At 36.0% G+C, this 72,089-nt stretch overlaps 2 protein-coding genes across 3 annotated transcripts; one reads left to right on the top strand and one right to left on the bottom strand.

Moving 5' to 3' along the window:
* The first annotated feature begins 14,243 nt into the window (after window positions 1-14,243).
* On the top strand, window positions 14,244-17,091 carry LOC142606642 (U-box domain-containing protein 9-like). 2 transcript variants are annotated; one of them, XM_075777970.1, is made up of 3 exons: window positions 14,275-14,374; window positions 14,529-14,769; window positions 15,749-17,091. In XM_075777970.1, exons 2-3 carry the CDS (start codon window positions 14,533-14,535, stop codon window positions 16,838-16,840), a joined length of 1,329 nt encoding a protein of 442 aa, XP_075634085.1. In that variant the 5' UTR covers window positions 14,275-14,374; window positions 14,529-14,532; the 3' UTR covers window positions 16,841-17,091. The 2 variants fall into 2 exon arrangements, with proteins under 2 accessions (XP_075634084.1, XP_075634085.1); XM_075777969.1 differs by having other exon boundaries at window positions 14,244-14,769.
* A 15,940-nt stretch (window positions 17,092-33,031) lies between these two features.
* Window positions 33,032-34,817, bottom strand: LOC142605805 (uncharacterized). The gene is made up of 3 exons (XM_075777241.1): window positions 34,656-34,817; window positions 33,678-33,993; window positions 33,032-33,519 (listed from the first exon to the last, which is right to left on the bottom strand). The coding sequence occupies exons 1-3, from the start codon at window positions 34,815-34,817 to the stop codon at window positions 33,032-33,034; spliced, it is 966 nt and encodes a 321-aa protein (XP_075633356.1).
* Window positions 34,818-72,089: the final 37,272 nt, after the last annotated feature.

Here is a 72,089-nt window from a genome sequence, read left to right as displayed (position 1 = left end):
AAGTCCTTAGGGGAGTTGGAAGCAACTCATAGTGTAGGTTGGGATTGCCTATGCCACTGCTTTGATGAGGATTTCTTCCCCCCCCCCCCCCCTTTAGACAAGAGTTTTCCTTTCCAACCCGCTTATTTTTGTCCAATCCTTTCTTTTAGGATTGCAAAGACCTGTTTCTTTGATCTTCCAATGAAGGAAGGGAGGCCAAGGTATTTAGTGTGCCTCGAGTCTTGCATAGGACCCAAGATATTAAAAATTTCTTCCCTAGTTTCTTGGGTTGTATTGGGGCTAAAAAAAATGAAGGATTTGTCTGTGTTAACCTTTTGACCCAAAGCTTCTTCGTATCTACTAAGGATTGATCTTAACTCTTGGGATTCTTAGGAGGCAGCCTTGCAAAAAAAGAATGCTGTCGTCAGCAAAGAAAATGGGGGTCATTTTTGGGCAGCCCCTGCAGATAGAAATGTTAGGATTAGTGCCCTTAAATCCTATTGTATGATGCTATGTATGATATTATGTATGACATTATGTATAACATTGTTTATGACTTAATATTGTGATTAATAAAGTTGTTTTATTATTATCTAAAATAATGGTAACATGAATATTGGGACATTATCATATAGTTCATGAGATGTATAGTATGTGATTTATGTGATTTAGTCACAAAATATATAAGTCACAAGTTCTTTATAAACTCAGAATTTATAGTTCGTAGTCGGTGATGAAATTGGGCATTTCATCTACGAAGACTATAACGTATCAACTAAGATGATTTGTCTTGATCATGGAAATGAAGACTTCTAGTTGATATGTTTTAAGAGTTAAGACATATTGAACTAGACCGCTGTAAGATTTATTATTCTCCTAACGACTATCAAATGAATAATAAATCTCACGACTTCTATTTGCATGAACTCTTAATCCTGAGAGAATAATGGACCTGATCATGACGTGTAGGCTGCTTTGATATATCAGGAGTGAGATCTAAAGTAACGGTCAAAACCTCATTATGTTGGGCAGCCACATTTAGTGTTGATGGAACATATATTCTCAAGATGAAATTCATAATCTCTTAACGGAGATATAAAATATTTCCTTAAGATAAGTTTAATGGGTTCAGTTATTCAGAGAGTTAGGCCTAACCACTTTGGTAAGAAATTACTAAAGTATATATTTATGAAATTGGATTTCATAAATATATAATGAATAACTTTAAATGATTAAACCGGGTACTCAAGGATTAAGATGTAGTAATTTACAAAGTGGCAGTCTACATTTATGACTTTGTGTTACTACGAATATTTTATAAAGTGGTTGCATGTATAATAAAGTCTTGGGATATAATTTATTAATAAGGCCTAGAGTGCAATTATATTTATATAGTGGTATTAAATATAATTAATTGTAACTTTGGACTTGTTAAGAGTTGACGGAAAAGCCCAAGGCCCATTGGAGCTAGTGTCTTATTAGTCCCACTCCGAGCCACATACTAAAGCCCATTGGAAAGGCCCAATAGACCAGCCCAATTAGATAATCAGTTAGTTATAAAGGGAGAAACATACAGAATTTTTATTAGTGATGTAAAAAAAAATAGTGTGTATGTGAGAGTGAGACACTCTATCATTCTCCTTTGAAAAACTGATTGAGAGACCACACATCTTGGGCATAAAGTGGAATTGGAGTAAAGATTAAAAGTGTTTCCAAGTACTTCTAATCTTTGTTTTGAATTTCTCTATACCAAAGTACGCTATCATATTCTTAAATTCTGAAATTTACATATTGTTAATCATGAATGAAATAGATCCTTGTTTGTTGCTTCCGCGGTGTGTTTTTGTATGAGATACAAAAACCAGATTTTCCAACAAGAAATGCCTGTTATGAGTTGATTCCTAGCTGCCTAATGAATGAGTGCAAATAAAAGGAAGAAGAGACTTAGGGAGAGTGGATCGCCTTGGCGTAGACCCCTAGTGGGAGAGATGTTGCCATAGGCAGCACCGTTAATAAGGACTGAGTATGAGACAGAGGTGATGCATTGCATGACCAAGTTTATCCATATGTCGCTAAACCCCATTCGTTCCATAACCTTAGAGATGAAACCCCATTCAACCTTATCGAATGTCTTACTCATGTCGAGTTTGGCAGCCATAAAACCCTTCTTCCTTGAGGTTTTGTGATCTAAATAGTGTATCAGTTCAAAAGCCACTAACACATTACATGTGATAAGTGTGTCAGAAGTGAAGGCACTTTGGTTCTCTAAGATGATATGGGGTAGAAAGGCTTTTAGGCGGTTGGCGAGAGTTTTGGATATGAGTTTATAAATTACATTGCATAGGTTGATGAGATGAAATTCTGTCATTCTTTTGGGGTTATTTGTTTTCAGGATTAGGGAGATGCTGGTTTTGTTAAGCTTTGATATAGGCATGTTGTGGTCGAGGACATTTAGGACCATATTAGTGACATTGCAACCAACGATACTCCAATATTTTTGAAAAAGACAGTGGACATATCGTCTGGCCCCGGTGCCTTGGTGGGGTGGATTTTTTTAAGAGCAACTACCACCCCTTCTCTGGTGAATTCCCGAGTTAGGCTTTCATTCATATCATCTGTCACCTTTGTAGGGATCGCTTCAGTTACTTCTTCAATGCGGCTTGGGTGAGAGGAGCTATATATGCTTTCAAAGCAAGATATGGTAGCCTAGGCAATGCTTTCCTTGTCATCACACCATCTTCCCTACTCTTCCCAAATGCCCACTATTGTATTCTGTTTTCGTCTTTCTGAAGCTTGCGCATGGAAAAACTTGGTGTTTCTGTCGCCCTCCTTGAGCCAGTGGGCTTTTGCCCTTTGTCCCCAATAGATTTCTACATCATTAAGAAGGTCATTAATCTCTCTCCTTAGCCTATTTATCTCCGCATTCATGTCCTCATCCTTTTCTCAAAGGGTTAGAGAATTCAAAGCATTCCTCTTATCCTGAATTCTTCTTGGAATTTGCCTATAGACCGCTAAATTCCATTTGGAAAGTTCAGCGGCACAGCTTTTAAGGTTTGCTGATATACCTTCTGGGGTGTTAGGATCCACCGCGGTCCCCCAAGTGGCTTCAATAATAGCCTTACAATCCTCCCTTTTTGTCCACTGTGCTTCAAAATGGAAGAACATGGTCCTCGGTTGGCGCCTAGTTCTAGAATCCATGAGCAGTAGTGCACAATGGTCTGAAGTTGAATCCACTAAGTGGTGGAATTTTATCTCTCCAAAATTGGTAGACCATTCTGAGGTAGCTAGGGCTCTATCCTATCTAAGACAGATTTGATTCTCTCCTTCTTGTAAGTTGCTCCAAGTGTAATCCAAACCACATGTCCTAAGTCCTGAAAACCACAATAGTTTACTATTCCCCTAAACCCATCCATTTATTGTTGGGTGCGGTTTGCTCTCCTAAATTTCTCATTCATTGAAAGGATTTCATTAAAATCCCCTAAGCATAGCCAAGGTAGTTGGAATTGATAATTAAGGAAAGCAAGGAGGTGCTAAGATTCACACCTTTGGTGGGTCTCTAGATGACCATAGAAGCCTGTTAATCTCCATTTGTAGTTGCTATTGGGCTTCGTGATTATTGCATCAATGTGGAACCTTGTGTAACTTTTAATCTCCAAGTTTACTTCCCTTGTCCAGAGAAGAGCAATCCCCCCACTTCTACCAACACTGGGTATTGTCAGATAGTTTGCAAAGTCAATTTTACTCTTTATTCTGTTCATGCGATTGTTTCCTGATTTTGTCTCCGCAAGGAAGACGATTTTGGGGTTCCAACGCCGTACAAGATCATGCAATGCTTTGATTTTTCGAGGATTCCCCAGTCTTCGGCAGTTCCAACTTAGGAGATTCATGGTTCTCGATGGTGCTACCTAGCAGACATCGTCGATATATATAACTCTTGAGAGTAATAAACTTTTTATAAATGACCCACATTGATGAACCTTCTCCAAATCATAGACTTGACAGAAAAGTAATCAACTTTTTATAAATGACCTATTAGATACCAAAATTTTTAACTTCCAATTCAAACCCCTAGTTCCAAGATTTTGAGGGAATTTCTTGGATTATATTTATGGCAAATTACGCTTTTCTACAATAAACGATCATCTAAATTATACTTAACCCTTTGAACTATCAAAATGTATAATTGCCCTTAAAGTTATAATCATATTTCAACATCCTCCTTCCATTTGTTTTGGTGTTAATTCTAACGAAATTTAGTATTAAAAGACCAATTTATATTTTTCTAAAAAATAGATAGTTAAGGGTAAATTGGCTTTTCAGTGCTAGATTTTGTTAGAATTAATAACAAAACAGACGACAAAAAGGTTAAGTGTAATGTGTTTTTGAAATTCAGGGGTGGGGGGAATCGATCATGCGATTCAATAATTTAAGGGGTGAATTATAATTAGAGTGATAGTCTAAGGTGGAAAAATGTAATTTCTCTTTATATTTATATCATAGTTGTGCCTAGATATTAATTTCTCAACTAAAACTTGCCGTTGACGAAGTTCTTCGTATTAAAAAATGAAAACATGGTGTACATTCAAGGTCCTCACTCACTTCCACTTCAAACCTCAAGTTCCAAGCCTCTAGACAGTTTCTTGGATTAGATTTATATTGCAGTTGTGTTTAGATGGTAGTTTCAAAACTAAGACTTGTCTCTGATGAGGTTCTTTTAGGTTGGTGACCTCAAGCTCAATATTACCCTCCGAGCAATTAATGCCAAGAGTTTGTTTAAGACAATGTTGATTTCTTCTTGTTTTATCATTATTTAACACTTCTTGATTATGGGGAAGGGAAAGTGAGCCTAACAAGAAAAAGGGGATCAAAAGGTAACTAGAGGGAAGGAAAGTAGGGCTATCCAAACAATTGCCCAAACCAACCCACCAGCTTAACCTAGACCAATATGTCATAATTTGAACAGTTTTGACAGTGGTGGTGGGTCTAACATTTCAAAACCCACCTCAAACAAGTTGAGTGTTATTTTTCCCACTTAAGAATTCGATGAAACCAACTCGTCCAACCTTATTTGCATTTCTAGCTATCTCTGACCAAATCTAGCATCTTCTCGTTGATTATGCTCATAATTGTCGTGGTTAGCTGGTTTTGACCAAATTCGACCTTGACCATGGACACCCGCACAGTATAGCTTCCATTTCTGCTCAGTTGACAGCAAGTTTCACCCTCTTATGTGTCAAGTTCAACCTGACCCGTACACTGCCCTAAAGAAGAGGGTGACACCCCTAAATGGATCAATTTCATAATTTGACATAAATATTAAGGATCCGAATGTATATTCAACATCATGTCATTTAAAATTTTAAATGACATGGTACTCTATACTTTATCAATCCAAAACTAAAATCTTAACTGTGAAATACACATTCTATATTTTAAATAAAATACAGATGATTTAATTCCTTTCAATGGAGGGTGACACCTTCGGGGGTAACTTCACAAGGAAGGAGGAGACGTACTTCGGCCTAATTCTTCTTGAAATTTCTCATAACTAAGCTGAAAAGTTAACCTAATCGAAGAAATGAGATGTTTTCTACTAGTTCTAGAGAAAGTTTTATATATATTCCATACTAGAATGAGATGTATATTTTGTTTAATGGTAAGTTATGCATCATCATTTGCTAACTCAAAAACCACCCTCTTTTTTCTTTATTATTTTATTTTAATTTTAAACCAAAAGTCAAAATAGAATGCTCCTCCAACTTTACTATTGAAGTCCACGCCATTATCACCTACTATATTGGCTCGGATTGATGTCATAAATACTTTTCAGTTATAGTCTCTCTATCATTCATAAATGAGTTTTTGAACTCTCACTACAAAAGGAAAGTTGAGTATATCACTTTCAAGTTTTCAACATCTCAAAATATATGTATATGTATATGTATATGTGTGTATATATATATATAAAAATTTCTTTTAAGTACTCAAGACGTGTACATGTCCATAAAACAAAAAACAAAAAATTCAATAAACAAAAAAGTTTGGGAAAATATCTTTTTAAGGGTTATTAATTCCAACCATGAGATTCTCAAAAAAATAAATAAAAGTAATAATTTGAAAATAAAAACTCCAACCGTGCAGGTAGTATTTCCACTTTTTAGTGTCATTTTTCCTTCCATCTTTTAAAACTTCACCTCTTTAAAATAGAACTTATTCTTATCTAACATAAAAATATATACCAACTGTTAAGGACTCTTTTTTCGGCCCACATGACATTACTTCATTGGCAACCCATACCACATCAACATATTATTGATTTTTTGGGTAAATCTCTTTAAAGCCTAAAATAAGCTCATATTTCATTCAACTACATGGATCAGACTCACATGGCCCACGAGATCCTTACTTCAAGAGGCAAATTCATGGTCCACATTTCCTTTTCATCAATTAGAATCATAACTCACATCATCATCAACATCAACATATGGATCGGGCTTAAGGAATGAATCAAAACTCATGGCCCATATTACCTCTCTTACACTCATGGCAAGCGGCTTCTTCAACAAGAGCCCATATACACAAAACGACAACAAAACCCGAGGTACGTCATCTCATCTTCGGCTTATGATCTGAGCTCATAAGTCTCTTTGGGGAAACTTTGGGAGTCGTGGTTTGGAGGGCCAAAAGATATGTTCAGTAAAGCTCCAGCGGTTTAAAGTTGATAAAAGAAATATGTTGCTTGACATGTCTTCTCCAACTCCCTAAACTCTAACGAGTCCGTGTGTAGCGGGTAACATATGTAAGCATCCCTTATCACATAGCACTTTAGATGATAAATTCCCCATTGCTCTTTTCCTAAAAGCTTAATGTTATTCATGTGACAAATATTCAATATCCCTAGTCATCTTATTGCTGGGAAAATAACTGTCCATTCAATCCCAGCTGTTACTATACAAATTTAGAAACTTCATCATATTATTCTACATAAATCTTATTACTAATTTCAGCTAAAATCCAACTCAAACACATGGCCTAATCTGATTGGCTATCTTTAATCTCCAACTATATACAAAATATTCATTATATCTCTCATACCCAGCTGCTGTCTGCCATAATCAGACCATATATTTCTCTGCCAGCTGCCAGAGCAGAACATTAGATACTCTTCTTGCTTACCAAGATTATGTCACAACACAATGAGACCTTGATTAAACCTCTAAACCTTCATTACCTTTCGACCAATCCTTCTATTACTTGCTAGAAATGTGTTGTAATGGAACCTTGCACCAAAAACACAAACACCCAAAAGGGGAAACATTTCCAGCAGAACCCTAGCAGTGTATTCAGCACTTGACACCTAGCTAGAAGTGATATCAGCAGCCATTTAATGCTGAAATTTCAGCTGCCAGCTGCTATACCCAAGATAGCAAGATACCCTTGAAAGAGATCTTACCATTTTCAGCCAAATCCATAAAGTAAAAGCTGAATACTCTTTCCAACAGTCTGATATCACCCTAGCTGACCTCATTTGCTTCTGCCCAAAGCAACAGCTGTCTCATGACAGCTGTGACAACTGTCTCATGATAACTGTCACAACTTTTCCTGACAGTTGGGACAACTTTTTCAGAACAGATGTAACAGTTGACCCAGCTGACCCAGCAGCCTGGGCATTACTTTTTTTTTCCTCATTTGGCTAAAACCAAAACCAACTAATGAAACTACCTTTCTCTTGCTAAAATACCATCATTTTCTGCTGCTCTTTCCCCAGTAGCTCTTACCCAAAACAACAAGTATATCTTAAAGCTAAACCTACATTTTTTGCCCAAATCTTTATATGGATTTTCTGAAGATTCATTGCTATTTGGGATAGATTTTGGTTGAGATTCTTTGCTAAAATACCCCCTTAAACTCAGCTAAATAGAACCCCTCATCAACACTTCAAGGGGACAACCAAAAAGGGAGAAGAACTCTTTCACAAATCTCTCTATTCTCTCTCCCTAAGCTCTGAATGAAGTTCTGAGATTTTAGTTTCAAAATCAAGAGCTAAACTCTTCAACCTTTAGCTCATAAATGCCTTCATAAGCCCTCATCCATCCTCCAGCAGAAAATCTCAACAGTACATACCAGCAAAAAAGCCCAGCAGTAAATTCCAGCAACCTTGCTAAACACACTGCAGTACTATTACCCCTCATATACTCATTCTCTCACTCTCTATATTCAGAAAATACATTTATCTTACTGCTCCCATCTCCAAATGCCTAAACACACCTCCATGCTCTTCTCTTACAAAATCTTTCCTCTTGGAAAGTAATCTCTACAACTTCTCCAATGGTTATAATCTCATATTTTTACTATCTTTAACCACCATATCTCTCATACTTCCATATATCATACATATTGCAAATACTACATCCCACAAAACATCTCTTTCTCCACTTCTCTTACACAATCTCATACACATTTACTACACCATTACATATGACTCACTACACTCATCTAAACTCCACTCTCATATTCTCTCACTCTGAAGTTCTACTATTTTGCTGCTCATAAACACATATCAATACTCTTATCTATCTCTCTTATAAAAGCCCTTCTCATGGGAGGCATAAACTTTTATTACTAAAGCCCTTCTCCTAGAAGGCACCAAAATCTCATATCAAAACCCTTCTCATAGAAGGCACAAATCCATCTTACATAATACCCTTCTCTTAGAAGGCACAAATACTCCATACAAAAGCCCTTCTCATGGAAGGCAACACTATTCATAACTTCACAACAACTAAAAGAGCATTGTCAAGGGGAAAACTCATTTAAGTGCATGATAAGAGGGGCAAGCTTAACCAGCCCCTACACACAGCTGGGCATGCTCTCTCTCCCTCTAGTTGCACCTATTTTTTCCCCTCAAATCTTGAAGTTGTCATGGCAAACTGCCTCTCTACCGCTAGGGTCACTCTACTGGGATATCATCAACTCTCAGAAGTTGTACAGCTGGGCTACAAACCATATAAAGATAAGTGACTTTGCTTCCTTATCTTTAAATTTACATTATTGAGTACATGATTACTTCACATTTAAATACATATTACTTCATTCCAATTACTATTACAACTATTACCTAAGGCTTAAACTCATCTAAATGCATGATAAGAGAGACAAGCTTAACTAGCCTCTACTGCTGGCATTCTGCTGGAATCTTATCAGCTCACTGATGCTACACAGTTGGGCTACAAACCATATGAAGATATGTGATTTTGCTTTTTTATCTTTAAATTTACATCATTGAGTACATGATTACTTAGTTCTAAATAAATACTACTTTATTTCAACTACTAATCAAAGCTATCATATCAAATGCATATTGTGTATTTATTCGACCATTATCATGATTCTTAGACTTTGGCTTTAATGGTTTGGTAGGCTTAAAAGTACACTGGTAGCCATTGGACCACGTGGCCTAATGTTGAGTTCCAGGACGCAACTCCCCAAACGAACCCGAGTCTAGCAAGGTCACCCCTCCAAAGGACCACACGTGGCCGAGCAACCGAAAAAGGCCCCCGAACACCAACGAAACATATACACATCCAACCATTAAATTGCATGTTCTCTATATTATTAACAAATATGCTAAATTTTGTGCCAATTGGATCCTATTTACTATTCGATCTAGAAATCCGTCTAATATATGCATAATTTTATCATATAAAAACTATAAATTGAAACACTTGATAGATGACAGTTATTGATTATCATGAAATTTTGTAAGAATGTAGGGAATAAAATGAAATCAAACTCCAACAGTGGATTTGCCACAATTTGCATCCAATAACAAAATATTAAGTGGCATAATTTTTTTTAAAGTTACACAAAGTGTAACTTAATCCCATCTCTCTCTCTCTCTCTCTCGCAAAATTAACTCATTCATACACACTAGTTGTGATCTTGCCAAAGCGTATTGTTATTTAATTGGCATCTCTTGGCTTCCAATAGAGACATCTATGGTCTAGATCCTCATTATCCACTGTAACTATCAAACTATATGAAAAATAAAAATGTATGGATGCATCTTTCATAATTTCATATATAAATTCTTATTTATTAGCTATGAATACACACACATGCATATATTGTCACACCATTACCTTCATGAAAATTACTCATACACACTCCTAATCATAGAGTAATTATTCAGTATTTTGGAAGTAATGCTTTCTCATTTTACATAATAATATATCTTACTAACTAAATTTGAGTTGGAATTCACCATTCAAGTGAGAGAAAAGAAGTGGGTTCCAGTTAGCTCAATTGGTAAAGTCTCTAATGGTTGAATAAGAGATCCGAGGTTTAATCTCAACCTATACCAAAAATCGATTGATGTCTTGGTCTAATGATAAAAAGCTGTGGGGGGTAAAAGTGCTTGAATAAACGTTTGGGCTTTGGGCTTGATTGGTTGGTACAAATCTATTTGATCAAAGTCTCTAGGCCCATAGGTCAGTCCGCATTATAGAGGTCCGAGGAGTTGTCCGAGGAGGAGTATCTCTTCGGACAGGCCCAGCAATGGCCCTAGGACTTGCTAAACGGGTTAGAGGTAGAATTCTAGAAAACTGGTGGGTAAAAGTGTGATCCAAGCACCCTTTAGAAGCAAGAGCATGTGAGAAATATCTGAGGAAAAAGCTGCTACCACCACATTAAAGGCCCTGCATCTACCTCCCTGGCCGCATTAATGGAGAAATAACCTCTGAACAGTAGAATTCAGCCTTCCTGCCATTATTTGAAGACTTCAAGAAGGTGGTGGACGGGACAAGTATCTAAAAGGAAGATTTGTGTGATACGTGGACGAAACAAGGAAGAAGAAGAAGTATATAAGAAGACAAGAGAGGAAAGAAACGGGGACCTGCTTCTTAACTAAAAAGAACTAAGAATTGTAATCTTTGGCATAGAAAGAGAAGTACTATACAAATTGTCCTCGGCTTATGTCCGAGGAGGTTTGTTTGTCATACTTATTTATCATTTGCATAGATTGTGGCACTCTAACCTGTTAATCAACTTCCAACATCCCAAACCTAGGTTTCAAACCCAAACCCATACTCTACAAATTTCATTGTATAAGGCTCATTGGGCCTGAGCCCATCACTTGTTTTTGGGTCCGGGTACAATTGTGCACTTACAAGAGCTATTATCAAGAGTGAACGCTATAAGTTGAAACTATCTCAAAAAAAAGTGAGAGAAGAGAACATTACTATCAAAATATCAAATAATTTTTCCTCATATAAGCACTCTTTCTCTTAAACGTTGCAAGTGTTAGGATTTGTGCCCTTAAATCCTATTGTATGATACTATGTATGATATTATGTATGACATGATGTATGACTTAATATTGTATTTGATAAAGTTATTTTATTATTATCTAAAATAGTGGTTACGTGAATATGGGACATTATCATATAGTCCATGAGATGCATTGTATGTGATTTATGTGAAAAGTCACAGAAGATGTAAATCACAAGTTCTTTGTAAACTCAATTAATAGTTCGTAGTCGGTGATGAAATTGGGCATTTCATCTGCGAAGACTATAACGTGTCAACTAAGATGATTTGTCTTGATCATGGAAGTGGAAGCTTCTAGTTGATATGTTGATATGTTTTAAGAGTTAAAACATATTGAACAGGATCGCTGTGAGATTTATTATTCTCCTAATGACTGTCAAATGAATAATAAATCTCACGACTTCTATTTGCATGAACTCTTAATCCTGAGAGAATAATGGACCTGATCATGAAGTGTAGGTTGCTTTGATATATCAGGAGTGAGATCTGAAATAACGGTCAAAACCTCAGTATGTTGGGCAGCCACATTTAGTGTTGATAGAACATATATTCTCAAGATGGAATTCATAGTTTCTTGATGGAGATATAAAATATTCCCTTGAGATAAGTTTAATGGTTCAGTTATTCAGAGAGTTAGGCCTAACCACTTTAGTAAGAAATTGCTAAAGTATATATTTATGAAATTGGATTTCATAAATATATAATGAATAACTTTAAAGAATTAAACCGGGCACTCAAGGATAAGATGTAGTAATTTACAAAGTGGCAGTCTACGTTTATGACTTTGTGTTACTACGAATATTTTATGAAGGGGTTATGTGTTTAATAAAGTCTTGGGATATAATTAATTAATAAGGCCTAGAGTGCAATTATATTTATATAGTGGTATTAAATATAATTAATGGTAACTTTGGACTTGTCAAGAGTTGACGGAAAAGCCCAAGGCCCATTGGAGCTAGTGTCTTATTGGTCCCTTTTGGTCCCACTTCAAGCCACACACTAAAGCCCAATTGGAAAGGCCCAATAGGCCAACCCAATTAGATAATCAGTTAGTTATAAAGGGAGAAACATACAAAATTTTTATTACAAGAGAAAGAAAAGAAAAATAAGAAACTGTGTGTGAGAGAGTGTGATACACACTTTCATTCTCCCTTTGAAAACTGATTGAGAGACCACACATCTTGGGCGTAAAGTGGAATTGGAGTGAAGATTAAAAGTGTTCCCAAGTGCTTATAATCTTTGTTTTGAATTTCTCCACACCAAGGTACGCTATCTTGTTCTTAAATTCTGAAATTTACATTGTGCACGTTATCAATCATGAATGAAATAGATCCTAGTTTCTCGCTTCCGCTGTGGGTTTTGCATGAGATGCAAAACCAGAATTTTTTCCTTCAATTGGCAAGATAATTTGATATCCCATCAATAAGATATTTAGCAATGCATAATAAATAGAGAAAATGGATTGCCACTAAAGTATGTCAGTGAAAAATATTACATATCTTTTTCTTAAAATCTTTGTTGTTATTGATAATAATTGATAGAATATCTAGTTTTAAAGTATTCCCAAATATATGAAATAACTTTATAACATTTTTATATTAAAATATTTAACTACGCTATCATTTATAGAGGAAAACATATGTAGTAAAAATTAAAAAATGATACTGAGTATAATTTGGATTAGATAAAATGTTAATAAACAATACATGTGATTGACTTTAATTAATTTATTAAAAATCTATAGCTAAACTCAAAATTTTAGGATCAAAGCTTCATAATTGTCATTGTATCTACTACTACTACTACTGCTACTGCTGCTACTACTACTACTATTATTATTATTATTATAAAGTGGGTTTAAATTAAGTTAATTGGTAAAATCTCTTGACTTTTTCCCTTTGAATAAGGAACATTGAATTCTATATACACCAAAAACAACCTATTGATGTTTTAGGCTAATAATAATAAAAAAAGTAATTATTATAAAGCACACTTAATAAATCCAAACCTTATTTTACTTTATCAATATATATATATATATATATATATATATATGATATTAAATTCTATAAGGACGTAGTGTAAAACCCATATTTTACCCATCTAATCCCAAAATGTCACATCATCTTATCACATATTTAAGAATAAACACAATTACACTCAATCAATTTTAATACCCATATATAAATCCAACCAAATTGAGAATTTATTGAGATGTTATTAGGTGTGGTAGGATGTATTGAATTTTAAGTAAAATGCTGATGTGACAGGATTTAGATTCTCTAGATATCCTAGGGTACTCTATCAATAGAATTCCATAAATCTTAACCATTCTTTAATGATTTAATAGTCTTGATTCTGCTATGTCAGCATTTTACTAATAATATTCTTAAAATAATAAAATAATGTTACAAATAAAACATTTAAGATTATTGTTAGTGGAATGCTGACATGACAAAATCTAAACCATTAAATCATTAAAGAATGGTTAAGATTTAAGGAAATCTATTTAGTAGAATACCCTAAGAAATCTAGAGGATCTGAATTCGATGTGACAACCACTTATTGGAGGGTGTAAAACCCATCCTCATAGAATTTAATCTTTATATATATATATATATATATATATATATATATATATATATATATATATATATATATATATATCTTAAAAAAAAAGAAAAGAAAGAAAAGAAAATTATATTGTGAATCTCCTGCTGTGACCTCAGATAGTACCACCACCGGGTGAGTTGATCAGTACGTACTTGAGTCTAAAGTCCAAACACAAACACAGAATTGGAAACGGTAGAGTAGTGAGTAACATGACATAGCAATAGGCCAATAGTCAATAAATTAGTCATAACATAACATAACAAATCTCATCTGACCCGTGTGGCCGTCTGATGTAAAAAGTTGTAAACCGAATTTTCGATCTCATAAAAGTCTTTCCGTTTCATCATTTCATTCATTCAATCTCTCTCTCTCTGAAACACAAAAGGGAAAAGAAGAAGACACAACAGTATTCAAATCAAGAAAGAAAATGAAAAAGCAGCAGCCCACCACAACAGTTCTGAATCTTTTTCTCCATTCCCACCGATACCCACTCTTCTAATTCCACAGAAATTCTTGCCTTTTCTTGTTTTTTGCTTGCTTTTTTTTTTTTTTTTTTTTTTCATAATATCCAAAATGACCAAGACTGATGGGGGGGCTATGGCTGCCAGGGCTATGGAGCTGAAGAAGGAGTTGTGGAGACTGGTGAAGGAGATTGTTGATGAAGATGACTATATGGTTGAGACAGCCGACCAGGCCATCACAACATTGTGTTCTTTGAAGTATATGAAGCAATCAAACAACACCCTTTCTTTCAAACTTGATGATCATGCTTTCACTGTTCCTCAAGAATTCAGATGTCCCATTTCTAAAGAGCTCATGAAAGACCCTGTTGTCTTGGCTACTGGCCAGGTTCTTTTCTATTCTTGCCTCTTTTGTTTCCAGTTGTTAATTTGTTGCTTCAATTTTTCTGGGTTTAATTCAGTTTCAATATGCATGAAACAATTTTTACATTTTAATACTAGCATTGAATGTTCTGTTCTATTCTGTTCTGTAGTAGTATTTTTGCTTGATCTTGAAAAGCTTTAGACTTTGCCGAGAAACGGATTTGTTTAACAAGTCGAATTCTTTGGAATTAAGGATCTCACTTTTATTAATTGTGTTCCAATTTGGTAATACCATGAACCCCTTAATTCTATGCAATAAAATTCTTGATAAAGAATATGAGTGATTCCAGCTTCCCTAGATATATAAATGCAAAAGATCTACTGCCATTTTCTGCATCTATTTCATGCTTTCTTCTCAGTTTCTTGCTTGAAAATTCGTCCAAGAATCTCATTTTTCACTAATCTTTGGTTCTTGCTATGGTTGAATGAAAGTGATGCTAAGAATTTAGGACAAGCTTTCCATGGAATGGTTCTTTTATTCTTCTGGGTCAGAAAGTTCAGGTGGTTTAATTGGATGTAGAATTTTGTGAATTGAGGGATTAATGATGTTTTTTGAAGTCATTATCTCCATGTTTGCAGTGCCAGTAGGCTTTGTTATTGGAAATCTTACATACTGCAAAAAGATAAGTTAGTTGTGGATATGAAAATTATATCTCAATTGATAACCTCAAAAATTACAATCATTCAGTTATAACATTAAAGAATTGTCACCAACCAGTCATCAATTATATATGTTACAAACTTCATATCATGTTTGTACAATCTTTCAATATCATGCCTTTGCTTTATTTTCTTTCTTTTTTTGGCTGTTTCTTATGGCTTTTCCTTGTTACTGATCTGTAGAACCATAGTACTCATTTTTGTGCATTTAATTATCGTTTTTTTTTTTTTTTTTTTTTTTTTTTTTTTCTGATGAGTCATTTAATAACTGTATTGATCCGCAGACTTATGATCGTGCATTCATCCAGCGGTGGTTCAATGAAGGTAACCGGACATGCCCTCAAACCCAACAAGTCCTGTCCCATTTAGATCTTACTCCTAATCAATTGGTCAAAGAAATGATTTCCCAATGGTGCAAGGAGCATGGAGTTGAGCTTCCAAAGCCTGTAGACAATATTGATGAGGCAGTAACTGCTGCAGAAAGAGTCTATTTACAACCAGGCTATATAAATTCTCTGCTTGAAAAGTTGTCCCAATCACTTTCTGACCAGAAAGAAGCTGCAAAAGAGCTTCGGAAGCTAACAAAGAAAATGCCATCATTCCGGGCCCTTTTTGGCGAGCACCCTGATGCCATTCCTCAATTGCTTAATCCACTCTCATCAGGCAGTGCTGATACTCATCCTGATCTCCAAGAGGATTTGATCACAACAGTTCTAAACCTCTCAATTTATGATAATAATAAGAGACTAGTTGCAGAGGATCCAGTGGCCATACCTCTTCTTATTGAATCCTTAAAATCTGGAACCATTCAAACAAGAAGCAATGCTGCTGCAGCACTCTTCACATTATCAGCCCTTGATCCAAACAAGCTCATTATTGGAAAATCTGGTGCTCTCAAACCTTTAATTGATCTTCTAGATGAGGGGCATCCATTAGCCATGAAAGATGCTGCTACAGCAATATTCAACATTTGTTTTGCCCATGAGAATAAAGGGAGGGCTGTCAATGAAGGTGCAGTCAATGTGATTTTGAAAAAGATCACGGATCACGTATTAGTTGATGAGTTGTTGGCTATACTTGCAATGCTTTCTAGCCATCAGAATGCTGTTGATGAAATGGGAGAGCTTGGCGCTGTGTCTTGCTTGCTTAATGTCATTAGGGAGAGCACTTGTGAACACAACAAGGAGAATTGTGTTGCCATTCTCTTCACCATCTGTATGAATGATCGAACTAAATGGAAGGAGATTAGGCAAGAAGAAAACGCCAATGGTACACTCTCTAGGCTTGCCCAAAGTGGAACTCTAAGGGCCAAGAGGAAGGCAAGTGGCATCCTTGAGAGACTGAATAAAGCTGCTTCATTAACGCACACTGCTTGATGAAGTAAGCCCCTTCTCCCAAAACTTCATTCGTAGTCACTCTTTGTAAATATCCTTTTCTCTCAATTTGCTGCTGTACACAACAATCCCAGCTCAGTTACCTGTAAAGAAAAAGGGCTCACACATTTGTACACATCACATGTATTCATCGTGCACAGATTTTGGTCCATCTTAGGCTTGTACACATTTGGATTTTTTTTTTTTTACCTCTCTTTGTGAATGAATACATTAGTTTTGAGTTTGACAGGTAAGTTCAATTTTGTAGCTTGACATGTCTTGTCTACATCAACTAGCTAACCTGTTTGAATTGCTTACATGGGATTTGTTTGGATTATATAAGAACTAGAGAGGCATTATGAATTTATGATAATAAGAGGGATTGGGCAGGGCCTACTGGGTGAAAATTATTCAGAGGGGGAGAGACTGGAACTGTAGGGTCTCCCTTGTTCCTGTCACCAATAAAGCACCAACCTTTTTGGAGTGTCGGCACCATATCTATACATTTTATTTTATTTTATTTACTTTGTTCCCATATTGAGCAATGGATCAAAATATAGTATATTTGGATGGCGGTTTAGAGTTAAAAAGTAAATGCCTATATTATACGAAGAAGAAAAAAAGGGAAACAGTAGCAAAGTATAAATTGATTTGTATCAAATTTGGTATCTCCATGATGCGCTGACTCATTATTCCACAATACCACAACTAAGTTGAACATTGCGAACCTTCTCAAATGAAGAAAAAAAAAACATAAAGTTGAACATTGAGAAATTTAACAAACAAAGAAATGCACTGAATTTCATATTTATATTTATATATTTTTATTGCAAACTGCTACTTTGCAGGAACTAATCTATCTGCTTCCTTTTAGTACAACTGAAGGATTACTTTAGTTGGTTGCTTCTATAAGTAATCTTAAGAAATTCACGAAGAAATCGGATAAAAAATGTGTTATTTTTATTGCTTGTATGATCGTAAATATATTAAAGATGATTCAGCATATTTGCATACCCATGGCCAAGAAGATTTACCCAATTGCCATGCCTTGCCTATATCATCTACGGTATCCGACTGCAGAGTGGAAGTGATTAAGAGGAATTCTTGGATCTTATTACAGATATAGATTAGAAAATGGAAACCACCAATTGCTAAAACACAGTTTAATCAGGGAATGGTCAGTTTTGTCTTATACATGAACTAGCATTTACCCACCAAATAACCCAACTCTTTTTTATGGCAAGACTAGATTTGAAATTAGTTGAGACTCTTAGGAATATAATGACAATTTTTTACTTTAGTAACAATAAAATGAACAGTGTGAATACAAATTTTCAAAACTTCATCTCCTTTGATATCAATAATTATCGACTTTTTTCTTCTGTCACTTTTGTTTCATTTTGATTATTTCTCTTAATGTTTAAACCCTTAAGCAATGTTCGTCCAAAACAGTAACTTAAGTGGTCTCCCCCCAAACCGGCCCCCCCCCCCCCCTCTCAAGATTGTTGATAAAAATAACAGAAGGAAAACATAATTTAGTTTTGAAATTGCAGATATAACAGTAATTTTCCATTTACAATCTTCTTGTCCTTTCCATTTTTTTTTCTTTCATTAAAAAAAAAAAAAAGCAACCTTATTTTTTATATTTAATGATATAAAAATGCAGCTTAGAAGGGATAAAGTGGGATTTTTTTAATAAAAAAATTAACTTAATTTTTTTATTTAATTTACAACTATTTTCTAAGGGCTAAATATTCAAATAAAATTGAAATTAAACTTTGGGTAAAATACAGATATCACCCATGAGGTTTGTGATGGGAAAAATGCATACAAAACATACGTAGCAGAAAAATAACGGATCTACTTCATTCATAAAAGTTAACATATACTATATAAGTTTCAGAATTTGAGAACAAGAGGGTGTAACTTGGAGCGGTGAATTTCAAAACCGAAGATCAAAATCGCTTGGGAACACTTTCAATCTTCACTCCAATTCCACTAACGCCCAAGATGTGTGGTATCTCAATTAGTTCCAAAGAGAGAATGTCAAGGAGTGTCTAACACTCCTTACACCACTTCACAATAGTATTCTCTTAAAACTCTACAGAAAATTATGTATGTATCTACCTTTGTGTCTAACCGATTATCTAATTGGGCTGGCCTTTTGGGCCTTTCCAATTAGGCTTAAGTGTGTGGCTTGGAGTGGGACCAATAAGACACTAGCTCCAATGGGTCTTGGGCTTTTTTGTCAACTCTTGACAAGTTCAAAATTCCCATTAACTATATTTAATACCACTATATAAATATAGTTGCACTCTAGGTTTTATCTATAAATTATATCACAAGACATTATTGTACATGTAACCCCTTCATAAAATATTCGTAGTAATACAAAGTCATGAAAGTAGACTGCCACTTTGTAGATTACTACATCTCATCTTTGAGTACTCAGTTTAATCCTTTAAGTTATTCATCATATATTTATGAAATCCAATTTCATAAATATATACTCTAGTAACTATTTACTAAAGTAGTTAGGCCTAACATTCTGAATAACAAACCCATTAAACTTATCTCAAAGGAATATTTTGTATCCCCGTTAAGAGACTATGAATTCCATCTTGAGAATATATGTTTCATCAACATTAAATGTGGTTTGTCAACATACTGAGATTTTGACCGTAACTCTAGATCTCACTCTTGATATATCAAAGTAACCTACACCTCATGATCAAGTCCATTATTCTCTCAAGATTAAGAGTTCATGCAAATATAAGTCGTGAGTTTATTATTCATTTGATAGTCGTTAGGAGAATAATAAATCTCATACTGGTCCAGTTCAATATGTTTCAACTCTCAAAACATATCAACATACCAACTAGAAATCTCTATTTCTATGATCAAGACAAATCATCTTAATTGATATGTTATAGTCTTCGCAGATGAAATGCCCAATTTCATCACTGACTACGAACTACATTTTGAGTTTACAAGGAACTTGTGATTTACATCTTCTGTGACTAAATCACATACAATGCATCTCATGGATTATATGATAATGTCTCAATATTCATGTTACCATTATTTTAGATAAAATAAAACAACTTTATTAATCAGAACATTAAGTCATACATAATAACATACATAGCATGATACAATACGATTTAAGGACACTAATCCTAACAATATCTCATTTGCCTTAAAGACTATTACACTAATCTAACTCCTATCTCCTTTAAATGTGACTCGAAAGTCCTTTGGGGAAAAGCTTTGGTAAAGGGATTCACTAGATTCTTTGTACTATCAATCTTTGCTACTATCACATTTCCACGAGCAACAATGTCTCGAATGATGTGATACGTTCTCTCTATGTGCTTTCCTTTCTTGTGATTCCTTGGATCTTTGGATTGTGCAACCGCTCCACTATTGTCGCAGAACAATGTAATAGGAACTTGCTCAATTCTCACAACACCAAGATCAGAAAGGAATTTCTTGAGCCAAACAGCCTCCTTTGCTGCCTTGCAAGCAGCAACATATTCGGCTTCCATGGTGGAGTCGGCAATACAAGATTTCTTAACACTCCTCCAACTTATGGCTCCACCTCCCAAGGTGAAAACACATCCCAACGTGGATTTCCTGAAATCTAGATCTGACTGAAAATCTGAATTTGTATAGCAATGGGAATCAAATCCTCACAACGGAAAACAAGTATATAATCTCTCGTTCTCCATTGATATTTGAGAATATGCTTTACAGCTTGCCAATGTTTAGGTCCTGGATTTGATTGATATCGGCTGACCATGCCAACTGAATAACAAATATCCGATCTAGTACAAAGCATGGCATACATGAGGCTTCCTACCACAGAAGCATAAGGAACCTATCTCATCATGTTTTCTTCCTCTTGAGTCTTAGATCTTTGGTCATCAGACAGAGGAACTCCATGTCTAAAAGGAAGTAATCATTTCTTGGAGTTTTGCATGCTAAACCGTTCTAAAACCTTATCTATATATCCAGCTTGTGACAAACCTAACATCATATTCATTCGATCTCGGCAAAGCTTGATCCCTAGAATATAGTTAGTTTCGCCTAAGTCCTTCATATCAAATTGGCTTGACAACCAAATTTTAACCGATGACATTACTCATACATTATTTCCAATGAGTAGAATATCATCTACATAAAGCACTATGAATATTATTACTTTGTCTTGATGTCTTTTGTAAACACATGGTTCATCAAGATTTTGTTCAAAACCAAATGAATTGATTGCCTGATCAAATCTGATATTCCATGACCTAGATGCTTGCTTAAGTCCATAATTGGACCTTTTCAACTTGCATACCATATGTTCTTGGCTCTTTGCTATGAAACCTTACGGTTGCAACATGTAGATTTCTTCTTCAAGATTGCCATTAAGAAATGCAGTCTTGAAATCCATTTGCCAAATCTCATAATCATAATGAGCAGCAATGGATAAAATAATTCTAATAGATTTAAGCATGGCTACTGGCGAAAAAGTTTCATCATAGTCAATGTCTTCTATTTGTGTATATCCTTTCGCCACTAGTCTTGCTTTAAAGGTTTCAACATTTCCATCTATCCATCTCTTCCTCTTATAAACCCATTTGCAACTAACAAGTTTAATGCCATTAGGCGCCTCTACAGGATCCCACACATGATTGGAATACATAGAATCCAATTCAGATTTCATAGCTTGGACCCAATGATGTGCATCTATATCATTTATTGCTTCATCATAAGTGTAAGGATCTGATTCAGCCTCTTTCGAGATAGCTTCATAAGTTTCTCCCAAACCTATGAATCTCACAGGAGGCTGAACAATTCTCCCACTACGACGAGGCTCCTGTGTACTAGACATCTCATGAGTAGTATCTTGTGCTGTATCTAATACAACTACATCATCTCTAGTTTCATCCATTGGTTGTTTAGCTACAGGTTCATTTATTTCAGCTAAGACAACTCTACTTCTAGGAGTAAAATTATTCATATAGTCATTTTTCAAGAATTTGGCATTTATGTTAAACACTTTATTATCCTTGTGACTATAGAATAAACCTCCAACTGTTCCTTTTGGATACCCTACAAAGAAAACCACTTCTGTTTTAGACTGTAACTTGTCAGACTTTCCTTTTAACACGAGCTGGACAACCCCATATATGGAGATGTCTCATACTAGGCTTATGCCCATTCCACAACTCCACAGGTGTTTTAGGAACAGACTTCGAAGGTACTAAATTCAGAAGATACATTGCAGTACTTAAAGCATATCCCCAAAAGAAAATTGGTAGAGTTGAATAACTCATCATGGATCTAACCATATCTAAAAGAGTCCTATTCCTTCTTTCAGCTACACCATTTTGTTGCAGAGTTCCAGGTGCAGTCAACTAGGACATAATCCCATTTTCAGTCAAGTAATCCTTGAAGTTTCCAAGAAGGTATTCGCCACCTCGATTAGATCAAATGGCTTTTATGCGTTTACCCAATTGATTCTCAACTTCAGCCTTAAACTCTTTGAACTTGTCAAAAGCTTCAGACTTCCATTTCATTAGGTACACATAACCAAATCTAGAGTAATCATCAGTGAAGGTGATGAAATACTCATAACCACCTCTTGCTTGGATTGACATAGGACCACATACATTTGAATGTACTAGTTCTAGCAAATCTTGAGCTCTTCTACCTTTTGCATTAAAAGGTCGTTTGGTCATTTTACCTTCCAAACAAGATTCACAAACTGTAAATTCATCAAAGTCTTGGGCTGTAAAAGTCCATCTTTGATTAGTCTTTGAATCCTATTTGAATTAATATGATCCATACACAAGTGCCAAAGATATGCTTCACTAGTAGAAGGAAACTTTCTCTTTAATGATTTTACATGAGAGTTATTATCTAATTCAAAATTATATAATTTATGCTTATCAAGAGTTAAAACATAAAGATCATCCACAAAATTGCCAGAACAGATAAACATTTTATCCTTCTTTATTACAACATTGTCTTTCAGGATAATGCAATACCCATGTTTACCTAAATAAGTTGCAGAAATTAAATTCCTACGAACATTAGGTACAAACAGACAGTCTTCCAATATTAAAACCCTAGAACTGAAACACAAATTAAGCACTCCAACAGATACAACTGGAACTCTACTCCCATCCGATAAGGTAAGAAACAATTCTCCTTCATTCAACTTTCTGGTCTCTTGGAAACCCTGCAAAGAATTGTAGATATGATTAGTACAACCTGAATCCACACACCAGGAATCTGTGGGATTCTGTACCAAACATATTTCAAGAAGAAAAGAACTTTTCATACCCTTATTCTTGGCAGCTTTAAACTTTGGACAATTCCTCTTCCAATGTCTTTTCTCCCCACAATGGAAACACTTTCCTTTGAGCTTCTTTCCTTTGTCAGCAACCCCTAAGGCAATTTGCTTACCTTCTTGCTTAGTGAAGTCCTTCTTCTTCTTCTTTTTCTTCTTACCCTTGCCTTTCGACTTAGGTTGAGAAGTAGAAGCTTCACCAACATTGGCTTCAACACTAGAAGTACCAAGGATGCCTTCCGCCGCCACTAACTCATTCATTAATTCAGACAAAGAATAAACCTTTTTGTTCATATTATAATTTAGTCTGAATTCCTTGAATGATTCTGGTAGTGACTGGAGTATCATATCCACTTGGGATTCTCCATTAATGTCGGCACCTAAAACCTCTAATGTATTCAGATTAGAGATCATTGTAAGACAATGCTCTCTCACTGAACTACCTTCAACCATTTTGGTATTATAAATTTACCTCATGGTTTCTTGCCTTGTTGAACGACCTTGCTCACCAAACATCTCCTTCAGACTATGCATAATGTCCGAAGCTAATTCTATATCCTGCATTTGATGCTGTAGAACATTTGAGATAGATGCTAGGATATAGCACTTGGCCATTTCATTAGATTTCTACCAACGATCATATCACTATTTTTCCTCAAGAGGAGTATCTAATGAAGGAAAGCTAGGACATGGTTGAGTAAGCACATATTTGTGCTCTTCAGCTGTTAAAACAATGTTCAAATTTCTTTTCCAGTCAACATAGCTGGATCCAGTCAGTTTATTTTGATTACGAATAGAAACAAGTGGGCTAAATGATGCCATATTCAAATCTGAAAATAATAAACATGAATATAATAAGTAAACTGGACATTATCAATTTAGCATATAAACATATAGTATGGAACCTTAATAAAACCATAACATAATATATGCAACGACAACCCAATCCCATATTCAATATTCCTCAGCATAGAGTGAACATTAAATACTATGATTGATTGAGAACTATTCTTATTATTAGTGCTATCATGATAACTCTTATTAAACACTAATAATATACCTTTTTACATTTAGCCTCTAAGTAATATTAGTAAGAATTCAACATAGAGGATACTATAATACTTAGTCTAGTGTATACCATTGTCTAGAATCATGTGTAGCTACATTTCATCCCTTTAACAGGCTTATTTTGTAGTACCATGATACAAACACCCTCCGCATGGAATGCAAAGCTCGAAGCTATGACAAGGCGTTTGATCAAACCACTATAAACCAAGAAATTCAATCTTGTAGGACCATGAAATAAATACTCTCTGCATGGAATGCTAAGCTCGAGGCAAAGACAAAGTATATATTTTACACTACTATGAACCAACAATGGAGGCTGTGAGATCCAACCCTTGTATCTCTCTCCCACTAGATATTTTAAGATGAAGGTTTTTAAATTTGAAACATGCATAAACTAATTACACATTACCTTGCTCTTTATATATGTAAAAACACTTAGAAAAAATTTTGAATCCACAGTCCTCGATCGATCGAGAAAAGTTATTGTTGCTAGATCGATCCTCGACAGATCCTCGATCGATCGAGAAATCTTCTATCAGCTCGATCGATGCTTGACAGCTTCTCGATCGATCGAGCGTAGCGAATTTCGAATTTCTAATTTTTCAGAATTTTTCTAAGACAGTTTTTCAACGTTTTCATGAACAAAACAACCACCATACGATCATAATGAACAAAAATTGATATCAAAACCGAATTAATTGATGCTATAGCCTTAAAGTTCAATTTAACATACTTAAACTAAAAAAATTAAACAACAACATAACATCAATATCAGTTTTTATCAAACAATAATTTCAACGACCATGCAGAAAACTATTTTCTAACAACATGAAATTATTGTCAACAATTTTAAAACTCAAACATGTTAAACAGATACGAAAATAAAACCGCTCTGATACCATTTGATGGAAATATGCATGTGCGCAGCGGAAAACAAACAGATCTACTTCATTCATAAAAGTTAACATGTACTATATAAGTTTCAAAATTTGAGAACAAGAGAGTGTACCTTGGAGCGGTAAATTTCAAAAGCGAAGATCAAAATCGCTTGGGAACACTTTCAATCTTCACTCCAATTCCACTAACACCCAAGATGTGTGGTCTTTCAATCAGTTCCAAAGGGAGAATGTCAAGGAGTGTCTAACACTTCTTACACCACTTCACAATAGTGTTCTCTTAAAACTCTACAGAAAATTATGTATGTATCTACCTTTGTGTCTAATTGATTATCTAATTGGGCTGGCCTTTTGGGCCTTTCCAATTAGGCTTAAGTGTGTGGCTTGGAGTGGGACCAAAAGGGACCAATAAGACACTAGCTCCAATGGGCCTTGGGCTTTTTTGTCAACTTTTGACAAGTCCAAAGTTACCATTAACTATATTTAATACCATTATATAAATATAGTTGCACTCTAGGTCTTATCTATAAATTATATCCCAAGACTTTATTGTACATGTAACCCCTTCATAAAATATTCGTAGTAATACAAAGTCATGAAAGTAGACTGTCACTTTGTAGATTACTACATCTTATCCTTGAGTACTCGGTTTAATTCTTTAAGTTATTCATCATATATTTATGAAATCCAATTTCATAAATATATACTCTAGTAACTATTTACTAAAGTAGTTAGGCCTAACATTCTGAATAACAAACCCATTAAACTTATCTCAAGAGAATATTTTGTATCTCTGTTAAGAGACTATGAATTCCATCTTGAGAATGTATGTTCTATCAACATTAAATGTAGTTGTCCAACATACTGAGGTTTTGACCATAATTCTAGATCTCACTCCTGATATATCAAAGCAACTTACACCTCATGATCAAGTCCATTATTCTTTCAGGATTAAGAGTTCATGCAAATATAAGTCGTGAGTTTATTATTCATTTGACAGTCGTTAGGAGAATAATAAATCTCACACTGGTCCAGTTCAATATGTTTCAACTCTTAAAACATATTAACATATCAACTAGAAATCTCCATTTCTATGATCAAGACAAATCATCTTACTTGATATGTTATAGTCTTCGCAGATGAAATGCTCAATTTCATCACCGACTACGAACTACATTTTGAGTTTACAAGGAACTTATGATTTACATCTTCTGTGACTAAATCACATAAATCACATACAATGCATCTCATGGACTATATGATAATGTCCCAATATTCATGTTACCATTATTTTAGATAAAGTAAAACAACTTTATTAATCACAACATTAAGTCATACATAATTTCATACATAATAACATACATACCATGATACAATAGGATTTAAGGGCACTAATCCTAACAGTTTGGACTAATGTCAAGTAGATCCATGACATTTAAAAAATTGGTAATTATAAATTTAGAATAAAATGCAAATTTCTCAAGCACCAAAAGACTTGCAAACACAAATTTCTTCATAACTTGTTGAAAAAAGAAAAAATAATAATAAGCAAAATTCACACTAAATATTTTAAAATACATTTTAATTAAAAAAAAAGAATTTTAATTATGAAATAAGAAAATTTTGGAAACTTGTCCTTAAGCAACGAGCATGTTAGTGCACAATATTTTAAATATTAAATTAACAAAGTTTGGTTAATCGGATGTCAAGGGTAGAAATTGTTTTTTTTTTTTTTTTTTCAAGTTTTGGGTGGAGTGTCATTTTTCCAAACCAAGAGGAATGCAATTACTCCTTTACAAAATAACCTATTTGGTCATTGAAGCAACTACTGTATAAACAAACATCATAGCCCTTAGGGCTATCACAAGCTACAAGCATTGACCAAGTCCAACCAATGCCTAACCTTGTCCTTTGGAACTGGCTTTGTCAACATATCAACACTGAGCTCTTTGACTAGCCCCTTCAACCATAGTGCTTCCTTTGCAGCTTCACTTGCAGCCATGAATTCAACTTTAGTAGTAGACATGACTATTAGGGATTGTAATGTGGATCTCTAACAAATAGGTATGCTTGATAATGTGAAAATATAACCATCCACATTGCCTACATAATCTGCATCGACATACCCTACCATTGAATTATCACCCTGTTGCCCTGCAAACAAGATTTCATGTTCTAAAGTACCTTTCAAGTATTTGAATATTCACTTCACTGCTGTTATGAAATTTTAAAGTACTCGCAAGTGTACGAACCGTACCGAAGTATAGTTTGACAAGAACGAAATCGAACCCACAGGGACTTGAATGAACGTAGGAAAATTAATTAAACCTTAACCAAATTAATCCTAATCTAGTTTAATAAAAATTGGTTTTTCTGAGATTAAATAAACTAAGCTTATAATAAAATTAAGCAAATTGTTAAACTAAGCAAAAGATATAAAGCAATAAAAAGATGTAAACAATCAAGGGAAAGGAATTAAGGTTTTGGAATCCGCCTTGTAAGTCATATCAACATATATTTATGATCATTAATTTTTCTCAACCACTACACGATAATCTAGAAATCAATCTTGCTATCATTGAAAATATCATCATTAAAACTTATGTTTAGAAATCTAAAGCATACTCTTCTTCGCTTCTTAAGTATAAAATCAAATCATCAATTGTATCCGTAGCCAAATAAATCACAAGAGATATCCAATTTTAAAATCAAGAAATAATAAACCAAGCATTCAATTAATTAAGACAAATCCTAAATCATGAGAAAAACATGATTGAACTCATATCTAGAATCTCATCTTAGTCAATTGATATGAAGCAAGAACAATTTAAATCATTAAAGAACAACTATTGTGGGAAAAATCAAATCACATAAATATTACTAATAATCTTTAACAAGGTTTCATCCTCAACCCTAATTATAAATTTAGCTACTCATGGTAATTGAAAGAAAACACAAAAATAAAATACTAAACATTAAACTAGACAAATAAAATAAAACTAACTGTCATGGAAGAAAACTAACTGCCATGATGAAGTTAAAGAAGTTCAACTCAATTAAGTTTAAGTCCAATTAAATTTAATTGAGTTGGCCTTCTTTAACTTCATCATGGCCCTTGTAAAAGTATAGTCCATTAGCTTTCTTCTTTGCACAAATCCACTTATTTAATTCCATTCTCCTACAAAAGACAAATTCATGCAATAAAATCCAATTAAACACAAAATTGATTATTTAGCATTATTCCAAAACCAAATATAAAATGCATGAATTACCTCAAAATAAGTATGATAATGCTTTCTAACAATGATATAAATATGCAAAATTAAGCTATTATCAATGCACATCAAATACCCCCAAACCTACATTTTGCTAGTCCTCGAGCAAAACAAATAAAGAGTAAAAAAAAAAAAAAAAAAAGAAAAAGGAAATCCTAACTAATCCACTTTCGTTGGAATTTTTTATTGTATTTAGCATATGCAACAAGCCTTTAAACCCCTAGCCTACACTAGTGGACAAGTTATAGTCTCGTGAGGGTTTGCAGGGAATATACCCACAAAATTCTAAGAATGAATACTAAAAGCAAAACAAAAGAAAGAAAATCAATTTTTTTTTTCAATTGCATTTTGCAAGGAGGATAAGTTCAAGTTCAAAAACACTACAAATGCTAAAGAAATTTCTCATACCATCAAAACTCCATGTGAGTGAAAAGTGGTAGCCAACCCAAACATACTCTTAGTTTTAGAATAAACTTGACTCGAATCTCTATTTGAAAGTATGCTTCAACTCAAATCTTTCCAGTGTTATCACTCAACAAATGAAATCACTCTGAAATGGGGTGTAACACTCTCAACAATATATGTGAGCGGAATAATGTAAGCAAAATCAAACACCTCACATATAAATCACATGAAAAATGCTTAGCCAAGAAAGAATAAGTAGTCTCATGAAAGGATGCCAAAAAGAATTTATACCACACTTTTTATTCAGTTATATCAATATCTGAACTACACAATCTTCAGGATCAAATAAAGACTTTATTAGGACGTAATGTAGGGTAAAAGCAACGGGAATGAAATAAAAATGGGTAAAGGTAAATAATAAGAAGTGTTTTCAAGTTTTGTCGGAATGTCAACTCTTTTTGGAATTTCCATTCAACAATTTTTTTTTCACCTCTTCTTCTTCTTCAAAGCAGTATTCCTTCCTTCCATTTCACTTCTTAAAATTTGATGAGAACCCTTTTAATTTTCTTCTTTTTGACACTTTCCTTCTTTTTCTTTTTTGAATTCTATTTTTTTTCTTCCTTTGACTTGTTTTTTCTTTCTTCTTTGAATTCTCGCACAAACCACCACATTGAAACAAACTGATCAAATTCCATCCTGAAACATTATGGATAAGGGCTTTAAGAAAGAAAGGCTAATTAAAAGGCTCAACGGGGTGACTAGCGATAATGTATCAAGAAAGAAAAAGAAAAACACATATATGGCTCAAACTACACAAAAATGTCCTAATCTCATCTCTCAAAGACTAGTATAGTTCATTCAACATCAATGACTTCAAAAGATTCAAGTGTGGCATAAAATCAGATTTTTTTTTTCTTGGCCAAAAGAAAGAACAATGAGACTACAACAAGGGAAACATGCTACGCACTTCCAAATGAACTTTAAGATTAGAAACAATAAATAACCCTCCCAAAATAATGATTGGCTCAAAACTCACAGGGGTTACAGTCTCCACATAGTTACATCAAGATTTTCTAATCATTTTTATCCTTCAACAACAAGTTGTGTCTGAGTGGCTACATGCATGTGCAACAAATTGAGCATGAAAGTAATGAAATTCTTTAAGCAGGAGTAGTATAATAAACTCAAAACATAAACCTCAAGCTAGGCAAAAGATTTTTTTTTTTTTAGACTAAACAAAACACAACAGGAAGATAGAAATCTATGTACATCCCCCTAAACCTAATCAAACATTGTCCTCAATATTAAAAATGATACTCTCAAATATATGTCTTGAATGAAAAGAGACAATATATATATATATATATATATATATATATATATATATATATATATATATATATATATATATATATATATATATGCAACATGAGAACCAAGTAGAAACAAGTAAGGTAAGGAGAAGGAGGAGACGTATCTTGATCAAGCTGATTGTTATAAATTTTAATTTTTGTCATATATCAACTAGAACAAAAGAGAATAAAACTAAACAAGAAAATAAACACAAAGTCTAATCTAGAAGCAGAAAATAAACAAGAGAAAAAGAAAAAAAAATTACAAACCTGATAAACACAACTGGGATAAATCCTAATAAACAGGATCTTCCAAGAGGACTTCTTCAACTTCTGGAGGCTCAAGTTCTAAAAATGGTTTCAAACGTTGGCCATTAACTTTAAACATATCACCATTTTTAGGATTCTCAATCTCAATAGCACGATGGGAATAAACAGTGCGAACTATGAATGGACCAGTCCATTAAGATCGTAACTTGCCTGGGAAGAGATGCAAGCGAGAATTATAAAGAAGAACTTTCTGACCAGGTTTAAATGATTTTCTCAAGATTTTTTTATCATGACCCCTTCTCATTCGATCCTTATACAATTTGGCACAATTGTATGCATCATTGCGAATTTCCTCTAACTCATTGATTTGGAGTTTCCTTTCATCACCATACACAATTCGATAGGGAGACATTCCAATGGGAGTCTTAAATGATGTACGGTATGCCCACAATGCATCATTGAGTAGGGTTAATTGTTTTCTCCAATATTCTCTTGATTTCCCTATTAGATATCTCTACTTAACCACTTGTTTGTGGGTGATAAGGTGTTGCAACCTTATGAGTGATGCCATATTTCTTCATTAGTTGCTCAAAAACTCTATTGTAAAAGTGCTTTCCTCCATCACTAATAATGGCACATGGTGTACCGAACCGTGCAAACACATTCTCTCTCAAAAACTTGACTACAACCTTGTGATCATTAGTTCTACATGCAATGACCTCAACCCACTTAGAAACATAATCAACAGCAACAAGGATGTATAAGTTACCAAAAGAATTAGGAAAAGGACCCATGAAATCAATACCCCAAACATCAAATACCTCAACAATCAAAATAGTGTTCAATGACATCATATTTCTTTTTCCAATACTCCTCAACTTTTGGCATCTCTCACAAGCTAAACAATATGCATGAGAATCATGAAAAATGGAAGGCCAATAAAATCCACATTGCAAAATCTTAGTAGCAGTCTTTCTTGAACTAAAGTGGCCTTCACAAGCATGATCATGACAGAAGGATATAACATTTTGTTGGTCACTCTTAGACATGCACCTCCTAATTATTTGATCAGAACAGTACTTAAACAAGTATGGATTAGCCCAAAAGAAATACTTAACCTCAGCCAGAAATTTAGACCTATCTTGTTTAGTCCAATGCGAAGGCATTTGATTAGTGACAAGATAGTTTGCAATATCAACATACCAAGGTCTCTGGGATACATGCAGGAATTGCTCATTAGGGAAAGATTCAAGAATAGGTAAACAGTCATCAATGTGCTCAACGATTAATCTAGACAAATGGTTAGCTACAACATTTTCGGTTCCCTTCTTGTCCTGAATCTCAAGATCAAATTCTTGTAACAATAAAATCCATCGGATAAGTCGAGCTTTAGCATCTTTTTTGGAGAAAAGATTCTTCAGTGCAGCATGATCCGAATAAATTAAGACATTAGACCCCAGCAAATAGGACCTAAATTTATCCTGGGCAAAAACAATTGCTAACAACCCTTTTTCTGTTGTAGAGTAGTTCATTTGAGTATCATTTAGAGTCTTACTAGCATAATAAATCACATGGGGAACCTTTTCAACCCGCTGTCCTAAAACAGCACCAATTTCATAATCAGAGGCATCACACATAATCTCAAAAGGCACTTTCCAATCAGGTGGTTGAATGATAGGTGCATAATTCAACTCAGTTTTTAGTCTCTTAAATGCATGGAGACACTCATCATCAAACACAAATGGGGTATCTTTGGCAAGTAAGTTGCATAAGGGAATTGGGATTTTACGAAAATCCTTGATGAACCTTCGATAAAATCTTGCATGACCCAAAAATGATCTAATTTCCTTAACAGATCGAGGAGGTGGAAGGTTAGAAATCAAATCTATTTTGGCCTTATCAACCTCAATACCACTTTCTGATATGACATGCCCAAGAACAATTCCCTTTCTCACCATAAAATGACATTTATCCCAATTAAGAACAAGATTCTTCTCCTTACACCGCACTAACACTAAAGATAGGTGGTCCAAACATTCTTCAAAAGTAGACCCAAATATTGAAAATTCATCCATAAATACCTCCAAAAATCGTCCCACCATAGCAGAAAAAATACTAATCATGCACCTCTGAAATGTACTAGGAGCATTACATAAACCAAATGGTGTGTGACGGTAGGCAAATGTCCCAAAGGGGCAGCTGAAGGTAGTCTTTTCTTGATCTTCTGGTGCGATGGGAATTTGATTATATCGAGAATATCCATCAAGAAAACAATAATAAGGTAGTCTTGTGGTAATCAATGCATACTCTCTATCCTGTTTGCACACGAGTTGGGACTAATTGATCATTCGCATTCTTGACAACTGTTATGCCAGATTTCTTTGGTACAACTTGAATTGGACTCACCCAATTACTATCAAAAATTGGGTAAATAATAACCCACATCCAAAAGCTTCAAAACTTCATCTCTCACTACCTCTTGCATAATAGGGTTTAGACGTCTCTACGGTTCACATGAAGTTTTAATATTCTCTTCCAAGTGAATTCTATGCATAACCACAAATGGACTAATACCTTTGACATCAGCAATTGACCAACCTAGCTTCCTTATGCTCTTGAAGTACACTTATCAATTGGCATTCCCTAAGGTCATCCAAATGTGAAGCTATAATGACAGGTAAGGTCTCAGAAGAACCTAAAAAGGCATACTTAAGTGTGTCAGGTAATGGTTTCAACTCCAACTTTGGTGGTTCCTCAGCAAATGGGGGTGGGGATGAAGAAAGTGGAAGAGGGATCACTTTTGGTTGCCAACTATCAGTACTTAAGAGAGGAACAAAATCTAACAATGCCTTGACCTCTTCAATTGAGTGTTCAATATCAAAATTGCAACCAAAAATATTTAAGCAAGCCTCTAGAGGATCCTCATAACTCGATTGTAGGAAAGTATCATGGACGAGACTCTCAATCATGTCAACCTCATAGATATCCTCATTTTCTAGCACTTGTTTACTTATGTGGAAGATATTAAGCTCAACGGTTATATTCCCAAAGAAATCTTCATTACACCATTCTGACAATTGATTAAAGCATTGGATGTGGCTAAGAAAGGGTGACCCAAAATGACATGGATTTGTGTATTGGCATTTAGAGCAGGCTCAGTGTCTAACACAACAAAATCAACAGGAAAATAGAATGCATCCACCTTAATCAGCACATCCTCAACAATACCTCTGGGGATTTTCACAGACCTATCAGCTAATTGAAGTGTCATAGTTGTTGGTTTTAACTCCCTCAAACCTAGCTGTAAGTACACTAAATATGGCAATAAGTTCACACTTGCCCCCAAATCTAGCAAAGCTCGCTCAATGAGATGATCCCCAAGCTTGCATGAAATTGTAGGGGATCTTGGGTCCTTACATTTCACTGGATATTTATTTTGAATGATTGAACTGACTTGCTCGGTCAAAAATGTCTTTTTAGGGACATTTTTCTTTCTTTTCATTGTCACAAGATCTTTTAGAAACTTGGCATAAGCAGGAACTTGCTGAATTGCATCAAGAAATAGAATGTTTATTTGCACTTGCTTAAAAACCTCTAAAATGTCTCCAAATTGTGCACTTTTTCTGAGGACTGATTAACCTTTGAGGAAATGGAGCTTTAGGAACAAACCTCTTATCAAGGGGGGGAACTAAGATCCTATATTGGAGTGGTGAGTGGGTTGTCCTTCTTTTCTCCATGATCATCATGTGAACTATGAGTTCCTTTTTCCTTTAACACAATATTTTCATCAGCCTCTACTTCTGGCATTTTCACTTGATTATCAACTTGCTTACCAGACCTGAAGTTAGTAATCGATTGAACATGTTCTTGTCCATGAGTAGAACTAGAAGAACCATTGATGGCATACTGTCCTTTTGGGTTAGGTGTAGGGTGACTAGGAAAATTTCATTTTTCCCTCTCTCCAACTTGGGTTGCTAACTGGCCAACTTGATTTTCCAACTTTGAAATAGCTTGAGTATTCAAATGGGTGGAACTTTCATCTCTTGAATGGCTTGGCTAGCTGATTGCATGAAAGTTTTGAGAGACTCCTCCAAAATGATTGTTGTCTTGGTGGTGCTACAAACTGAGGTGTTGATTGAGGAATGGGAGGATATGCTTGCGTAGGTGGACGAAATTGGCTTGTTGGTGCACTTGTTGTCCACCTACATTTGTGGGAGGCTGATTTTGCCTCCATGAGAAATTAGGATGGTTCCTCCAATTTGGATTGTATGCCTCTGAAAATGGACTAGCAAATGGTTTTCCATAATTATTCAGTGCATTTGCTTGCTCGGTATAAAAATCAGGGTACCTAGCTGTGGAAGGACACATTTGTGTTGTATGCATAGGACTTGCACAAATAGAGCATGTTTCACTTTGAACTTGATTGACAGAATTCATCCCTCTACCTAAAGCTAAAGCCTCAACCTTATGAGTGAGATTTTCCAACCTAGCTTTTATTCTAAATCTTCACTTACTTCATACAATCCTCCTTTCTTAATTACAGGGGTAGATCGCTCTTTAGGGTAGGAAAAATCCCATTGTTGTGAACTTTCAGAAAAATTCTCAAGAAATTTGTATGCCTCATCATCTACAAGACTAAAAAATCTACCACCATTCATGGACTCAATCATGTTACGATTTGTCTGAGTCAAACCATTATACAAAGAAATTTTTTTTTAATTTTAAAAAAAATAAATTTTAACTGCAACTAGTAGAAGGAAAATTCAATTAAGACCTAATTTATTTTCCTAACCAAGTCCCTGGCAATGGCGCCAAAAACTTGCTGTGAAATTTTAAAGTACTCACAAGTGTACGAACTGTACCGAAGTATAGTTTGACAAGAACGAGGTCGAACCCACAAGGACTTGAATGAACGTAGGAAAATTAATTAAACCTTAACCAAATTAATCCTAATCTAGTTTAATAAAAATTGGTTTTTCTAAGATTAAATAAACTAAGCATATAATAAAATTAAGCAAATGGTTAAACTAAGCAAAATATATAAAGCAATAAAAAGATGTAAACAATCAAGGAAAATGAATTAAGTTTTTGGAATCCGCCTTGTAAGTCATATCATCTTATATTTATGATCATTAATTTTTTCCAACCACTACATAATTATCTAGAAATCAATGTTGCTATTATGGAAAATATCATCATTAAAACTTATGTTTAAAAATCTAAAGCATGTTCTTCTTCGCTTCTTAAGTATTAAATCAAATCATCAATTGTATCCGTAGCCAAACAAATCACAAGAGATATCCAATTTTAAAATCAAGAAATAATAAACCAAGCATTCAATTAATTAAAACAAATCCTAAATCATGAGAAAAACATGATTGAACTCATATCTAGAATCTCATCTTAGTCAATTGATATGAAGCAAGAACAATTTAAATCATTAAAGAACAACTATTGTGGGAAAAATCAAATCACATAAATATTACTAATAATCCTTAACAAGGTTTCATCCTCAACCCTAATTATAAATTTAGCTACTCATGGTAATTGAAAGAAAACACAAAAATAATATACTAAACATTAAACTAGACAAGTAAAATAAAACTAACTGTCATGTAAGAAAACCAAAAAAGTAGCCACACTCTCTATGTTCAGCCCCCAGCCCTAGCACTAGCCTCTTTGAATTTTGCCCTAAAGAGATTTTAAATAGGTCAATGAATCCTATTACAAGTTGAATTCCCGTTTGGAGAAAATTCTAGATTTTTAGGCTTCACTTAACCGATGATTTTGGTCCATTTAACGTTAGAATTTGGACTTTTGGTAAACTACAAAGTTGTATCCCTTTAAGTTAACTTGCCAGCCCAACTTAAATTATCTCAATTGGACATCTGAGCCGAACGTTATGCCAAAAATACTAACTGATGTGCAGGCTGGAATCCTAATCCGAATTGGACTTGGATTTGACGCAAATTTCCTTTAATTCCTTGCTCCAATTGGACTTAAATTTAATTGAGTTGGCCTTCTTTAACTTCATCATGGCCCTTGTAAAAGTAAAGTCCATTAGCTTTCTTCTTTGCACAAATCCACTTATTTAATCCCATTCTATTACAGAAGACAAATGCATGCAATAAAATCCAACTAAGCACAAAATTGATTATTTAGCATTATTCCAAAACTAAATAAAAAATGCATGAATTACCTCAAAATAAGTATGGTAATGCTTTCTAACAATGATATAAATATGCAAAATTAAGCTATTATCAATGCACATCGACTGCATTCTAGTTCTCTTTACTAGGGATTGCCACGTACCTGTGGATAATATTTATTGCATGAGCCAAATCCATCAAACACCCAAAATCATTTGCATCTGAGACCTTTTACATGTCTTTAACTTTCATGTCAAACTCATTGCGCAACACAAATTTTCGCCTCTCAACCTCATACATGCTTGTCAACTTACATTATTCATCCATCTTTTTTTTTTTTTTGTTGAGAAAGGAGTATTCATTCATTTGATGAACAATTTAATATGAATATGAGTAATCAAGACAGTATGTGGAAACTTAATATGTCACTTTTAATTTGGTACGTGAAAACATGTAAATATGACATTTCAAGTTTAATTTATATTCAGCAGGATGTAATTGCAGAATCCTTAAAAGTGACGTGCACAACTTTTCTTTTTCTTCTTCCTTTTTCCTAAATGTGCATTACCATTCTAGAATTTTTGCAAAGTATATTAGATGGTAAAACTGGAGGAAGAAAAACAAAAAAGAAATCGAAAGAAGTTGGAAACACACACCTAAAAAGAACCGTCAATTCGATAAAGAACTCATTATCAATATATATATATAAAACCGAAGCTTTGATCTCTCCACAATTTTCCACGTCAGCAATTTTTTTTAAATTTTTAAATCTAATTTATTTCTTTTTATTAAATATATACAATCTCCTTTCCCAAACCAAGTACTCTTCCCTGTATAATTTTGAAACCAAAACACTAAAGCAATAGTGCAAGGCCAGAACGGCAGAGCCTCTCCCTTCGACAAAACCAAACCCAGCACCTCTCCTTTCGACATTACTCACCAAACGCAGCTCACTAAACGCAGAACCTCTACACTCTCTGAAACGCAGATCCAAGCAATTTCACAGAAAGCTTGCAAGGGCACGACCATGAGAGCCAATGTTTTCAATCTCTGACCCAGCCTCCATATCAGAGCATTCTCTTTCGGTATCTCTCAATTAATCTATGAATAATCTCTTTTCCTATTGTCTTTAACTAGGTTTTTCTATCAATTTAAGGATTTCGTCTTTAATTAGGGTTTTTTTTTGTGTCAATTTAGGGATTTCATTCCTAACCCCTTTTTCTCTCTATTCTTTTTTTGTTGAAGTCAGGGAAACACTCATAGAAAATCAAATTCTACAGATTTTGTAAGAAAGTGGAGATAGTCAAAATCTGACAACAATCCTACAGGTTTTGCTTTACCTTCAAGTTTTGCTTTACTTTGCTATCTAGGTTTTTTAGCACATCTGATTTAGCTTAGCTTAATCATTTGTTTGATTGAATAATTATTTGGGCACCTAAAACGTCATCCTTCTTTGTCCCCACTTAGTCCCCTATTTTTTTTTGTTTTTTGTTTTTTTTAAACTTTCTACCTCTTCTGTACAAGTTCATGTCTTTTTTGTTTTGGTTTGTCTCTGATTTTAAAATTTAGGAAGAAATTTTATGTTCTCAGTTGGGTTGTAGTTGTTTTGTTTTATAGTAGAATTGTAGTGAAACTCCAGCAATTATTCTTTTTAAGCTATTCTAGCAGATGAAACACATAAAAACCTTAATTAAAGAGATATGTGATAAGTGATTGCAAAGGGAACAAATCAGCACAACTTATTTGTCAACATTAGATTTGTTGATCTGTATATTTTTCTGCTCTATTTTTGGTGACACAAATTGGAGACATATGGCCATTAATGATTGATTTATACTGTGATTGTTTTGTGCAGATTTACTGTTCGACATAGCGCCGAATAGCATCATGATGATATGTTTCTTCTTCTTTTTTATGTACATCTAATTTGTAAATATTCTAGTGTTCTCTTTACATTTAAAGAACTCATGAAACTCAATTTGAATTGTACTTACCATGTATAAATAATTTTGTTTTTGAATTTTAGCGTAGTTAATTTTTTCGTTTCAACCTCTTCCACCTCTCTCAGTCCAGTCTACGCTTTACTCTGTAGTCAGTAGACTCAAGTTACAGAGAACACGTCATATTGAATTATAAATATTTATCCATCTAATAATATAGTTTTTTTTTTTTAATTTCCCGTTTATGTTTAATAGTTACAGCAAATATATGGTTGCTGTTTTAAATCAATATTCTGTTTTTTACTGTTTGATTGAAGGGACATGAGAGAGTTTGAATGTTAATGTTTTGATTAGAAATCAGTGTTTTGGTAATCAAATTTGTTTAATTAGGACTCTATAACCATTATCTTATAAATAGTTTTTGCAATAATGTTTATTCTTTTTTTTAATATATATATTTTCTGTGCAGCAAACCAATTCACGGCTGTTCAATTTATAATTCTTTGTACATTTGTGTTGTTCCTTCTCTACAATAGATTTAAAACAGCAGATTTCAATTGATACCAAACAGCAACAAATTTAATTCTTTGTACATTCATTTGCTGTTTTAAAGGGTTCATTCTTAATTTTTGTTCTTCCATTTACTTTTATTCGGATTTAATATTCCTGATTAATTTCTACTTTTTTATTGCTTCTCTTCAGTCTTTTCCTCCATTCGAATCAAGGTTAAAGGTATGGTATTCGTTTGCCTCTGTACTAAATTTCTAAATTTTTTTTTAGTATAGGGTTAACTATTTGTCTATGTACATCTAATTTCTAAATATTGTAGTGTCTTGTTTACATTTAAAGAACTCATGAAACTCAAGTTGAATTGTAACTTATCATGTATAAATAATTTTTTTTTTTTTGAATTTTAAGTAATTAATGATTGCATTGGTATGCTGTTGAGACACACAAACCAAATAAAATTGTAAGAGTCATGAAGGTTGTTTGAATTTTACTCTATTTTAATGATCATGTTGACTATATGTGTGCTTTACCTATAAACAATTGCATTGTTGTATCTTCTGGAGTTTGATTTTTACAAACTTAACTTGAATGTTTTAAAGCTAGAACTCGCATGAGCACATTAAGCAAGTTCTTAAGATTTCATAATAGCTGAATCTCCAAGTTCAAAGTCTTTTTACTATGAAATCTTAAGTAAGTGACTAGGAAGATAGGGAAAGCCCTGAAACAACAAAAATATATGCTTGGCAATATTTAAAATTTGAGCATTAAGAACCTTGGTTCTCAAATCTTCTTATTTATACCAGGTTAACTTGATTAACAATACTGGGGATTATGACATGTCCTAATTCTGCACCTAATATGAAGATCATTGATGGCAAATGTGATAATAACTTCTTTTTTTTTTCTTTTTTTTTTTTCTGTAAAACCATCCAGACCAATTAGATTACGTCAATTTTGTCTTGCAGAAATGAGAGAGGGAGTAAAGTGTCAACCCAATCAAAATGATCGAAGGATCAAATGTCTTGATGAGAAACATAAATGTCATGACTATAGAGTATGTCTTTTAAAAAATATATATATTTTCAATACATGCACTTTTTATTTTTTATTTATAAGCCAATACATGCACTTATATTATATGAACTTACACTGTAACATTGGAAAATTTGAACAGAGGAAATGAAATAAAGCTTACACTTAGGGGATCAGTTGCAAATCAAGTTGAGGAGAGCTTTACTGAAAATCCAGACCCTTTTATCATAATAGCTACATGTTTGATTGTCAAGACTTTTAAGGACAAGTTTATTTCTCTTTTCTATTTCTCTTTATAAGTAATTATGCACCCAATCCTTGAAGACAAAAACCATCTTCTAAACTACATGAGAAATCATCCAATTGTTTGAAATACAAAGTATTTTGGCTGAATTATTATGTAAGCATCCAATTAAGAAGTTGTATAACTGGCTGGAAACTCAGATTTAGTTTGTTATTTTTTATTTGATTATTGAATGCCCAGTAGATTTTATAATTTTGAATTTGGTTGGAAATTTTTATTATTATTTGTGAATTTGAAAATTTTGGTGGGAGCTGGTATGGGGCCTAGAAAGACTCAATTGAAAACAGAAATTTTTTATTATGTTTATCTTTTCCTGGTGAAGAGGGATTGAGGGAGAAAATTTAGGTGTTAAGGCTACTGGAGCTGGGGTTTTTCTCAAGCTTTCAAGCCTCTTTGTGAAGATACATAGATGGGTTTTGGTTAGGATGTCTCTAAATTTTAAGCTCTCCGGCTTTAATGGTAGATTACCAAACTGTTCCAAGCTGAAGAAGGCAAAGGAACCTTTACATGGGCCTAATTCTGTCAGAAAATGGAGAAGAAAGCTTCTGTTTTTCTTCTGTCTTTTAGTTTCTGTTGTTTTGAAATAAATTTTAGATCAAAGTTGTGGGCTCCCATTAATTCAACTCATAATTTTTTAGTCCTTAGACAAAAAACTTGAATTCAAATCCTACCTACACAAAAAATTAATTGATATCTTGGCCTGATAAGGGTTATAATCATGAAACTAATGCCATAATTTTAAATTAAAAAAAATCCTATCTTAATTATTTATAAAAAAAAATATTTACATCAAAGTTAAAAACCTAAAAGAGGCTGTGTAATTTCTCAGAATGACCTGAGCATCTAACACTGAAAGCACAATTGGTATCAAGGCCAGTTTGTGTAGTTCATTGCAGCCTAATTCACTTGGGAAGCTACCTAAACAGCTTTTGGAGTTTTAAAATCAATGGGTGTCAAATTGCTTCCTACTTTAGGATCCCCTTGAATTAATGCAGTATTAAATAATAATTGGTTGAGATCAAAGTATGAATCCTTTTACTATTTATATATATATATATGTGTGTGTGTGTGTGTGTGTGTGTGTGTGTATGTACGTATATAATGTATTGTGTAATGCTTGAGTTCTAAAGATCTAAGGTACGTTATTCTAATACGTGAGAGATTTGCCAAGGCCCACTTGGTTTATTATAATTTTGTATAGATTATAAACCACCAGTTTCATGCTTTAACTTCCTTATTATCTAAATCAGATCAGGTACTATAAACTTCCTTATTATCTAAATCAGATCAGATACTATGTTTATAGCTTTTAAATTGCATCTTTAATAGCTTTGGCCTCTTACTGTGTTAGTCTTGATTGTTTCATTTGACTTGAATTGTCTTTTGCGTTCCTTTAAATACAAATTTTGTATTTGTAGAACGGATTTTGTAGTCAATGTATGATCTTTGAGTTAATTATAGTTTAATTGGACTGTAGTGAAAATTGGAGTTCTTATAAAATAAAAAGAATAGAAGAAGAAAAACATTTTGAATTGGACTATGCTGAAAAAATTGGTCAGAAATGAGAGATGGACTAGGGATGCAAGGTGGTTTGAAGCTGAAAATAGGATTTTAATACAATGACCAGTTTTGCTATTATGATTATCGTTTTTTATGTAGTTGAATAATTGAGTGGTAAAAAGATCACACTCCTCTTCAAATTCAAATAAGGGTAAGTATGTTATGAAAATATTCTTAGATAAACACATATTTCTATGATTACACTATACAGCAGATACATTACAAGGCTTTTGTTTTTAAACTATTGATCATTGTGTGTGTGATAGATCTCTCTATTGAATTGGTTTTTACATGTAATTTCTTCCTTCTAATTTGATATACAATTTAAAGAATCTATGTACAAATTTTGGATTGGATATTAGCTTTTGGATGTTGATTATAATGACAGAATTTTGTATAACCTTATTCACATTCTTATGCAGTGACCACATGGCACTTCTTAAAGCTTTTGAAGGATAGAAGGATGCAAATCGTAATGAAAAGAGTCCTGTAACCTTGCAAATGACAGAGGATATAAGAATGCAATTGTAGATCTATTTAGTATTGGCTTTGTAAACAAATTGATGAGTGCTAATGTAAGTTCTTTAAGATTTTTAAATTTTAAAGTACTTGGTATGCTAAAATCTTATAGTTACTAAAAACTTTCCCATGCATCGCACGGGTTAGTGACTAGTATATTTATAAATTCATGATTAGTTGTTTATTAATTGTACATATCAAGAAGCCAACCCTACCTCAAACTGAGAAGTCTGTCTTTGTGAGTTTTTATGGGGTTCAGACTAGAGATAGATTTTTCATTCTTAGATAACTTATCTACTCGCTATAATTAGTACATAGCTAAAAAGAAATTCCGATGCAAAAATTGCACAAAATAATATAAATGAATCAATAAAAAAACGTGATCGTGTTGTTGGGTTTATTAATTGTTAATTACCAAAATATCAGTTATCTTATCAGATACTACCTTAAGACCACCATTTTTTTTGTACATCCCTTCAAAAGAATCAATAAAAATAAGTGATTGTGTTACTGGATTTATTAATTGTCAAGCATCACATTAATCTTTATCCATGGCTTCTTTGGGATGTTGTTGGTCTAATTTCATCATCTATTAATTTTCTGACTAGTACATGCCAATTACATTTTAGATTGTTGTCATGATACCCATTGACAAAGCATCAAACAGGGCCAAGAAAAACCCTTTCACAAACCTTTTCTTTTAAAGTCATAGATAATAGGTCATACATAATGGATTTGTGACAAACTATAATGGAGTAAGCTTCAAAGCCCCAAGATTTATAAGCTACTTAGGTCAAAAAGTAAATTCTCAAAGCCATAATCTATTTATTCTAAAGATAACCACACAAAAATGCATCTAAATGCTAACAATTCTATATAAACAAAATTATAACTTAAAGAAATCAATAAAGACCTATAAAGAATATACAATCCAACTTAGCTTTGAGAATTATCAATTACCAAAATATTAGTCATCTTAATCACAATATCACATAGAAACGTTTATATAAATAAATTCACAGGCTTCAACTTATAGCATAATAACATATTTCTAGTAAATTTTATTTATAATCAGAATTTTCCAACCAACCCAAACAATATCCACTAAAAGCTTTTTTCTTCTTCTAGTAGAAATCTAAGTCACGGATGTTTGTGGGGACAGGACAATAGACTACCACTTTAAAAAGACTTACCCAAGAGAGTGAACTTTTAATGGAGTCATTGATTTGAGAACTTCTACTTTTAAGAACCCCTGCAACAAAAAGAAGAGTTCTGACATTTTGAGCGCATGAATAGAACTCTCAATGAGTGTGCTAGGAGTATAAGGTTGCATGTTGGATTACAAAAAACTTTCTGGGCTAATGCAGTTAATACAATAGCTTACGTGATAAATTGAGGACCATCAGTTCCTATGGAGTTTAGAATTCCTAAAGAGATTTAGAATTGTAAAGAGGTAAAGTTTTCCCATTTAAAAGTTTTTGGTTATTTTATTTTATGTTCATATTGATTCTAATGCTCGTAGTAAACATGAGGCAAAGTCTAAAATATGTTTTTTTTATTGGCTATGGTGACGAGAAATTTGGCTATCGGTTTTAGGATGAACAAAATAGAAAAATCATCAGAAGTAGAAATGTGACATTTAATGAACAGGTTATGTACAAGGACAAATCAACTGTAGTGTCAAATGTTACAGAGATAGCTCAAAAGAAAGTTGAGTTTGTCAACTTAGATGAATTGACTGAGAATATAAGGAGAATGTAAATTCACAGGTAAATCAAAGTACACCTATATCTGAAGACTGTAGATCTTCTAGGATCACTAGACCTCCACAGCATTATTCTCCCACTCTAAAGTATATCCTGTTGACTGATGGTGGTGAGCTAGAGTGTTATGATGAAGCCTTGCAAGATAAGAATTCAAGCAAGTGGGAGTTATCCATGAAGGATGAGATGGATTCCTTGTTGGGAAATCAAAAAAGGGAACTAACTGAACTGCCATTAGGAAAGAAAGCTTTGCACAGTAAGTGGATATACTAAATAAAGAATGAACGTGATGGTAGCAAAGGTTTCCAATAGAAGAAAGGCATTGACTACTCAAAAATATTTTCTCTAGTTGTGAAGATGTCAACAATTAGACTGGCATTTGGAATGGTGGCTATAGAGAATCTACATCTTGAGCAGTTAAATGTGAAGATAGTATTCCTTCATGGTGAGTTAGAGGAAGACATTTACATGAATCAACCAAAAGTGTTCACTATTCAGGGACAAGAGACCTTAATTTGCAAACTAAGAAAGAGTTTGTATGGCCTAAAACAAGCTCTAAGACAGTGGTAAATTTTTTTGATAGTTTTATATGTATAACTGGGTTCAAGAGATGTGAAACTGATCATTGTTGCTATGTTAAGTTCTTTGACAAGTCATATATCATTTTATCGCTATATGTGGATGATATGCTCATTGCGAGATCTAGCACCGAGGAGATTAAAAACCTGAAGAAGCAATTGTCAACAAAGTTTGCAATAAAAGATTTGGAAGTTGTAAAAAAAAAAAATCCTTGGTAGAATCACTTGAGACAAGGCTAATGGTACATTGAAACTTTCACAGATAGAGTATGTGAAGAAGATTCTTAGCAGGTTCAACATGGATGAAGCTAAACTAGTGAGCACACCTTTGGGTAGTCCTTTTAGACTAAGTAAAGAATAGTCACCTAAAACGAAAGAAGAAATGGACTAGATGAGCAAGGTACCATATGCCTCAGCTATTGGTAGCCTGATGTATGCTATGGTGTGTACAAGGCTAGACATTGCATATGCAATGGGAGTTGTGAGTAGATACATGAGCAGGCCAGGAAAGCAGTATTGGGAAGTAGTTAAGTAGATTCTAAGGTATTTGAGAGGTTCATCAGATACATGTCTTTGCTTCACAGGTGCAAGTTTGAAATTGCAGGGTTTTGTAGATGCTGATTTAGCTGGTGACATTAACAGCAGAAAGAGTACTACAAGTTTTGTGTTTACTCTGGGTGGTACAACTACATCTTGGGCTTCAAATCTACAGAAGATTGTTGCTCTATCTATTACAGAAGCTGAGTATGTTGTAGCAACTGAAGCTGCAAAGGAGATGATTTAGCTACATAGTTTCTTAGAAGAATTGGGTAAGAAGTAGGAGATGGGCATTCTACACAGTGACAGTCAAAGTGCAATTTTTCTTGCTAAAAGTTTGGCTTTTCATTCAGAGTTGAAGAAATACCATTTTATCCATTACTTTGTTGAAGATAAGCTGGTAATACTTGAGAGGATATGTGGATCTAAGAATCCGACAGACATGTTGACTAAGAGTGTCACCATTGAGAAGCTGAAGTTGTGTGTATCTTCAGTTGGTCTTCTAACTTGAGCACAAGAGGATGAGTTGTAGTGAGGAGGGATTGTCTTTGGAGGATTGCAGTTGATGTTGGTGATTGAACTAGTCTCCAGGTGGGAGATTTGTTGGGTTTTGTGAGTCTAGTTGTGTTTGGTCCGCATTATGACTCAACTCGAAATAATATTGTTACAGTTTTTAATAGGAGATTTTCTGAGGCTTAGTCCATGGAGCAAAGGTTTGGTAGTGCGTTGTGAATCTTGTGTGCAAGATAGAAAACTTTTGGAGATTAGGGTTTGATGTAGTTTAGAGAGAGAGAGAGAGAGAGAAAACTATAGCCGCATCTTGTATTTTTCAATGAGAATAGTGAAATCCTTGCAACTTCGTGGACATAGGCAAATTGGCCGAACCACGTAAATATTGTCTTGTGTGATTGTTTTCTTTGGCGCATATTTTTCTCTATTTTTGCATCTCACAAATCTGGGAATTTCGTGGTTATCCCCTTCAGCGTTTTGTAATTGCCCGTACTTTGTGAACTTAGTAGTATGTTATGTTAGCTTGCGATAGGTCGAAATTTTCCCTCTTTATAGTGTTTGTTTGGGAATAATTTATTTAGAGCTTTTTGCTGAAAACTTTATGCTAAAAGTGTGTGCTAAATATGCTTGTAGCTTGAAAATTTTTGAAAACAATGAGAAATATGGGATAAAGTAAACTTTTAAAAAATTATACATAAATGCTAAAAGATAAAAGCTGAACTTATAAGCTGACGCCAAATAGACACTAAAATATATAGTAGTAGAGAGATGAAAAGGTAAAATGGAGGAAAAAAGTTGGAGAAAGTATAACATTAAATTAGGAAATTAATAAATAAAAAAAAGAAAAAATTAAAAATAAGAGAATGTTGGAAGTTTTAGAAAAAGCAAATAGTGGATCATCAAACCAAACATATGGTTGTTAAATTTTTTTTTTTGAAGTTCCATAAATCAAATTCAGTACCTACAAAATTTAGAATCCCTTTCACAGACCACCAAAACCCAGTAAACAACATGAAAGCTGCAATTATTTATTTATTTATCTAGAACAAAAACAAAAACAAAAATTGCAACAAGGAAAAGCAACTCAAGGTGACAAACACTTTATTGCTACAAGCATGTCATGCAGCTATGGTCCACCATCCACCTGGCCTGGGCTGATCACCCATAAAATAGATTAGATTTCATGTGAGTAAAGAACAATTAAGAACTAAAACTTGAGTTATCCTTTACTTTTTCTTTTTTTTTTTGTTGAGAATACTAAGTGATGACGCATAGAAAATTAGAGGCTGAATGCTCCGGGCTTCAATGGGCTAGTGATTGCTTGGAAGGCCTGAAAAGAAAAAGACACAAGACCAAAGGAGACCGGGTTGAACCGGCCAAGAACCCTTTGATGCTTAAGTTAGTTTTTTTCTCTAGAACTCAAGAATTCCAACTTTTTAGGAGTAGTGAGCTTTGGAGTGGTTACTTGTCTAGTAACTTCCCCAATATTTGTGGAAGTTAGATGGTTCAGACTTAACTTCCATAACTGCTGTAGAAGTTAAAAATGTTCAATCTTGTCCTCTGCAACTGTCATTGGAAGTTAAGTACTTAGTAGGAAGTTATAGCGATGAATGAAGATTTCGCTAATAATTCAGAATAGTAGAATGTGGTCTAGATTATAAGTTTTTAGATATAAACTTATTCTGAAAATCTCTAAGTGTCGAGGGGTCATCCATCAGGTGCTTCCCTAATGGATGACCTTCATATCTACGAACGACCTCTTGAGTGTGGACGACCTTCTTACGCTGGGTTAATATTTCACGCCTTTGTACGACACTATGGACAAATTAGAGATGGTCAGATTTTTTTAGTTCACTATCACTAAGTATTTTAAAATACTAAGTATTTTTAACACATACACGAGAAGAGGGGAGAAGCTCTAAAAGAATTTGATAGTGGTGTAAATCCAAAATGACATAATTCTTGGATACACAGCACAAACTTTAAACCTTTTTAACTCATACTCATTTTCTAATGTCAGATTGGCCCACTGTTTTTTCTTTTGAGAATACTAAGTATTTTTAACAGACACAGATGAGAAGAGGGGAGAAGGTCTTAAAGAAACTGACAATGGTATGTATCCAAAGGGGTCTATCTCTTGGGTACACAATATAGACTTTTCGTCTTTATATAAAAAGCAACAAATAATAACTAGCAGGGATAATAAATACAAGGTTTTTCCTCAACACCCACTTCTATTTTTAGCAACTATTTGAAAGATGCCAAATACCAATTCACCAAGACCAACTAGAAGAATAAAAAATCAAATATACTATAAATAAAAATTGTTAATGTTTATATTATATGTAAGGACACAATTCAAATTCCCAAACCACGACTGGGAGGAAAATGGGCTTGAAAGGCCTTTCTTCACAATGAATTTGTAGAGGATGGGTTTGTAATCTAGATCTCAAGGATGACTTAGACAATTTACAAAAAGAACGGGCTTTGGGCCCAATGGAACAAAACAAAGAATCGTTTGCAAAGAGTAAGACTGAGAATTCTTCCTCGGACTGTTTCCGAGGATAGTTTCTAATAGTATTTCTCAAGTTTGGATACAAATATTGATTATCATACACTTTTTCTTTCTCCAAAAGCCTCCCTTTGCTTCGTATGCCTTCCCTCCTATTTATACTCCTCCTCTTCTCTTCATCATCTTCCACTTTATGGTTGCAATCCTGATTTTTGGATACTTGTCCCATCCATTCTTCCCTAAAGCCCGCTGGGATTAGGGACCAAGTTCCAAGCTCTATGCTCAGGTCCCATCCTTCCATCTATACAGTCAGTGTATCAATTACAGAGTCTTTAATATATGGGCGGTGGTAGCAGCTTTACTTTAGACATTCCACCGCTCTTTCTATTGTCCTCCACGTATACTGTGTATCCCCATAGTTGTAGGACTCTTTATAATATAACGCAGGGACACTAAACTTCTCTTCCTATGTCCTCGGCATAGTAATCCGAGGACAAATCTACTCCTCGGTCGGTATGGGACATTTAAATACTCCACGATCATTTTGATGTTTTCGGATTTGGATTTCTAGCCCAAAAGACCTCGTTGGGCCGTCCTTCATAAATTACTGGGCCCAATACCCCTACAATAGCCCCTCGAGATTCTTTATTTTTCTTTTACCTCGGGAGGAAAATAGGATCTCGACTTAAAAGACCTTTTAACCCTGCAGAATCCTGGAATACTACTAACGGAAATAACTTCTGAATTACCCATCGCGTGTTCCCGATGCTTCGGTATGCGAAACGCCCCCGAATTTATTATTGGTGCTTCTATGTCCCCCACGTTTCATTGATATGACACATATCCAACGGTCGAGAGCGATTCCTGTGTTGGGGCGGGAATTCGCCCGCTTCAAAACACCTTTTGACATATAAATACTAATTTTCTTCAAAATTCTTCATACTACAGAAACCTCATAACGTACTTGCCACACTTTCCATCTCCCCGTACTCTCTCTTTCTATCAAGTACCCTGTCCGAGGTGACGTGCTTTCTTCTTTTTTAAAAGTAAGTTCTTCAATACTCTTTCCCCTCCTTATCAGCTTTTTGTTTCTTTTGTTTCTTTTCCTTCCCGTCTTCTCTTTTTCACTGTGTCTTTCATCCTCGGCGTAGTTAGTTTTCTTCACACCCCCCTTTTTTCAAAAAGAATGGGTAGATTTGCGTCCCTGGTAGATTCAAACGAAAAAATAGAGCAGTTTAAGGTTAGGTACAAAGTTCCCTCGGATGTATCCATTAGGTACTGTAACGAGGAAGAGTATTATACAAAAAGAAAAACGGGGGAAGTTGTAATCCCGATGATTGCGTTCATCGAAGGGGGAATGAAAATCCCCATGGGAACCGTGACTAGGGATTATCTTAGGGCTTTTAGATTAGCTCCCACCCAGTGCGCCCCAAATTTCTTTAGGATCCTAGGTTCCATAGATGCCTTAAATGAGAAGATGAACCTAGGGCTCACTCACCACGACATGAACTGGGTTTACAACCTCCATTACCTAAGCAAAAAAGACGAGTATTACCTAAAATCTAGATACCCAGAAGTTAGGCTAATTCAATGTCTGCCTGAATCAAATAAGGGCCTAAAAAACAACTTCCTGATCATATCAGGAAATTGGCACGACGGCCTCCCCTGTCCGACAAGGGAAGGGACTCCAGGTGAAATTTCTTTTACATACTATTATCCTCTGTCTTTTTACTTATTCTTACCCTCTTTTACTTGGATAACTCTACAGATCCACACGCCGCGGATCGTCATCCCAATCTTGTTGACTTCGGACGGTTGGATAGGATCCTACAAGCTGAGGTTTTCGTGCACACTGACGGCCAACTCCGAGCAGCTCATCTGATCCTCGGCTACACTCCAATATCCAAAGCTTTTCAGGCGCCGAAGTGCGTGATCAAAGCCCACGATCCTCGTCTTCCTCGGATCAGCTTTGCCGTTGAAGGTTTCTTGCTACCGGAGGGGACTACCATTCCTCAAGGCACCTTGGTCACCCAACCAATCCAACCACCACAATTCGTTCCAGTTGGGATTCCCACAGTTCCTTTCTCCACAAAATTAACCTTTGGTGAAGCCGCGTCTTCCCACTCCACTGTAAAGGAAGAAGAAGAAGAAATAGTTGAGGTGTCAGATTCCGAGGACGAGTTTGAGGTTTTTAATCAACCCTACTCTCCTGAAGATTCAACTTCCATCCTCGGCACCTCTACCCAAATCTCAAAGGCTACTACTGAAGAATTTGACAATATGGGCATTCAACGAAAGATTAAGCCCAGCCTAAAGGATGTCCTTGAGGGCGCTGACAAGGGCCCTAGAGTCCAAGAACCACCGAAAGAGGTGCGCCCTCGGACTCAAGAAAAGGGTGCTGACAAAGGCCCTGAAGCTAGGCTTCCTCCTCCTCCCCCATCCTCCCAAACTCAACGCACCAAGATAGCTGATCTCAAAAGAAAAAGGGATCAGCCGAAAGGAAAGGAAGTGGTGGAGGTAGGAAAGGGCTCTGTTTCCAAGGAGCCCGAGGTGGAAAAGGGTGGAAAGCAGGCCCGCACTATGCAGACTAGGTCGGAAAGAAGAACCGACCAACAGGTGGCCGTGCGCGCCCCTGTATGGCTTCCTGACATGTCTATGGACGACGAGGTCATTACCGTGGATGCGTCCATTAGAAATTTCGATGAAGGGACAGCTGCATGCGTCGCAGATGCGTTGGAGCAGGCGCTGTTACTCCCCGAGGATATGGTTGAGCTTAGAAAGAAAAGGGACCATACCGTCTTCATGACTTTGAAGAAGGAGCTTGCAATGGTAAGTTTTCTTTCTCTAAAACCTTGGCTTTTGTTTTTATTTCCTATATATATATATATATGTCTAAGTTTTATATGTTTTGCTCGTAGGCCGTTCAATCTGCCCATAGGGCAGAGGAGATTGCCATCAACTCCTACAAATCTCTGAGGGCCGAGGAAGCCAGGCGTGAAACCGCCCAAAAGATCTCGGACCTTCACAAGAAGAAACTGCAGGAGGTCACAGCAAAGTTGGCCAAGGCAGAGAGTGATAAGGCAGGCTTAGAGGCTGATCTGAAGACAACGACTAATCAAGCCGAGGATCAGCGCCTAAAGCTCCGTGAAGCCGACAATAACCTCTCAGCAGCACGAAGGCTCGTGGAGGATCTCAAGAAAGATCTGAACGAGTCTGAGAAGGCCAAAGAGGAAGCCATAAAGGGCAAAGAGGAAGCCATTGAGGAGAAGAAAAAGGCTGAGAAAGCAAAAGAAAAGGCCGAGATCTCAAGGGACCAAGCCGAACAAGACGGTTATGATATAGGCGTGAAGGAGGTCACCGAAACCTTCAAGGCTCAGGTTCCCGAGGTATGTAGGCATTACTGCCTCCAAGTGTGGAATGAGGCACTTTCCCAAGCTGGGGTTGATGCCTCTTCCACTTTTTGGAAAGCAGAGAGTGTCTACTATCCTCTCGCAATTCGCGCTTCTTCCATTCTTGAAGCTGCCCAAGAAGCTGCCCAAGGATCATCTGAGGATAAGGGGGGTGATTTGGTTGAAGATTCAACTCTTCCTGAAGATGCTCCTAAGCAAGTTGATCCAGTACAAGAAAAGGCGCTTGAAGACGTACAGCCCTCAAGTGACCTTCAGGAATCTTCGAAGGATGAGTTGGGTGATCAAGCTAATCCAATACCCTTGATAGATGATCCCAAAGGCAAAGGAATTGTCGTTGAGTCCTCGGTCCAGCTTCCATCTCCTAAAGACCCCAAAGGCCCTCCGAAGATCAAGCTGAAACAATGAATGCTTGCTGCCTTTCTCTTTTTTTATTTATTTATTTATTTATTTTATCTCTAAGTGTAATTTCTAAATGTGATTGAAAAAGTACTTATTTTGAATTTAATATAAGCACGAATGTTGTTTTACTTGTTTAGATGATTCTTACTTTTTTGCTTTGTTTTGATCATATCATTCCATAAATACCATCTCTTTGTCCTTTACCAAAGTTATTAACAAAAACTTGAATTGAAATTGATACTCCAGGAAGGTTTAATTATGCCGGGAACTGCATTAAGTGATGCATTTAAGTATTTGACTCTTCATTTCGGATCTCTAGTTGAACTATGTAAAAATAAGGCATATGGTCTTTTGATTTAGACATGCAAAGATCTGATGTTTTTGACAAAAAAGAAAAGAAGTGTTAATTTTTCCCAAGTAAATGATCCGAGGATCCAGGCATACCAAGCTTCAGCTTGATACTTAGATAAATAAATTTAAAATGTTAATTTTTACAAAGTAGATGATCCGAGGATCAGACGTAACATAGGTTCTGTTTAACACTTAGTAAAGAATATCAATTTAGACGAGGTATGTGGTCCGAGGATCCAGGCATACCAAGCTTCAGCTTGATACTTAAGATAAATAAATTTGAAATGTTAATTTTCCCAAAGTAGATGATCCGAGGACCAGACGTAACTTAGGTTCTGTTTAACACTTAGTAAAGAATATCAATTTAGACGAGGTATGTGGTCCGAGGATCTAGGCATACCAAGCTTCAGCTTGATACTTAAGATAAATAAATTTGAAATGTTAATTTTCCCAAAGTAGATGATCCGAGGACTAGACGTAGCTTAGGTTCTATTTAACACTTAGTAAAGAATATCAATTTAGACGAGGTATGTGGTCCGAGGATCCAGGCATACCAAGCTTCAGCTTGATACTTAGATAAATAAATTTAAAATGTTAATTTTCCCAAAGTAGATGATCCGAGGACCAGACGTAACTTAGGTTCTGTTTAACACTTAGTAAAGAATATCAATTTAGACGAGGTATGTGGTCCGAGGATCCAGGCATACCAAGCTTCAGCTTGATACTTAAGATAAATAAATTTGAAATGTTAATTTTCCCAAAGTAGATGATCCGAGGACCAGACGTAACTTAGGTTCTGTTTAACACTTAGTAAAGAATATCAATTTAGATGAGGTATGTGGTTCGAGGATCCAGGCATACCAAGCTTTAGCTTGATACTTAGATAAATAAATTTAAAATGTTAATTTTTCCAAAGTAGATGATCCGAGGACCAGACGTAACTTAGGTTCTGTTTAACACTTAGTAAAGAATATCAATTTAGACGAGGTATGTGGTCCGAGGATCCAGGCATACCAAGCTTCAGCTTGATACTTAAGATAAATAAATTTGAAATGTTAATTTTCCCAAAGTAGATGATCCGAGGATCAGACGTAACTTAGGTTCTGTTTAACACTTAGTAAAGAATATCAATTTAGACGAGGTATGTGGTCCGAGGATCCAGGCATACCAAGCTTTAGCTTGATACTTAAGATAAATAAATTTGAAATGTTAATTTTCCCAAAGCAGATGATCCGAGGACCAGACGTAACTTAGGTTCTGTTTAACACTTAGTAAAGAATATCAATTTAGACGAGGTATGTGGTCCGAGGATCCAGGCATACCAAGCTTCAGCTTGATACTTAGATAAATAAATTTGAAATGTTAATTTTCCCAAAGTAGATGATCCGAGGATCAGACGTAACTTAGGTTCTGTTTAACACTTAGTAAAGAATATCAATTTAGACGAGGTATGTGGTCCGAGGATCCAGGCATACCAAGCTTCAGCTTGATACTTAAGATAAATAAATTTGAAATGTTAATTTTCCTAAAGCAGATGATCCGAGGACCAGACGTAACTTAGGTTCTGTTTAACACTTAGTAAAGAATATCAATTTAGACGAGGTATGTGGTCCGAGGATCCAGGCATACCAAGCTTCAGCTTAATACTTAGACGAACGAAGATAATGAATATAATGTAGTTTACAACAAAAAACGGCTGAAGTGCCTTTTATTTAATAATAGTACCTTCGTAGATTATTTACATTCCAGGGACGTTGTATAACACGTTCGTCAAAATCTTCCAGATTGTAGGCCCCTATTCCTGCGACCGAAGTAATACGATAAGGTCCTTCCCAGTTGGGCCCCAATTTTCCCCACGCAGGATTCTTCGTCGTACCCAAAACTTTCCTTAACACTAAGTCACCAGGTCCAAGAGGTCGAAGTTTCACATGAGAATCATATCCCTGCTTGAGCTTATGTTGATAATAAGCTAGTTGAACCATGGCGTTTTCTCGTCGTTCCTCAACTAAGTCTAAGTTTCTCATTAATAGATCATCATTGCTATCTGAAATGAAAGAGCTTTTCTTCAGGGTTGGGAACCCAGTTTCTAATGGTATTACTGCCTCGGCTCCATAAGTCATGGCGAAAGGTGTTTCACCTGTGGATCTTCGTGGTGTAGTTCGATACGTCCACAAGACATGTGGCAGTTCTTCCACCCACTTTCCCTTGGCGTCACCCAACCTCTTTTTGAGTCCGCTCACTATTACTTTGTTGACAGCCTCGGCCTGCCCATTTCCTTGGGGATAAGCCGGAGTGGAATATCTATTCGTAATGCCCAGATCACAGCAGTATTTCCGAAAGGCTTTGCTATCAAATGGTAAACCGTTATCTGAAATGAGAGTATGAGGGATGCCGAACCTGGTAACGATATTCTTCCATACAAACTTTTTTGCTTCCATGTCTCTGATATTTGATAATGGCTCAGCTTCAACCCATTTGGTGAAATAATCTGTTCCCACGAGAAGCCACCGTCTGTTTCCTATTGCTTTGGGGAAGGGTCCAACAATGTCCAAGCCCCATTGAGCAAAAGGCCATGGGCTAGATAGAGGATTCAGGACTCCCCCTGGTTGATGTATATTTGGAGCGAACCTTTGACATTGGTCGCACTTCTTTGCATAATCTTGCGCTTCTCTCTGCATATTTGGCCACCAATAGCCCTGAGTAAGGGCTCTGTGAGCTAAAGACCTTCCCCCTGTGTGACTTCCACAAATCCCTTCGTGTAACTCTTCCAAAAGTAGCTCCGTTGCCTCGGGGTGTATACATAACAAATATGGTCCGGAAAAGGAACGTTTGTACAATTTCTGGTCCTCGGATAACCAAAAACGGGTGGCTTTCCTGCGAACTTTATCTGCTTCAGCCTTTTCTCCGGGCAGGATGTCATTTCTGAGAAATGTTACTATTTGATCCATCCAACTAGGCCCAGTCCTAATTTGGAGAATTTGAGTGGAGTTACCGTCCGTCCCAGTGGGTTTCAACAGATCTTCAACAAGGATAATTCGTGGTAGACTTTGTGCCGAGGACGTTGCAAGCGTGGCTAATGAGTCGGCATGGGTATTGCCACATCTGGATACATGCAATAGTAAAAAAGACTCAAATTTAGATTGCATATACATGACCTGGGTTAGGTACTCTCGCATTCTAGAATCCCTTGCTTCTAGCTTCCCTTCTACTTGGCCTACCACCAATAGTGAATCCGAGAACATTTGCACCGTCTTTCCTCCCATTTTATGAACCATGTTCATCCCTGCGAGGACGGCCTCATACTCTGCTTCGTTGTTGGTGGCCGAGAATCCTAATCTCAAAGATTTCTCAAAAGTAATTCCCTCTGGGGATATCAAAACTAGTCCTATACCCGATCCCCTCTAATTTGCTGCTCCATCAACATGGACTTTCCATAATGGAGGCCCTTCACACGAAATCATGCCTACTGATTTTTTACCCATGCCTTCTTATAGTCTTCTAACGAAGGCTCAGCAAATTCCGCCACAAGGTCCGCGATGACCTGTCCCTTTATAGAGGTGCGAGGCATATACTTGATATCGAAAGCTCCTAGGACAGTTCCCCATTTGGCAATTCTTCCCATATAATCTGCACTTCGCAGAATTGATTTAAGAGGGAGTTGTGTAAGAACAACAACTGTATGAGACTGGAAGTAATGGGGAAGTCTTCGTGTAGCATGTACCACCGCCAAGATAGCTTTCTCCAGTGGTAAATAACTCAGCTCGGCCTCGTGCAGAGATTTGCTTACATAATAAACCGGTCTCTGGATGTTATTGTCATCTCGGATAAGAACCAAACTAACTGCATGGTTGGCCACCGCAATATATGCAAACAGAATTTCATCAACTTCTGGTCGAGACATAACTGGTGGTCGCGAGAGATATTCTTTTAGCTGTTGGAAAGCCACTGCGCACTCCTCGGTCCATTCAAAACCCTTCCATTTATTCAATAACTGAAAGAAAGGTCTGCATCTGTCCGCGGACCGAGATATAAATCGGTTGAGAGCAGCAGTCATACCTGTCAACCTTTGCACTTCTTTAGGATTCCGAGGTGGGTGTAAGCTGTTTATTGCCTTAACCTGAGCAGGATTCACTTCAATTCCCCGGTGAGTCACCATATATCCTAGAAACTTGCCCGATCCCACACCGAAAGAGCATTTAGAGGCATTGAGCCGCAATTTATATTCTCTCAGCTTCTGAAAAGTGTTGCTCAGATCTTCCAGATGTGCAGAAACTTCTTTACTCTTTACCACCATATCATCCACGTATACCTCAATAGTTTTTCCTAGCTGGGCCTCAAACATTCTCGTCATCATCCTTTGGTAGGTAGCCCCTGCGTTTTTCAAACCGAAGGGCATTACCTTATAATGATAATTTCCTGTCGGAGTGACGAATGCAGTCTTCTCCTGGTCCTCAACGGCTAAAGGTATCTGGTGATAACCTTGGAAAGCATCAAGAAAACTCATCCGACGATGTCCAACAGTAGCGTCAACCAATTGATCAATCCGAGGCATCGGGAATGAGTCCTTCGGGCAAGCTTTGTTTAAATCTGTGAAGTCTACACAAACTCTCCACTTCCCATTCTTCTTTTTCACCACCACCGTATGGGCTAACCATTCAGGATAAAACACTTCTTTGATAGCCCCTGCCTCTTTGAGTTTGAGTACTTCCTCTTTTACGGCTTCGGAATGTTCTTTGGAGGACCTCCGAGGTGGTTGCCTCCTCGGCACTACAGTTGGATTAACCTTTAAATGATGACATATGAAGTTCGGATCAACCCCAGGGGCCTCATACGCGTTCCAAGCAAATACATCCATATTTTTCTTTAAAAATAAAATCAGTTCTGTCTTCTCTTCCTGCGGCAATTGAACTCCAACCTGGAAGAATTTCTCAGGATCATTGTCTATGAGAATTTTCTCCAATTCTTCACATACCGCTTCATCTACCTCGGCTGTGGGAAGAGACTTTGATTGCTATGGCTCTCCGTTAGCCGAGGTCGAGGAGTCTGGTTCTGGTCGACGTAGAATTGCAGCCGTGACACACTGTCGAGCCACAGACTGACTCCCAAGTAACTCTACCACCTGGTCTCCAGAATGAAATTTGACTTTGACATGCAAGGTTGAGGAAACAGCCCCTAACGCATGCAGCCAAGGTCTTGCCACAATAGCTGTATAGGGAGAATAAGCATCGACCACGATGAAATCTACGTCTACCACCTCCGGACCTGATTGCACAGGCAGTCTAATTTGTCCCTTTGGAACGACAGCTCTCCCTTTGAAGCTTATCAAGGGTGAGTCATATGGCATAAGATCTTCAGCTCTTAATTTCAAGCCCCTAAATAGGTCAGGGTACATGATATCTGCACCACTGCCTTGATCAACCATTACCCTCTTTACATCATAGTTCCCTATTCTGAGGGTTACCACTAAGGCATCATCATGAGGCTGGATGGTCCCCATCTTGTCCTCTTCAGAGAAACTTAGGACTGGCAGGATACTTGCCTTAATCCTCTTCGGCTGATCCCGTGACCCTTCGGCCAATGTTTGAGCCACTGACATTACCCTGAAAGGAGCTGAGCCAGTCCTACCAGGTGCTGCAAAAATGACATTGATAGTACCTAGAGGAGGTCTGGATGAAGGGCCGTCGTGGTTTGCCACTCCTGATTAGTTTTCTCGCCCGTTGGGTTGGTACAGAAACTGCTTCAGCTTTCCCTCCTTAACCAATTGTTCCAGATGATTCCACAAAGTGCGACAATCCTCGGTGGTATGACCTCTCTCCTGGTGATAATGGCAGTGGAGATTTTGGTTGCGTCTCAAAGGGTCCCCTGCCATTTTACTTGGCCATTTGAAAAAAGGCTTATGCCTTACTTTCTCCAACAGCTGCTGCACCGGCTCCCTGAAGACGGTGTTGACCACTTGTGGGGGTATGTGACCAGCCTGCCTGGAAAAATCCTGCGCAGGCCTATTGTTGTTGTATCTGTCCGACCTGAAATCCCTCCGTTCTTGTGGGATAACCTTCACCTTGCCTTTTCCCTGCTGCTGATCTTCCTCAACCCTTTTGTACTCGTCGATGCGATCCATCAGTCGACGTACGCTTCTGACAGGTTTCTTCGTTAAGGATTTCCTCAAGTCATGCTCCGTTGGTAGGCCGACCTTGAAGGTCCTTATTGCTACATCGTCAAAGTCTCCGTCAATTTCGTTGAACATTTCCCAATACCGGTCCGAATATGTTTTCAGGGTCTCCCCTTCCCTCATGGCCATGGATAGTAAAGAATCCAATGGACGAGGAACTCTACTGCACGTGATAAAGCGAGAACCAAATGCCCTAGTAAGCTCTTTGAAAGAATCAATGGAGCCTGCCCTTAAGCTGTCAAACCATCTCATGGCTACGGGCCCTAGGCTAGAAGGAAAAATTTTGCATAACAAAGTTTCATTCCTGGAATGCACTGCCATTCTCTGGCTGAAATGGCTAACGTGCTCCACAGGATCCGTCCCACCATTGTAAAGAGTGAAGGCCGGTTGTGTGAAGCGCCGAGGCAACCTCCCTTCTTCCAATCTGTGCGCGAAGGGTGATCTGGAGATTTGGTGTAATGCTCTTCCCATTGCGTCATTTCCTAAGCCCCTAGGGGGGTAGTCTCTGCCACGCCTCCCAAGCAGATTGTCTTCTTCGGAAGAGACATATTCACCTGGGGGAGTTCTGGATCTCTGCCCGTAATTGTCATCCTCGGATCCTTCCGAAGAGGGGTCAGAGACCGGAGGAGTTCTCCTTCGCCTTTCGTGGCGCAATTTCCTCTTTAGGCCGTCCATCTCCTTCTGCATGGCCCTGGCATTTCTTTCATAAGGAACTCTGCTTCCTCCTTGCGAATGACTTGCACTTCTGATGGTGTGTGTAGTATGTACACTTCCTTCTCGGTTCTCTCCGTGATCAGGATGCAAGGAGTGATCCTCACGCTGAGAGCCCACGGACTCCGCGCTGCGTTGTGGTCCTGATCCTACCATGATGTCCTAAACTTCCTTAAAGACTAAATCCCCACAGACAGCGCCAATTGTAAAGACACAATTCAAATTCCCAAACCACGACTGGGAGGAAAATGGGCTTGAAAGGCCTTTCTTCACAATGAATTTGTAGAGGATGGGTTTGTAATCTAGATCTCAAGGATGGCTTAGACAATTTACAAAAAGAACGGGCTTTGGGCCCAATGGAACAAAACAAAGAATCGTTTGCAAAGAGTAAGACTGAGAATTCTTCCTCGGACTGTTTTCGAGGATAGTTTCTAATAGTATTTCTCAAGTTTGGATACAAATATTGATTATCATACACTTTTTCTTTCTCCAAAAGCCTCCCTTTGCTTCGTATGCCTTCCCTCCTATTTATACTCCTCCTCTTCTCTTCATCATCTTCCACTCTATGGTTGCAATCCTGATTTTTGGATACTTGTCCCATCCATTCTTCCCTAAAGCCCGCTGGGATTAGGGACCAAGTTCCAAGCTCTATGCTCAGGTCCCATCCTTCCATCTATACAGTCAGCGTATCAATTACAGAGTCTTTAATATATGGGCGGTGGTAGCAGCTTTACTTTAGACATTCCACCGCTCTTTCTATTGTCCTCCACGTATACTGTGTATCCTCGGCTTAACATTCCGAGGACAAATCTACTCCTCGGTCGGTATGGGACATTTAAATACTCCACGATCATTTTGATGTTTTCGGATTTGGATTTCTGGCCCAAAAGACCTCGTTGGGCCGTCCTTCATAAATTACTGGGCCCAATACCCCTACATTATATATTCACAAAATAGTTAGGGGGTGTACCAAATACAATGTACAGTGGGTATGTGTATGATTGATTTACCAAAGTGAATCGAGAATATCATAATTTTTATTAATAATAGGTATTATTGAAGACATAAAAAATAAAAATAAAACAAAATAAAATACCACAAATATAAAGGGAACAGATTAAAAGTAGCATATAACCCGCAAGTTTATAAGAAAACTAAAAGTAATACCTGTAGCAAAACAGGAAAAGAGTTGCACATCGATGTCTAAACATTTGAAACTAAATCTTCAATAGTTGAGTCGGTACTCTGAAGAGGATATTTATCAAGTCTTGACTCTTTGTTCTATTGTAGATAATGATAAATAAGGATGGGCCATTTTCTCATGATCAAACTTATATGGATTGCTCTCCAATAATGTCCAGTAAGCTACTTGAAAAACAAGCTAAACAAAAATAATAAAAAAATCACTATAAGAAGTGATTACAGAAAGCTGTACTCAAAACCAACTTATAAGACCAGCATCTATCAATTAAGAATTAAAGATCATTACCTGCCTCAAATATACAACTCCTACTGCCTAACTGAGGATGTTTCCTGATCAGTTGTAAGACAATAATGCCTAGTTGTAATTTACCTTCTTCCGTAGATTCTGTAGCAAGATATCAGCATGAAACCAAAAGCCTCCTTATGATTTTTTATTTTAAAAACCTAAAAAAAAAATTGTATAGTGTTTAACCAAATTAATCCTAATCTAATTAATAAAATTGGTTGATTTGAAATTAAATAAACTAAGCAAATAATTAGATTAGGAAAAAAATATAAAATATAGCAGTAAAGAGATTAAACTGTTGTATATATAGATATATACATGGATAGGTTGTAATAATGATGTTTGAGTTTGGAGAATATTGTTTCATAAGGTGAAAATTCGAGTTCTGGAATTTTCTAAGTGAAATTCAAAAATAAGGATTTTTGATCAGTTGAATTTTTTGCTCAATCGATCAAAATGATGAGGAAAATAATCATGGAGTCTCTGGATGATTCCATCGCTATTCGATTCATATTCGATCGATTGAAAAACTCTTTCGATCGATACTCGATTCCTCTCGATTGATCGAGACTCGTAAAACTTAATTTTTTGCAGAATTTTCTGGTAACTGTTCTAAATGTTTAAAAAGATTTCAAGCTTTGTGAACAGTTTTATGAAACATTTTAACTCTCCATACATACCTTATGATGAAACATAACCCTATAGGTATAAATAGAGGCTTATGTTCACTTGAAATTCTATGGTCATTCTCCAGAATTGCTATCTGTAGAACCTAACAACTTGGTTGTATCCTAGGGACAAGTTTGCAGTAACCCTTTAGCAACAAGAGTGTGGGGGCAAATATTGTCTAAGGATAACACTTTTGTGCCTCCAAGTTATCTATTTCTGTTTGTCTTTTGTGTTATTCTTTTTCTCCCTCTATTACTTTGTGTATTATTCCCAACATAAACAATATAGAGAAAGGAGTTAAGGTTTTGCAATCCACCTTATTAATTCATATCAGCATATATTTATGATCATTAATTTTTCCCAACTATTGCATGATAATCTAGATATTAATCTTGCTATCATAAAAAACATTATCATTAAGATGCATGTTTAAAAATCTAAAGCCTGCTCTTCTTCGTTTCCTAAATATAAAATCAAATCCTCAATCATATCCATTGACAAACAAATCACAAGAGATATTCAATTTTAAAATCAAGAAATAATAAACCAAGCATTCAATAAATTATGATAAATCCAAGATCATGAGAAAAACATTATTAAACTCATATTAAGAATCCTATCTTAATCAATTGAGATGAAGCAAGAACAATTTAAATCATTAAAGAACAACTATTGTAAGAAAAATCAAATCATGTGAACAAAGTTGATAATCCTTAACAAGGTTTCATCCTCAAACTTAATTGAAAATTTAGCTACTCATAGTAGTTGAAAGAAAGCATAAAATTAAAATACTAAATATTAAACTAAACAAATAAAACTATCATAAAAGAAAGTCGTAGACGTAGCTACCTTTGGTGGTTGTTGATATTGTATTTTGTCCGCCTCGATTTGTGTGCTAGACCCCCGAAAAATCCAAAAATATTATTTTCTCTCCATGGGGCTCCAAGAATATCTAGAATGACGTGGCGCAACCCGTTCGGACACTAGAGCACTCAAAGTGCCTTTTCAGCCGAAATGACCAAAATGCCCCTAGTTAATCCTAGGTTGACCGAAAGTTGAACAAGGTCAAAATCCTCACAAAACAATATTTTTCATGGTTTTACATCAAACTTGAGCTTTTCGGAGATTTTTGGCAACTTTGACCAAGTTGACTCGGAGTTAACTCCTAGCGTGCCCCAGAAACCCTAATTTTGATTCGGCCGTCAAAACGGGTTGACACCAATGCCATTGTGAAGATTCTCAAATTCTCAATCCAATGACTATTCATGGGTCAAAATCGGAAGTAGAAAGACCAAGATATCATGAAAACTGGGATAACAGACACTAACAACTTCCGGGAGCCATAACTTTTGACTTGACCATTGGATGTTCAAGTTCCATAAATTTTTAGAAATAGAAAGTCAAGATACTTCCAGGAGTTTCAAGATCAAACCAATCTGAGGCCATTTAAAGATGGTGGCCATTGAAGGTCCGTCACTTTAAAAAGCGTGTCGGGGCTATAAAAGGCCCTAGGCACCTTTAGACCAAAAAAGGAGAGACTTTTTTGGGTTTTGATCTCTGCCTGGACGCTTTCTACACATTTTCCTCTCTTCCAAACACAAAAAACACATATAAAACACACAAAAAACACATCAAAGCCTCTTGCTTATTCCTTTTTCACCAAAAATACAAGGTATTGTTATTATACCCAGTCTTCTTTTCCTTGGTTCTACACCTTAATAACATGATTTATTTTTTTCCTTAGCATGTTTTTTGCTTTATCTTGCTCCTAGCATGTTCTTAGTTTAGATCCATGTTTTTCCATGCTTGTTTATATGTTGTTTGTCTTGATCTACATGTTTTATGCTTTATGCCATGCTTTCTATGCTTAGATCTCCTCTTTCTTATCTTTTTTATGTTTAGATCCACATGCTTCCATGTCTCATACCATGTGTTTGTGCCTAGATCTATCTTTCCCATGTGTTGTTTGGCTAGATCAACATGTTTCTATGCTTGTTTACATGTCTATTTGTCTTTCCTACATGCTTTATGATTTATGCCCTGTTTTCCTATGTTTGTTCTTTTTTTTGCTCTATATTGATGTTAGGGTTACATGCTCACATGCTTGTATGATGTTGTTGGCTATGCCTTGCTTGGATTTATGTGTGTATTTCCATGCTATATGATTAGATCATTGTCTTCACATGCTTATATGCTTGGATTCATGTTCTTCCATGTTTATGTGCTAGGCTTGTACATGTTTATGTCTATGTTCCTATGCGTACTTGTCTTGACCTACATTTTCACATGCCTATGTGCTTGGATCTATGTTCTCTACATGCTTTATACTATCTTCCATGTGCCTGTGTGCTCCATGCCATGTTTGTGTGCCTAGACCTAGGCTATGTTTGTCATGCCATTTGCTATTGTAGCCCTTTTGTTGCTTTTGTCTCCCTTTCTTCTGTTTTGGCCATTGGGTAGGATTTAGATCTTGACCCCTTTATGGTCATGATCATCATCCGTACACCTTGGCCCATATCAAAGGGTTTGGATCATCCTTATTTGCATGTCTATGTTTGGTTGCTTCTATACTTTATCTTCCATGTTAGCCTCTCTAGTCCTAGTCTTCGCCACGCTTGATGCCCTTAGCGGGTTTGTGGTTGTGTGGGTAGATCTGACGCCCATGAGGCCTTGTTTGAATGTAACCATTTGGGATGCATCACCATGATGCCAGTTGCTTCGTGCATACCTTTCCCCTTTTTCGCTCCGCACGATGCTATGCTTACCATGCTTATTTGTGCCACCCGTTGGCTTTCTATGCATCTTCACATGCTTGCTTACATGTTCATGCGTGGGTCTTGCTTGCTAGTGTGTCATCCGTACTTCAACACAATGAAGTTATGGACATTCGATCCAAACCTACACTTGTCATGTCTCTTGCCACATGCTATGCTTGCTTTGCTTGTATGCTTGTTGCTTTATACCCATTGCACATTATCTATGCATCTCTTTCATTCCATTGCTTGTCTACTGGTTTCTTGTCATTGCCTTTGCATGTACACACATGGAGCGAGGATGCATGGAGCTAGGGCATGGTCTCCCAGGTGCAAACAAAAAGGGCGAGGATGCGAGTATGTGGATATACGCCAAGTGGCTGTGTTTAGTAGGTTTAGGAGTCTAGCCTCTCCCGTTTGGTTATGTTCTCTTTTAAACCCCCTTCCTTCCTCCCTCCCTCCTTTCTCTCTTAGATGGGTTGCATTAGGTATATCATGCCATGTAACATTCGTCCTCATCTCTAGAGTATGGCAATCCCTGTTTACTTTCCTACACCTATATTTTGGGCAATGCTCTAGGGATGCAGGCATTTACTTTCATGCTCTATGTGCTAGCATTATGCATGATGTATGTATATATATACTTGCTTGCCCTTCTGGTGTGATTGTCACAGTTCATGTCACCTAAGGCAAAGCAATGCCTAATTTTCGCCGCGAAAGTAAGGTGACATGTCAATGGATTTTTGCTGTGGAAATATGGTATTTTGTCCAAATGCCTTAGGAAAGCATAGATTGGGACCACCCATTCAAAAGCCAAACCTCAAAGCCCCCCATGCATGCAAAGCCTCGAAAGCCAATGCCAAAATCTTGTTTTTTACTACCAATCTCCGAAAATTAAGGTTATGTTTGGTAACAATTTTTGTTTTCTATTTTCAAAAACTTGTTTTTGGGAATATAAAGAAAAAAAAATTTCTTTTATTTTTTAAATCAAAAACATGTTTGGTTAGTTGAAATTAAAAAAAAAAAAAGTTTTTTGAAGAAAAAATAGAAAATAGTAAAATATGTTGTTACTAGGATTTTAACTTTAATCCTAACTCAGTAAATGAGATAGATTCATTAAATTAAATACGTATTTTTCATTGACTTTTGAAAATTAGAAACTAAAAACAACCTTTTGCATGTTTTTAGTTTCCTTCACAAATTGAGTTTTGAGAACAGTTTTTGTTTTTTATCCATTTTGGGTTGCCAAACAAGTTTTTTAGTTTCAAAAATAGAAAATTGTTTTTGAAAACAGAAAATACGGGGAAAAGACAGTTACCAAACATACCCTAAGGTTTTATCAAAACAAAGGACTGTCCTTGCACAGGCGTTGTGGGGTGCCTAACACGATCCCCACACGTAACCAAGTTTCCAGACTCAAGAATCAAGATATTTTGCTATCCACATTAGATTAGGAAAAATGCTATTTTTCTTAGCCTAGGATTGGTAATAAAAACAACTAGAAACAGGTGACCAATCACACCTTAGAAAAATCCAATGATTGGTGGCAACTTCACTTACCATTGATAATCACCTAAAATTTGGCCAAGATTCCTACCACACCTCCAAAGGTAGACAAATACCTTCCTCCATCGAGAGAGAGAGCACCCAAAGCACTGCGTGAACAACATAATTATCGAGAGGGGCCTCCAACGGGCCCCACGTACGCGTGAGTGTCGCCCCGGCTGGTGGTCGAACGAAGGCCCGACGGTTTTTCCTGATCGAGGCTAGGCATCGACAGCAACTCCTCTGCCTCTCTACTTTTCCAAAAGAGAAATATTGTTGTGGTTGCAAACCCATTTTAAATTATTCATATCTCATTCTACCTTAGGTCTATATAAATCTATTTCTAAACCAATTGAAATTAATCTAAACTTTCTTACTAAAGCTCTATATTTTTAAGCATGACTTAAATATCATTACTTGTTTAAAATTGTAAATAGTCAACAGATAATAGCAAAGAAATACAAATTAAAAATTTGAAGAATAGACAAATGATCAAGGAAAAAAGCAAGAAAAAGTCAATAATAGATTCAATAAACTAAACCTTAAGGCATTCAATTTGAAATCAAGGAAGATTCAAGACAATTTTTAACATATTATACATGGCACATCTATATAGTCTAGGAATTTGAAAATCAACCCATCTAGTATGAATGTTCAATTAGTGCGTAAAACATTAATGAATGTTTAGACGCCCCCAATTTTAACAATACTATCACAAGCTTATACACAAACAATGTATGTGTGGAATGATGAATATAAGCTATAACTAAATTGGTAAAACACTCTAAACCATAATTAATCACAAACACAGCAACAATTAAAAGGTAAAGAGTAAGGGAAGAGAGATGCAAATACAAAGATAACATGACGATGTGTTATTGAAGAGGAAATTGAAGTACTCGGTGAAAAACCCTTCCACCGCTCTCCAAGTGGTCAAATGATCCACTAAAGAATAAAGTTGGGATCCATGAATAGCAGAAGACTCTCCAAGCCTAATCTACCCAATGCACCTAAGCCCTCCAAGCTTCTTGCTCCAATAGGGTTACACCTAACCTCGTCTTCTTTAGCTTTCTAGATCCCGCAATTAGCCCATTGCATCAACCAAATGAATTGGTCATCTCCGAACTGCTTCCCAAGCACCAAAATACCTCCTCACTAATATGGGTATGGTGAGATAAGGATTGGGCAAAATGTACCTCTCAAGGATATGTCAATGGAGAGGGCAAGAGTAGAGGAATTTGGAGAATCAAGTGATGAAGATTGTGGATGAGTCAATCTTTTTTTTCTCTAGGGTTTCTCTCTCAAAATTCTCTCTGGAAACTCTCAACATTTCGTGGGCATTCCGTGACAAAACAAAATTTGGCAATCTCCCTCTTTGGCTATTCCGTGACAAAACCAACACATGTTATTAGTTTCTCTCTCAAGTAAATTTCACCTGGAATAAAGCCAACACATGATTGAATAAATTAAACCTTACAATCTCCCCCTTTGGCTATTCCATGACAAAACCCTAAAACAGACTCTAGATTTAAAATGTGAGTTGGGAACAGTTACCAAAACTCACTCACACCTAACTCTAGAAACTATGAAGCTCTTGAACTAAACAGACAAGTTTTCTTGAAAACAATAACACAAGACGATCATTGTAAGCAGAAATCTTAATATACATATGGAACAAGCACAATACGATCAAGCAATAAAGACTATAGCAATAAAGCATGGCTTGACTAGACAAGAACAATCACTATAAATAGTGACCACAATGATCATTCACACAAGGAATGAACATCCGGACATGCAAGCTAATAAGCTCAATGCAAAGTATCATTTGCATGTCCAACACTCAACCGATACAAAAACACAAAGGTAGATGCATCAAGGATACAAGATCTAACAAGGGCACAAGAGTGATATACTAAAGAAAATGCATAACATTAACTAAAAGTACTAATAAGCTAAAAAGCAAAGGTACAAAATTAAAGCATAGTTTAAATAGCTGGAACATACAAGCATTCATAGCACACCATATCCAAATATTTTAAAAACTAAGTACTGAAGTTATAGAGTACTTAAAACCAAACCAAGGTACTAAAATAAGTGCTAGGAAAACCATAATAGAAACTAAATCCAAACATAAACCATAAGAACTATAAAAAAACTTATAAAAGTTTTTCCCCCTCAAGGTGAGGCTCCCCCTCAAGAGCCACTCCTAAACCATCTATATCTCCCCCTTTTTGACCGGAATGGCCAAAGGGCTATGGCTATGCAATGAAGCTCTCAAACTTGGCTTTGAGCAAATTGATCTGGTCTTGAATAGCAGTTAACCTGTCAGATTGCTCATTTTGGACGTCTCAGAGGCCGTCAATCCTCTCAAGAATGATCTAAAATGCATCTGGAGGCACTTCTAAGGATGATGAGGCTCTACTCCTTTTACCATGACTCCGTGAAGTTGAGGGTTGTCCTTCTGCTTTAGTTTCAGTGTCCATAAGCTCTCCTTGTGCTTGATCACCCTCTTCTTCATCACCCGGAATATGAACCTTGATCCTTGCAATTGTTAGAGCATGAATGGTTGGAGGAGTAGACATGAGGGCTGATGTCTTGTGGAATTTCCACACCTTTCACATGAAAGAGCCGCCTGAGTAGACTAGGGAGAATAAGCTTTGCCCTTGAGGTTGTCCTTGTTTCATCGGCAATGATGGAGAATGCATGAGCACTGAAGTCAATGTAGGCATTTTCATGAAGCTCCATCAGAAAATTGGCTCCAGTATTGTTGATGGTGGTCATCTTCTTCACTGGGTACAGATTGAACATCATGATGTATGTAAGACACCTCAAATCTGGTGGAAAAGCAGTTGTGTTGAGGCATCTTCCTTCTTTAACACCACCAATATGGGATTGAACCATCTCTATGGAGAGTATTCTGTCCTTGTAGTGAGTAAAATCATGTTCGAGATCCTCAAAGCCAAGAACTTCATCAATGTTGTCCACATCAATGGTGAACTCATGGCCTCTAATCCAGCAGTCTATCTCATCCTCTTGAAGAATAGCATTGGCATAGAATTCCCGAATCAATGGTTCACAAACCCTGGGGAAATCACCAAGAATCTTTTCCCAACCTCTAACTTGAAAACAACCTAGAATAAAGTAGTCCTTCAAATTAACAAGGTCCACAAATCGCTCTTGGATGATTGGAGCCTTCTCAAAGAATTGATTGTATCTCTCAAAGTGTTGGATAGAGCGAAATAGAGTATTATCCATTTTCTTCCTCTTGTCAGCACGTTATGCAGTGGTCTTCTTCTTTGGTGTCATTTGTAAAAGCAGAGCAGCAAGTACCACAAAACAGAGCACAAAATATGACAACAAACTCAATTAGTAACACATTAGTACCAACATAATGGACATTGAATTATAACCCTAAAAACAGAGACTTAGAGAGGTAATTAAAAAAATGACATGTGAAGACATAACTCATCAAAACATGATAGAATCATGCCAGTAAGCTCTCAAACATGTCAAAGAGTTTGTGTGTGTGTGTGTGTGTGTGTGTGTGCGCATCAGATGCAAAAGTGTGCAAATTAGAGCAAAGTGTAAAAACACATAATCATATGATGTTTCAAAATCAAAGAAACATGATTATCCCTACAGCCTTTGTATTCCATGAATCCATGGAAACACAAGAAAATGTCAATGAGACATTTTATCATGGACATGATATGCACAACACAACACAAATATGGTATAATGCACAAAAATGAGTAACAAGCATGAAAAACATGTAGAGTAGGCATTATACTAGCAAAACCAAAAATAACCATACATCAAACTCAACAAAACATCAATAAACCATATTCTAACATCATATTTTCAAATCTCAACAAAAAAACACAAAATCCAAGAAATCTAGGGCTAGAAACATGAAATACTTTGAGAATAAGAGAAAACCCATACCTTTTCTTGAAGATTGGTGAATAAATGATGAAGAAAATGGAGGTTTTGAGTGTGAGAATGGTGGTTGTGGAAGTGGGAGAGGTGGACAAGACGATGAACAGTCATGAGATGCGAGGGAAAAATGAAAAGTTTTTGAAAACTGCCTTGGAAATGACCCTCATTGCGTAAAACACACGTTTTTTGCGATTGGAATGAGTTGCGACCAAGTCGCTAGGTCAAGTCGCCAAAATCCTATATGACAAATTTTTCAAAATTTGTCTAAGTGTTTTTCGCAATTGGAAGGTCCACTTGCAAGTGAGTCGTGAAGGAAGTCGCAAATCATTCTGAGTAAACTCGCGATTGGAGCTTCCACTCACGAACCAGTCGCCAAATAGAGTCGCAAAGATGACAAAAACCCAAAAATTTTGAAATTTTTTAAGTCGTTTTCACGACTAGGGAGTTGACTCGCGGGGGAGTCGCAAAAGCTTCTGAGCAAGCTCGTGACTGGATTGACTTGCGAGAGTGAGTCGCTAAAACAGAGTTTCACAGGTTTTGAAAATTTTGAAAATTTTCAAGACAAAAACACTTTCCAAAAACAATTAAAAAAATAAAAAATCTTTTTGTGTTTGATCAACATATGATTGAGCATGTGCAACACATTTAATCAAGTACAATCACATAAATGAATAAGGCATTCATTGAACATAGACATGTGTGATGTGTGTGGATATCAAATGTGAGATAGTCCTTAGTCTAATGTGAAGCTTCAATGATCAATTCAGCCAAGACATACACAATTAGCACTAGAAAGAGTGACCAATCTCCATTATAGAAATATGCATATATAACCTCCCACAAAATTTGATTACATAACTTTGAAGCTTTTCATTTGGCTTCTTACACTTCATATCATTTGATTATTCTTGAACAATACATCTCATTTTGAGAGCAATGCTCGAAATTTTTGATATTTCAATTTGATGAATAAGCCTTTGGCATTTGGGCACCATAAATTTTCATACAAGTTGCTTTCCCTTTTTCCTAGTCAAATAATAGTATGTGTGTCGACTTTTGCAGCTCATTATCTCTTTTCATTGTGAAATTTAACATTGGTTGAGCTCTTTAAGAAAAAAAAAGAAAAAGAGTGGGAACGTGTATATTTTTGTTTTTGACATATGAATGCGGGATATGCGGGAATTTACATTTTGAAAATAATATTCGGGATACGGGAAAGGGGACTTACCTGGTAGTCGGGAGTAGTGAAAATGGCAAGAAGCATAAGATCACCGCTAGTTATCTTCAAAATAGAGTGTGAGCATACATCATACCCGCTACCACCCACAGTAGACTAGGAACTTGGAAATTTTTTAGAAACTTAAAAACTGTGTTGTGAGGTGTACAACATGGTTGCCATTATCTCATGATAGGATGTGAGCATACGGCACGACCGCTATCACCCATTGCAAAATGTGAACTTGGGATTTCTCTGGGAACTTGATAACTGTGATGATGCGAGGCATGCAACACGGTTGCTATTACCTCAAGAAGGAATGTGGGCATACGACACGACCGCTATCACTCATTACAAATGTGAACTCGGGATTTCTCTAGGGATCTGATAGCTGTAATGATGCGAGGCGTACGACACGATCGCTATTAACTTAAGAAGGGATATGAGCATACGACATGGCCACTATCACTCACTACAAATTCAAACTCAGGATTTCTCTGGGAACTTGATAACTGTGATGATGTGAGGCATACGACACAGTCGCTATTACCTCAAAAAGGGGTGTGAGCATACAACACGGCCATTATCACCCACTCTAGATGCGTACTTGGAACTTCTTCGAGAACTTGATAATTGTGATGCTGCAAGGTGTATGACACGGTCGCTATTACCTCAAAAAGGGGTGTGAGCATATGGCACAACCGTTATCACCCACTCTAGATGTGAACTCAAAACTTCTTTGAGAACTTGATAAATGTGATGCTGCGAGGCGTACGACATGGTCGTTATTACCTCAAAAAAGGATATGAGCATACGTCATAACTGCTATCACCCGCTATAGAAATGTGAGCATACGGCACAACTACTATCACCCACTGTAGAAATGCGAGCATACGACACGACCGCTATCACCCACTGTAGAATGCGAGCATACGGCACGGCCGCTATCACCCACTGTAGATGCAAGCATATGGCACAGCCGCTATCACCCACTGTAGTCATGTATTAAAATCTATCATCTTGTTGAGAACATGTACTTGACATAGACCTGCATGATATGTTTAGGAAAAGT

Source organism: Castanea sativa, chromosome 8 (genome assembly GCF_040712315.1).
Source record: "Castanea sativa cultivar Marrone di Chiusa Pesio chromosome 8, ASM4071231v1".
NCBI classification, from domain to species: Eukaryota; Viridiplantae; Streptophyta; class Magnoliopsida; order Fagales; family Fagaceae; genus Castanea; species Castanea sativa.
Note: the sequence above shows the minus strand (reverse complement) of the source record. Positions and strands in the feature narration are given on the sequence as shown.

Bases quoted from the DNA above. Each gene is read 5' to 3' on its own strand.
- LOC142606642 (XM_075777969.1), top strand. From the start codon at position 14,494: ATGACCAAGACTGATGGGGGGGCTATGGCTGCCAGGGCTATGGAGCTG. The intron at 14,770-15,748 runs GTTCTTTTCTAT...ATTGATCCGCAG, and splicing joins TTGTCTTGGCTACTGGCCAG to ACTTATGATCGTGCATTCAT.
- LOC142605805 (XM_075777241.1), bottom strand. From the start codon at position 34,817: ATGTGTCCTTCCACAGCTAGGTACCCTGATTTTTATACCGAGCAAGCA. The intron at 33,994-34,655 runs GTAGGTGGACAA...GATGCAATTCAG, and splicing joins AAAATCAGCCTCCCACAAAT to CAAGTTCCTGCTTATGCCAA. The intron at 33,520-33,677 runs GTATTGTTGAGG...ATCAATTGTCAG, and splicing joins GTCTGTGAAAATCCCCAGAG to AATGGTGTAATGAAGATTTC.